The sequence below is a fragment of the Spinacia oleracea genome, chromosome 5 (genome assembly GCF_020520425.1).
Source record: "Spinacia oleracea cultivar Varoflay chromosome 5, BTI_SOV_V1, whole genome shotgun sequence".
Lineage (NCBI taxonomy): Eukaryota > Viridiplantae > Streptophyta > Magnoliopsida > Caryophyllales > Amaranthaceae > Spinacia > Spinacia oleracea.
This window is the reverse complement of record NC_079491.1, coordinates 30,490,104-30,562,192: the sequence shown is the minus strand read 5'-3', so window position 1 is coordinate 30,562,192 and position 72,089 is coordinate 30,490,104. Positions and strand designations below refer to the sequence as shown.

At 37.1% G+C, this 72,089-nt stretch overlaps 3 protein-coding genes across 4 annotated transcripts; 1 reads left to right on the top strand and 2 right to left on the bottom strand.

Moving 5' to 3' along the window:
- Positions 1-19,885: 19,885 nt before the first annotated feature.
- On the top strand, positions 19,886-33,181 carry LOC110797072 (serine/threonine-protein phosphatase BSL3). 2 transcript variants are annotated; one of them, XM_022002171.2, is made up of 21 exons: positions 19,886-20,866; positions 21,448-21,508; positions 21,654-21,732; positions 21,824-21,903; positions 22,003-22,097; positions 22,205-22,304; positions 24,012-24,081; positions 24,934-25,035; positions 25,121-25,202; positions 26,938-27,117; positions 27,663-27,936; positions 28,022-28,262; positions 28,781-28,951; positions 29,951-30,189; positions 30,734-30,818; positions 30,918-31,016; positions 31,121-31,320; positions 31,404-31,479; positions 32,066-32,201; positions 32,308-32,447; positions 32,534-33,181. In XM_022002171.2, the coding sequence occupies exons 1-21, from the start codon at positions 20,428-20,430 to the stop codon at positions 32,615-32,617; spliced, it is 3,033 nt and encodes a 1,010-aa protein (XP_021857863.1). In that variant the 5' UTR covers positions 19,886-20,427; the 3' UTR covers positions 32,618-33,181. The 2 variants fall into 2 exon arrangements, with proteins under 2 accessions (XP_021857863.1, XP_021857862.1); XM_022002170.2 differs by having other exon boundaries at positions 19,982-20,866; positions 28,013-28,262.
- A 119-nt stretch (positions 33,182-33,300) lies between these two features.
- LOC110797071 (J domain-containing protein spf31) lies at positions 33,301-38,551 on the bottom strand. Its single transcript, XM_022002169.2, has 9 exons — positions 38,387-38,551; positions 36,638-36,728; positions 36,491-36,551; positions 36,102-36,179; positions 35,780-35,853; positions 34,470-34,580; positions 34,279-34,386; positions 33,892-33,930; positions 33,301-33,786 (listed from the first exon to the last, which is right to left on the bottom strand). Exons 1-9 carry the CDS (start codon positions 38,473-38,475, stop codon positions 33,700-33,702), a joined length of 738 nt encoding a protein of 245 aa, XP_021857861.2. The 5' UTR covers positions 38,476-38,551; the 3' UTR covers positions 33,301-33,699.
- Positions 38,552-42,830: 4,279 nt separating this feature from the next.
- LOC110797070 (protein FAF-like, chloroplastic) lies at positions 42,831-45,099 on the bottom strand. Its single transcript, XM_022002168.2, has 2 exons — positions 44,994-45,099; positions 42,831-44,829 (listed from the first exon to the last, which is right to left on the bottom strand). Exon 2 carries the CDS (start codon positions 44,728-44,730, stop codon positions 43,069-43,071), a length of 1,662 nt encoding a protein of 553 aa, XP_021857860.2. The 5' UTR covers positions 44,731-44,829; positions 44,994-45,099; the 3' UTR covers positions 42,831-43,068.
- Positions 45,100-72,089: the final 26,990 nt, after the last annotated feature.

Here is a 72,089-nt window from a genome sequence, read left to right as displayed (position 1 = left end):
CTCACTACCCCTCTTTCTCGTTGTTTGTTCCCTATACATACCCAACCCCTTTCGCAAATGAATCCACGCAGAACAATTGGAGATGCTCCCGTGTTGTTGTGCAACCCAGACGTGCGGGCGCACATCAATTCAGTGCGGGCACACGCTACTTGTATGGGCGTACAAGTTGTTAGTTAGTTGTGCCCGTTGCATTACAATAAGTGTACCAAAGAATATACAAAGTCATAGCAATTTTACTGTCTATTGCAAGAAACAAATCAGATATGCATTACTACAGTACCTCAGTTACAAGGAAATGCATTCTCAATATCAGCTTGAGTCCCTCGAAAAACAAAACTCATGATCGTATAACTTCACAAAAGGAATTAACCATAACAATCATAGGAGGTTATTCAAACAACTCCAAGTCGCCAAACGTACATATATAGGGAAGCGAAAAATAAAAAATTAACCATAACAAATTAAAACAAAGAGTATCATGTCTCCTCGCATATAGCACGCTTGAAAACTGTAGCTTTATTATACTTTCTAGTGATAAGTTTTGCCACGTATTTTAATCGTTCAACTCCCACAGACTCCGTCTGCAAAAGAAACACAACACATTATCAAATATCACCTAAAAATAACAAAATAAGTACACTTATCTAACTAGAAGTGTACGGTATAACAAACATTGGACCAATCATCGTTTTTATTAGCCTCTATATACTTTAACATAAGCATGTCACAATCAATCCTGCACTCAAGTTTGTAAAAATCAAATAATATTATTACTATATTTAAGACTTAAGTCTTAATATACAATATTAAAATAGTAACAAGTTACTGACGAATTCTCTTGCAATGGTGTTGCATAGTTTTCTATTTTAAAACTAGCGGCATCTTCAAACAATCGTCCCAAATGAGGATGATTCCCTAAATATGTGGAGTTTTTAACAACTGTTACCAACATGACCAATAAACTAGTTAAACAAATAAGTTTATATCACACTAACAAGTGTAATTCATATACGCAGTATAAACCATAGATATAAGTTTTACTTACTAACTCCGAAATGATTTCGAAACAATTTTTGCTGACACCAAGCGAGTCCAGAATATAATTTTTCCGTTTAACAACATTAATAACCAATAAAAACCAATGTGCCCCCTCTTCATCACTTAATGAAACATATACCTGACATACAAATACAGTGTAACTCATAAGTCAATTCTTCTTATGAAATACTCTCCCGTATATCTAAAGCAGTTACTAATCATTATACATGTTCAACATTGCTACTATCACTAGGCATAAAAGCTTCTATCCATCGCTCATGGAGTCATGGTAATCAAAAGTTGGTGTAGCTTTTGATTTTCTCCTGACTTCTAAATACAACTCGATTACCCTTTACTAAAATAAACAAATGAGTTATCATGTTATTAGATTGTTGGCGTATTCACATCAATATTTTAAAAGTGAACCCATTACTTAAATTTTATTATAATAACCAGGGTCTCGAAGCACGTACCTGAAATACGACCGGCAAAATAATTTTTTTGCCATAAGCTCTTTGCTTAAATACAATGAAGGAAATAATGCCCTTAGTCCAAGTATGCATTTAATGCTAATTCTAATAAATGCGGTTCAGTATTAATTAATTATACAAGTTAATAATTCAGTGAGATCAAGTGAACTGTATGCCTAGCTAGAGGCCGCTTCAGTTCAAGTGGAATTAATAATATTAAATCCACAGCTACTCTTGACTGAACCCGTAGGGTCACATAAATAGTACGTGACCGGATAAAGTATTTAAGTGAATTAAATACTCCATTTATGGATATTCTGAATCTACGGATCTCGGTTCCAGTGGGAGCTGAAATTGTCAAAAGGCAAATTATGAATACTCCGGAAACGATGATATTGCCGAAAACGGAAATATGGATCGTATCAGATAAATAAATATTATCCAAGTCGTAGATGTTACCGGAAACGGAAACATGGTACGTATCGGAAATGGAAATATTGCCGGAATCGGAAATATTACCGGAAACGAAAATATTGCCGGAAACAGAAATATTGCCGGAATCGGAAATATTATCGGAATCGGAAATAAATTCCGGAATCGGAAATATTAAATATTTGTTCGAAACGGAAATTAATTTCGGAATAAAAAATATTAAATATTGTTCTAATCGGAAATGAATTCCGGAATCGGAAAATAAATCGGAAGCGCGACGTATGAAATAAACATCGGACGAGCTTGCTAGACGCAAGGCCCAGCACGAAGCTAGGCCCGCGCCTAGCGAAGCCCGCGCGAAGGCAACACAGCAGCAGCAGCCCGCCTAGCAAGGCAGGCCCAGCCAAGCGCAAGGCAAGGCCAGGCCCAGCCTAGCAAGGCAAGACCAGCAGCAGCAGCGCCCACGCTGTGGGCCGCGTGGCTGCTTGCTGGGCCGAGCTCCGCGCACGCACAGCAGCTCCCCTCGTGGGCTGCTCGTGTGTGGTTCGTGCAAGCTTCGAATCCTTGGTTGCTTAGGATTTGTCCGGTTAGATTATTTTCCTAAAACAACTAGAGTTAGTTGTTAAGCTAAACACTAAAATCAAAATATTTAATTTAAGTCTAATTCTAATTGAATTAGATAAATTGAATCCTAGTAGGCTTCTAGTTCCGATAATCCTACCCTATAAATAGGTTATGGAAATCACAATTTATATACATCATATTCTCAAGTATTCATATAGTTTTAAGGTTAAACTAAGCTTAATAATTTGCCAAATAATTAAGTACGAATAACATAAAACCTTAGGCTAAATTCTAGTTAATTGAATCTAAGGCGGATCCGAACGTGCTGTGGACTATCTACGGAGGGACGACACTTGGAGTCCTAAGCTTGTTCTTGTTCGGTTCGGGAGCAGTTAGGGAAGGCACGCGTCACATGTATGTATCCTAGATTATGCTAATTGACTATGTGGCCATTAATTTGGATTATTGGCTTTATGGTTTTTCCGAATGAAATATATGTTTTATATTTGTCATAACCTAACAGTGGTATCAGAGCCTCTAATTAATTCCATAATCAATTATAGTTAACATGGTTAAATTTTATAAATTTTGCAATGAATTAAAGGGGTGATTAATTTCGTTGATTGTAATTAATTGCAAATTCGTGCGATTATTTAATTATATGTTCGCAGGATTTTCGGCAGTTTAGTCAATAATGGTCGGAATCGTATAATTTTATAGTGAATTTCGCATGTAAACGACGTTTTAAAATTTTGACTAAAATAAAAGATTTGATGCTGAACCCAGAATTCTCAAATTCGAAGCCTAACTATGACTTTTCAGAGGTTTTAGTTTTTCGAACGCAAAATTTTTAATTTTTTGGATGTTAAATTAAATATTTGTGATTCTTGTTTGTAAATCTTGAATCTATGATTGACCTACTGTATATGTTTAACAATTTTAATGCCTAAGCTTGTTAATTATACAACCTAATTTGTAATTGTAATTAATTTGTTGAAATTCGAATAATTTAGAATTTGATTTGATTTTCATAATTAATTAGCAATTTAATTAGGAACCTATGATTAAAAACCACCATGAAATTTGTTAAAATTGAAAAGTTTTAAAATTTTAAGACCTAGATTTGAATCCATGAAAATAAATATAATCGGAAATTAATTTGAATAATAAATTTTCGATTTTTCGCCCAAAATTTATGAAATTAATATGATTTATTAATTCGTTGATAAATTTAACAATTTTTTTTTTTAATGAAATCTGTTCACGAATCTTGCACGCACGAAGCAATGGACGCTCAGTGTTACCCTTAAGGGGTGTTGTATAGTGCGGGCATGCGACGACGAGCAAGGGAGCTCGTCGCCCATGCGGTACGATGTAGCGAGCAAGGGCGTGGCACATGCGCGCAAGGCAACAGCCCTGCCATGCGTTATATGCCGCGTGCATGTGGGCGGGAGGGGAGAGGCACGCAAGGCAGTGAGCACTCGTGCGCTGCGCGCGCGGGCAGCGTTGGCTGGCTCGTCCAGCAACGTCGCCCAACCCATCGAGGGATGCCTCGACACAGCGACGAGTGGGCTGCGCGCAAACGTGGCTTGCTCGGCTTGCTGCGCTTGCGCGTGGCTTGCTCGTGGTTTGCTCGTGGCTTGCGATACGATCATTCGAGTGGCAAGGCATGCCACGAGGCCTCGACGAGGCATGGGTGCGAGACCATGGCCTTGTCTTGGCCTGATTGGTAAGTTTTAATTTTGATTTTTCGGTTGAAAAACAATTTTAATTAAATTTAAAATTCGTAATTTAATTTTTTCTCGGTATTTAATTTTGAATAATTTAATTATTATAAATTTATTTATACTAATTATTTTACTAAAATTAAAACCTTGATTAAATTTAAATTAATTAATTTAATCAACTGGAAATAAATTAAAGGATTTAAATAATAATTTATATGAGCTTTAAATTTTAATTAAATTTGTAAGTTTCCGGTTGGACTAGGAAATACAATTTTATGTTTAAAATTCGTAAAGCATGTAAATTTCTTGGTTTTAGTGGGAGCGTTTTAGTCATGAACTCTTGATTAGGTTTACATTCCTTTAAGGTTAAAACAAATCGATTAGAATTAATAAGGATTGAATAATTTGTAGATTATTGGAATCCTTGATTAATTGAAGCAAATATTTATGTGATGCATAATATGTTCTACTAACCAGCTATGTGGGCCATTCATTGATAAATGAATGGGTGAATGGTATATTGTATATGTACTGTTTTGCAGGTTATGGAAAGTGACTAGTATGGCCCAAATAGGATAGTAAATATGGTATGCGTACCATTAATTTGAATGTAAAATTGGTCTAATGCACCAAATTTTTTTCATTTAAATATGGTATGCGTACCATCAAATAGTTGTAATTAGTTTAAATTATAGTTTATCCTATTTGAAAAAATGGCGCCTCCCATGGTGAAATTCAAGACGGAGTTTCCAATCCATTTTCAAGACGGAGTTTGAAGTTGAAGATTCAAGATGAAGTCGGGCCATACTAGATCACATTTATATCTTATGCATGCTTTACGTTCTTTATTGCTTTAAATATGTCTTAATTATGCATGAGATTGTGGCTTGATTATGTTGCATGATTAAGGATTTTAGTTCACTTAAAATCTAACGAACATAGTAAGAGCCTTAAGTTCCAAACATACCTAAATTGAGTTAAAAGGTGCCATGCCAAAATAACACTTACTTGGATAACCTTTACATCAATCTTAGTAATAGTTTTCCGCCATAGCGAGGTGCTACTTATTGATCCTAAAGGGGTAAGGTACACAAATAATTGTGAGTACACGTTAGTTTTGGTGAAACTCAACGATATAAGTAAGGAGTCCTTTTATGTCGTAGCAAACGGGATAGGTTTACCTAATAAGTTCTTAGACGTACCTATCAACCAAGAGTAGTCTCTAGACTATTAGCAAAGGATTTGCTTACCTAAAATATTTTAGAATTGAGTCTAAATACATAATGTGCTTAATTCTTCGATGATTTTAGGATCTTAGATTCATTTTATTCACACCTGCCGGAACAATAAACTCGAATAAAATGCTAATGACTTGTTTAAATTGCATGATTGCTTTAATTTCCAAGTTATTACTCATGATAAATGTTTAGACTTTGCATGCTTCAATGTATGTTTTAATTATTGTTTATAATTAAATATCTTGCACTGCAGTAAATCCTTTTAGAAAGGTAACAGTAAATTTCCTCGATTGGTAGTAAATCCAAGAACGATTCACGGAGATGAGAGAAAGTGACAATTTAAAATGTACGTTTCTTTTAGCAACTTTTATGGTTGTTTTCGAGTATGAAAGTCGAATGGCAAACCAATTGGTGCTTGTGAATTCAAAATACAATGTAGTTTTGAGATCATAAAGCATTGAGTTTAAACGCTCAGCTTTACAAATGGTTAACAACCTAATATCTTTGTCCATTTAATTCTCGAATGTGTCTAGTCCCTAGACATTCAAATAGATCGATGCTTAGAGAACTTTAGAAGCTTCTGGTAAGATCATCTAGTTGAAGCAAAACATTCAACATAAATTAAATGGTAAGAACCTTATTGGAGTAACATTAAACATGTCTAACAAAGTATAAAAGTCAACACTAAAGAATTCAATTCTTAAGACTATAAGAAAGGGTACAAGAAATAGGAAAACAAGGAACAAGTGAAAGGAACTTACAATTCCGTTTCTACCTATAAGTTTGTGTTTAAAGAGAAGTGACCTAGCAATCAAACTTCCTTGGTATCATATACCGTTTGAGGTTCTTACTTCGGTAATAACTCAAACAATGGAATCCAGGCTACACTAATGGCCTACAAGTGGGAAATGAAGCATGGCATTGCTACATTAGTTGTAGGGTCATCTAGTTTGTTTTAAGTCCTTTCAAAGGCTGGAACTTAATGGCTATTTTGTTCCATAATCAGCATACCTAAATTTCTGTTTTCAAACACGGAAAGACTCACATTCAAGAAAGACAAAAACAATGTTTGTTTGTTATTTGAATGAAATGGTCATTTACGGGTTAAGTCAATATGCTTGATTAAAACAAACAACTCTTTAACAATAATAACTTTACTAGGTTCATATCAATCTCTTGATTTGAGTTCCACTAATCTTTGGCATTGTTGCTTAGACCATGTCAACAAGTTAACCTTCAAAAGCTCTATTTTAATGGAATTTTGAAAGTTGATTAATTTCTAGATCAATTCAAGACAAGCAAGTCTTACTTGTTGAAAGTAACAAAAGATATGAACTATTGTTAGAACGCCTAGACAATAGAGTTCAAAGCTAAAGAAATATTTTATGACTTTAATATATCACCTGGATTTGAGTTAATATTGGTTTATTTACTCAATGTGATATAAGTTTGAATCTGTTTGGCTAGTTCAAAGATTCAGAAGTATAAAATCCACTTGGCAAGAAATCATAAAGATCTAGGTTAGATCATGTTGATGATTACTTAAGTCAAGAATGATCATCAATAATTGTGTGTTGTAATTTCACGATCTAGCTCCATAAGATATGACATATCTACGTTGGAATGATCGAAGTCAATTAGTACTTGAATCGATCAATGATGAATCATAAAGACTTTTCCTATAATTTCTAAAACAAAATGCTCAACTACCACCAAACTAAACCAAATTCGTCAAAGCTATTGAAAAGTAATTTCAGAATATCTTTTCATAATATATATCTAAAGAGTTGTTAAACACAGTGGGAGCTTAGTGTTTGTTATTCGACAAACTAAGGCCCAAGAATAGATATATGTTTCATTGTGATTTATTTAAATGAGACACAAAGGTATTGTTTCTACCACGAATTTTTGAGAACATAATTTTTGTTTGCTCGAAATAATGTCCTTTTGGAGAGTAGTTTCCAAAATGACAAGTGGGAGAAAATAGACCTCAAAACTATTCGAGGCGAACAACAAACATAAACGTACGTTTCGGAAGCTTTTAGAAGTTCTTCAGAAAACCCGAACACTTATTCTTTAAGGACTTTAGAAGTGGCTTTAAAGAATAGACATCTCTTAGAAGACTTTACAAGTGCTTCAAGGAGAACGAAATATTCAAAGGACTTTCAAGTGGCTATTGATATTCTATTGTTTGTTGTTCTATACCCAAGTAGGCATAGAGTTTAAGTCACTGAAACTATGAGATTCTTCTATTAGATAGTGAAGAAACATGGAGTTCAGGTCACCGAAGCCATAAGATTCTTCTATTAGATAGTGAAGAAACCTACAACTTGCAGTCAAACTATTATCATGTAGATTAATGAGTTTGTGACCTGTAAGAAAGCTATGATGAAAACCAGATTCCCTAAAATGGTTAGAGGCCATATGTAGACTCAAATGTTTTAGATGGTTAAAGGCCATAAAACATAACCAATGTTTTGATGACATAATTGAAAATTTGTTGATTTGCAAGAATAGGTTAACACCTATTGGTTGCAAATTGGTTTTAAGGATAAAAACCATCAAACATGGAATTGTGTTCACACACAAAGCTAGATTAGTTGCTAAAGGTTACAAGCAAATTCATGGCGTTGATTGTGTTGAAACCTCATGCATAATCTTAATGCTCAAGTCTATAATTCAAGCAATGATTGCATATTGGTACATATGGCAATTGGATAACAAAACATCTTCCTCAATCAAATGTTGGAAGAAACTATGTACATGGTATGTCATAGGATTTGTGGATCCAAATAAATACTTGAAAAGGAAAGCTAGCTTATGAAATCTAAGTACAGATTTAAGCAAGCAATTGAGAATTGGAAATGTATTGTAGTGAAACTAATAAGTATTTTAGTTTCATAAAATGTACATGATTCTTATAGATGTATAAGAAGTTTAGTGGGAGTACGTAAAAACTTAATTTGGTCCTATGTGTATCATACACATATCTCTCTGTTGTGAAATAACATTCAAATGCTAATGACTTAGATTTGAAATCATTCAATGATGGACCAAGGAGAAACTTAGTACATACTGGGTATTAAGATCTATTTACAAAGATCTTATAATATTGTTTTAGATTAAGTAATGGCATTTACTAAATCAAACACGAAAGACTCCATTGGAGATATTCGACCCATATGAATAAATCTAAGTAATAGATGTTTGAACTATGTATAAGCATTTACTAAGTTAAACATCAAAGAGTCTAAATGAGGTTCTTAACCTATATTATATGTCAAAGAATTTAGCTGGATTTAGTATCTACTGAAACTAGATGAGCTAAACATGAATAGAATTCAATTGGGAATTATTGTGCAAAAGAATTTATCATGTATTATATAATATAAGGATCGCCAAAAACGTATCGTATGACTTTAGGCATGACGAACATATACCAATCTCTAATTGATCTAAGTAAAGATCAACTAGATTGAGATCAAGAAAAACTTATGGTACTTGAAAAGGTACATAAGATTAGTTCTTGATTCAAGGAAATGAAGATATGCTAAATAATTGATGCTACACGCATAAACACTAGCAAAGGATCAAGCAAGATCCCTTTGGAGTTAACCATTGGCAAGGACGAGCTATAGAGCATCGTGTTTTGAAATGGCAACATGGATTGGAGACCATGATTTGTTGCGCGGGAAATTAAATATTAATTTCTATGTTCTAAGATACAGCTGGAAAGTCTTCCACATATCCATGAACTGCTTGGATAAGCAAATCCAAACAAAAGCATCACTAGCAACCTATACAGTTGAAGTAAAAATACTTATTGCCTAAGAAGCAATGAAACAGAGTTGTTTACGTAAAGAGTTCTTCACTGAACTTGGGTAGATCACATGTCTGTTGACTTAATGGTTCTTCATTGCAAAATGCGTAGAACCACTATATAAGTAAGAAAGACTAGATCACATAATAAATAAACTCAAAAGATCTTATCATCCTATCTCGAAAGACATTCGATGAAAGGGATATTAAGATTGGAAAAGCATGATAACTAAACCTATGCAACAAGTAAGAAGCAACACTCACATTGTAGCACTGGAAATCAAGCATAGCTTTGAAATCCATGAACTGTTTTAAAGATGGGTTAGAGGCCCATGGTTGTAAAACATTGGAGTTGAACATTTATCATATATGAAATGTATTTTCATATTCCATTTAATCTTGGTTTAGTATTAAATGATGAGTCCCTTCAATTTGACGAAATATTCAAGATAGACTGTCAGGACCAGTCCTGTGACTAAGAAATGTCTAGCAAGTGAACTTGAATGTCAAAAGTTGAAAAAGGTCCCTGGTCGGAGTTTTCTATAAAGGTGGACGCATAGAAAACACTAGACGACTAGAATGCAAGATGACTAGTAGTTCTGTTTCTTGAAATATGTGGACATGGCAATGTCGCAATCATTTGCATAGATACTTACTTTGAGAAGACTAGTATCGGACAGACCTATAAAACTTTACTGTAAGAGATGAAAATCTGTCATAAGTAAATTTCATTAAAATTATTAGACACTAATCCTCAATACCTGAGTGATTTGAGATTACTTGTTTGAGAACTGGTTACTTTGACGTTGTCAACCGTCGCACCATAAAAGGAGGCTATAACGGAAACGCTCAGGTAATCACCTATCAAACGAAGTCTAATCTCAAGATCGCAAGATTGAGATTGTCCTCCCATAAATCGGGATGAGATGCTGAAAGTTGTACAAGGCCACTCGGAGAGCTAGAAACTGTAAAATGCGGTCGTGCTCAGATGAATCATAGGCTATGGTTATCTGTTTATTTGATCAGTTGAACTTTGAAACCGAGAAATACCTCTGGACATAATAAGCATGACAACTCTTACCTTATGTTCATGAGCAAGCATCAAGCGACAAAGGAATTAGGCAATGCACACTTGTCCCTAAGGACAAGTGGGAGATTGAAGGAAATAATTCCCTTGGTCCAAGTATGCATTCAATGCTAAGTCTAATAAATGCGGTTCAGTATTAATTAATTATACAAGTTAATAATTCAGTGAGATCAAGTGAACTGTATGCCTAGCTAGAGGCCGCTTCAGTTCAAGTGGAATTAATAATATTAAATCCACAGCTTACTCTTGACTGAATCCGTAAGGTCACACAAATAGTACGTGAATGGATAAAGTATTTAAGTGAATTAAATACTCCATTTATGGATATTCAGAATCGACGGATCTTGGTTCCAGTGGGAGCTGAAATCGTCAAAAGGCAAATTATGAATACTCCGGAAACGATGATATTGCCGAAAACGAAAATATGGATCGTATCGGAAATATAAATATTATCCAAGTCGTAGACGTTGCCGAAAACAGAAACATGGTACGTATCGGAAAATATTATCGGAAATGGAAATATTGCTGGAATCGGAAATATTACCGGAAACGGAAATATTGTCGGAATCGGAAATATTATTGGAATCGGAAATAAATTCCGGAATCGGAAATATTAAATATTTATTCGAAACGGAAATTAATTTCGGAATCGGAATCGGAAATATTAAATATTATTCGAATCGGAAATGAATTCCGGAATTGGAAAATAAATCGGAAGCGCGACGTACGAAATAAACATCAGACGGGCTTGCTAGACGCAAGGCCCAGCACGAAGCTAGGCCCGCGCCTAGCGAAGCCCGCGCGATGGAAACACAACAGCAGCAGCCCGCCTAGCAAGGCAGGCCCAGCCAAGCGCAAGGCAAGGCCAGGCCCAGCCGAGCAAGGCAAGGCCAGCAGCGCCCACGCTGTGGGCCGTGTGGCTGCTTACTGGGCCGAGCTCCGCGCGCGCACAGCAGCGCCCCTCGTGGGTTGCTCGTGTGTGGTTCGTGCAAGCCTCGAATCCTTGGTTTCTTAGGATTTTTCCGGTTAGATTATTTTCCTAAAACTACTAGAGTTAGTTGTTAAGCTAAACACTAAAATCAAAATATTTAATTTAAGTCTAATTCTAATTAAATTAGATAAATTGAATCCTAGTAGGCTTCTAGTTCCGATAATCCTACCCTATAAATAGGTTATGGAAAGCACAATTTATATACATCATATTCTCAAGTATTCATATAGATTTAAGGTTAAACTAAGCTTAATAATTTGCCAAATAATTAAGTACGTACGAATAACATAAAACCTTAGGCTAAATTCTAGTTAATTGAATCTAAGGCGGATCCGAACATGCTGTGGACTATCTACGGAGGGACGACACTTGGAGTCCTAAACTTGTTCTTGTTCGATTCGGGAGGAGCTAGGGAAGGCACGTGTCACATGTATGTATCCTAGATTATGCTAATTGACTATGTGACAATTAATTTGGATTCTTGGCTTTATGGTTTTTTCGCATGAAATATATGTTTTATATTTGTCATAACCTAACATACAAATCGTACATATATATATCAATGAACTGGAGGGAAAAAATGCATTCTTATTCATTTTACAAAAAATAAAAACTCAACTGAAAATTGACTACTAAATCCGTTAAAATAAGAAGAAAAGACTTTTGTTCATATACCATTCATTTTAGCCATTTCCCTGGAAAAACACACAAAACAACTCCGACTTCCAAAAAATTTGATGGTGTGTCATAGAAAATATTAGTTTTTTCCTTCCACTTAGCTATTCTAACACAAATTGTACGCTCTTCTGGTGTCAAGAAAGACAAATATTGCTTGTATGTATCAGGAACATGATAATTTTCCTTGGTGATTTTTGATAGTGTTTCACATACTTTACGTTTTTCCTACTTAAACAAAATATAACTCATAAAATCATGAACAAATTATCATATTTGTTAATAAAAAAATATACATTGTTAAATGATTTGCACCTTTTTTTTTAATAGAAGCACGTAGAAGAATATCTTGAATTGAAAAATCTATCTTCCCATCGCACTTCATATGCTGTAAGTTATAAGTAATAGATTATGGTAATATATAGAAAAATATAAAAAATTATTTTAATGATAAATTTGATAGTGTTCCTACCTCTTCTTTTGAGAAACCTTTAACCGTTGATTCATATTTTTCTTTCTTATCATGGTTGCTTTCTCTCTGGTTTTATACATTATAATTAAAGTTACTAATTTAAAGCAAGCAACAAAAATAATTGAAATAAAGAAGAAAAAAATATACATACATACCAGTGTGGTCTTCTTTTGCGTTCGTGCTTTCTTTATTGGCAACATATTCTTTGACTTTGGATCATCATTAGGACTTAGATGGGGGGATACTTGACTTCTGATTATTATTAGGACTTGGGTTGGGGACATTTGACTTCGGCTCATCATCATTAGGACTTGGATGGGCAACATTTGACTTCACACTCCGTTCCTTTTGAGAGTCTTTATTGTTGTTCTTTGGACAACTAGTCAGTTTTGCGTCCTTTCACTAGTGGAAAAACATTCATTTGCATCACCACATTTGCCTCGCACATTTAAACATGTGACTCAATTGACAGTTCTAAGCATTAAAATTAGTCATTTGCGTCGCAGAATTACTAATCTGCGACGCAAATGACTCTAAGATGTTTTTAGAGTCATTTGCGTCGCAGATTAGTAATAATACGACGCAAAATATTACCTCATTTGCATCGCAGATTAGTAAATCTGCGACGCAATGAGTTAAAAAAATTTCGGAAATTTCTCAAATTTAATTATAACCTTTTCCTTTTATTTTTAATTTGGTGCGACGCAGTCTACCTGCTCCTATTCCCTTTCTCTCTCATACATTTCCTTCCTCCCCTGTACAACTCTTTCAGTCTTTCTCTCTCGTATTTTCCAAATCTCCTTGTTGAAAGTCCAAAGCTTCTCTGTCTCTCCTTCAGAATCAGATTCGAGCTTTCCCTTCAAAGTCTTCTCTCACCAAATCATCCCAATCTCTCAAATTTGTTTTAAAATTCAAGCTTAGCGAATACGAAGGAGGCAAACCCAGATCTGAAAGCGATGACGTCTTCAGCCGGATTTCAAGCCGCGTTCTCTGCAAACTCTGGCTCTGAGGTGGATGACTCGGCGGCGACTCATCTTGGGTGCGGTGGAAGTGGGGCTGAGTTTTGGGGGGATTCTGTTGAGTCGACTCATACCGAATTGGTCCCGGGTTACACCGCCATAACAACAACATCAACAATGGCGGGAGTTTGTCGCTTTCTGTAGTTCTACACCAGAGGACCTCTTTGACAACGCTCCTCAGGTAACCAGTAAACCCTTTTCTTAACGCCGGCTACTCATTAATTGATTTATTATGCCTTCTTGAATCTAGGGTTTAATTTCTGATCGGAGGGCTGTTTGATTATTACGATTGCTAAATTATTAGGGTTTGATTGTATTTCTGAAGTTCGAATTCTCCAAATTTATAGGCTGGTTTATTGATTGTTGCTGCTTTTCTTGGCTTCTTTCCGATTGATTGGTGTAATATTTGCGCAATTTTTAAGATGGAGGATATTAATCAATTGCTGAGGAATTAAGGGTTTTAATCAATTTTGAATTAGGGGTTTGAAGTATTATCGCCGAATTTCATATTTATATTCTTCTACTGCTGTACAAGGTTTCTGATTGGTTGATAATTTCTAATTGGAAGGCTATTTGTTTAATTCGGTCGCTGAATGATTAAGGTTTGATTGAATTTCTGTTCGTGTTAGATTTTGGTTTTGTTTTGATGATTATGCAGTTGCTTCGCCAAAAGGTTTGTGTTAGAATTTGGTTTGATTTTTGATGAGTATGCAGTTGGTGTTATGATCGTTGATCAAGTAGGCTGTTTGTTGATATGCAATCCTCACAAAGGTTCGTGCTTTATGAGGATTTCACAAAGCTGATATGCAATTCTATTTGTCGGTTTGAATGTCGTTGTGTTGGTTGTAGTCCCATAAACTCTTACAGATTTTCAGGCGTTCCGTTTCTGTTCGCTATGATTTTGTCCAATTCACCTTGTGATTTTGTGATGATGAACAAGTTTGAGGATTTGGAGATAAAATTTGTTATGAAAAATTCAAATCTTATAGACGATGGTATTAATTACTTACGTTTAGAATCCCTTATTACCAAATAAGAGACTTGTGCAGTAGTTGTGCTGTTTATTTCAGACTTCATACTTCTATTTCTTAATAATATCTGCAGTATTTGGTTGGCAATGGAAGTTTCTTTCGATTCTCCCCTGATTTGGTAAACTGTATTATGGCTTCTGTTTTTCCTTCAAGCCCATATGGCGTATATATTCTTGATATTTTATATTGTAAATATTGCTTAATAGGCAATCCCACAGCTTGTTATTCATTGGTTTTGTTTGGTTGCAGTTGTAGCCCGGAGTAGACCAAATGATGATGATGAGGACGATGATGAAGACGACGAAGACGATGAAGAGCAGCAAATGCAGATAAAAGATGAAACAGAAACCAACCTTATAAATCTCCGAAGAACTATATATTTAACAATTATGTCCAGTGTAGATTTTGAAGAAGTTGGCCACAAATTGCTGAAAATCAAACTTGAGCCTGGGCAAGAGGTAGAGCAATTCTTCTCTTTTGGATTTCTCTAACAGCTTTTCTTATTGCCTTAAATTCTGTTCTTGAAGTGCATCAGACTGTGCAAAAGGGGCTTGATCTGAAAATTGTTTCTCTGATAGTTTGGGAGATCCTTTTCTTTGCACCCTTTCAATGTTTTACATGTTCTGTGTAAATTTAATCTGAATATTTTTGAACTCTTTTAGAAATACTAGGCAATCCTTCAGTTATTATCCTACCATGGCTCTGATGTATACCTTTTGCTGTTCATAACGTCAATGATGCATGTTAATTTGTTTATGCAGTTTTGTATTTTTCTGTAATCTCCCTTTAGTTGTAGTTCTTAAGATTGTCAGTAAAATTTAATTATTTCTTTGCCTTTATGCCGGTTTTATTTGTTTGTGTAGCACTGATATTTTCTTTATGCTGATTTTATTGTTTTTGCTGTTTGTAATTGGTTATTATGTGAAACTCATCTGAAATTGTCACTGCAGATGGAGTTGAATATAATATTATTGGAGTGCTGCAGCCAGGAGAGGACATATCTCAGATATTATGGTCTGTTAGGCCAAAGGTATTGTATGCTCAATAGAGTGTATCAGGAGAATTTTGAAAAGTTTGATTTTCCCAAGTTGATTTTCGGATAATTGCATGTTTTTTGGGTTGATTGTTCATGGGAAGAAGAGAGAGAAATATCAGAAATTGTGTTTTTTTGGGGTTTAGCAGCTTTCGTAGCTAAATAGACCTGATTTTAGCCTAATTGATGTTGTTTGCATCACAGTCAGTCTTTTGCTTTTCGTTCGATCTCATCACTTGCTATGCCTTGGCCTTGATTGTTGGGACGTTGCTCGATACTACACTGATTTTAGCCTAATTATTGTTCTATTTAATAATATGAGTTGTCCATTTTACTATATAATAGGTTTCATTTTAATATATATATATATATATATATATATATATATATATATATATATATGTATATATATATATATATGTATATATTAAAATGAAACCTATTTTTTTTACAAAATTCAAAGTCATTTGCGTCGCACATTAGTTAATGTGCGACGCAAATGGCTAATTTTTTTGGCGCCAAAAGGTCATTTGCCACGCACATTAGCTTAATGTGCGTGGCAAATGACTTTTCAGCACCATGCTGAAAAGTCATTTGCCACGCACATTAAGCTAATGTGCGTGGCAAATGAGAGTTATTTGCGTCGCGACCTTTTGCGTCGCACAATGTGCGACGCAAATGACCTTAAATGTGCGATGCAAATGAGTCATTTTCCACTAGTGTTTATTTCTTTTACAGGAACTTCCTTTAATGTAACTAAATTGACTAGGAAATTGTTGTTCACTATAATGAAAATTAATTACCTCACTTGGAAGCTCCGGAGGGCCATTAGTGGGGGGTTTTTTGTTGTTTTCACCACTTAGGTCAAGTTTTCTTTTAGCACTTGAGTTGGTAGGATAATAATTGATAAATGGAGAATTACAAGATTTCTTAGCTGGACTTTTACATTTTTCCTTTGACGTATTAGGTATCAAAATTTCGTCCGTTAATGATCCAAGATCTACACCTTCCTCTGTCACTAATATTTTTTCTAAATCGTCTTTTGTCTTGCTACGATCTTGAACCTTTAATGAATCCTTAACATTACTCATTGTAAATATGGCCAATTTTTTTTCAAAGTTACTATTTATACTAACCACCATACTTTCGATGTTTTTCATTGAATTAATCATCACATCAAACTTGTTTAATGACATGGGACTATTAGAATGACTACATTGACAAGGCGTTAAAATTTCTCTCTCAGATACAAATGCATCCTTTAACTGCATGAAAATAAAGTTTGATTACATAGAATAACCTTGGACAAAGTATAGAACTATAGATAAAGAAATAACATAACAATTCAACAATACATATATCGGATAAAGTTACCTCATTGCTAATATTTTCCGTACTCTTGTAGGGATGTTGTTTTGTAGGAGTCAAATTCAGATCCATCAATAAATTACTCCGTATTAGTTTGTGATTACCTTCAAAAAATAAGGTCAACCATTAATGTTTAATTTTTTTACTCTATTGACATAAGTGCAGAACATGCTTGTTATTTTAAAGTATTACTCAAGGATCGACTTGAAGGGACTATCAAACTTATTCTGCCATAGTATAAGGTACACTACTTTCATGAGTAATACTTGCAATCTTATATTCTTTTAAGAAATACTCATGCTTACATTAAATTTTCATTATACATGGTTGTCTAAGAGATCATGGCTCCGATAATAATATAGTAGACACATGAATCACAACTGTCGGGATAATATTTTTACACCTAAATACAAATTAGAGCATTACATACTGCTTCATTTACCACAATGGAATCACGACATTAGAGACAAAAGAGAATGCAATCTTGCAAAATAAATGTCGACTAATATTCAATTACCACAATGGAATCTCTCAAAACAAAACAAAAATTGATATGATAAAATGAAGCACAAAAAGTCCCCATTAGCATATGAAAAAACCCAATTCAACTACTAAAAGTACTCGAATAATAAAATGAACAGATCCTTAAACCCTATTCAACTAAACCCAATTCAACTACTCGAATAATAAAATGAACAGACCCTTAAACCCAATTCAACTACTAAAGAGTCCGTATTAGCATAACAAAATGAACAGACCCTTATTAAATACGATATAATTAATAAATAAACCTAATTTCATAAATAAAACCCAATTTGTAGGTCAAATTGCATAGTATAGAGATCAAGCAATCAATAATTTGCAGAAGATATATTACGGAATCGAAAATTCATATTTCGAAATCTAGACTAGGGTTTTAGAGAAAACAAATAAATTACCTTAATGAAGTTTCGATTGTTGAATGAAGCCTAATTGGAACCAAAATCTTGCCGAAGAGAAGAAAAAGAAGTGAAGGAGAACGCAATTTTGCAGCGGGTATGAGGGATGGTGTAGCAGACTGTGATTTTTTTAACGGTTTTTTCATGAAATGCCCCTGAGGTTTAACGAAATGCACCAAATACACCCGCGTCTTTCGAATTACATAATATATCCCTATTTAAACTTAAAGTGCACCAAATACCCTTGGATTTAACGGCCGTTAGTGCCTTGTTAGCGTTAATTTACGTTTATGCCCTTATTCACCCAATATGCTACATTTTAACTTAAAAAAAATCTCATTCCTTCTCTCTCCTTCTCTCTCCTCTCATCTCCTGTGTTGTCTCTAAACCATCTTTTATCTCACCCCCAATTCATCAATAGCCATTGGTTCACCTCAAATTACCCAGAAATACAAACCTCTTCTTCCGGTGATTTGGTGGTGCAGGTGGTGGGAACTTCGGCGAGAAATCCAAAAGGTGAAGAGCTCTAATTGAAACTGAGGTTTTGCTCGAGATTTAAAATAGAGGCTCTGAATCGAAGATGGGTTAGAGATTTGAAACAAGGGCATTGAAATCGAGGCTCTGAAACTGAACAAGTTGGGTTTTGCTGAGTCGTTGATTAAAGTTTTAGGGCATAATAATTCTTCAATTTCTCCTGAATTGCTAAGAAATTTCCGTATTACAATGCAATTTGAATTAGGTATTCTCTAAATTAAGGATTAATAAGAAGAAACGCAAGGCCCTGGATCCTGATGGTAGTGCAGCGTGAAAAGCTGATAGTTGTTGCTGGGTATATGTGGGCAGCAGGGGGAGTAACATCCTGATATGGATGTAAATGCCAATACAATAACATCTTGATATGGATGTAAATGCCACTACAATGAATGGTATCTTAGTAGAGGTTCTGTTAAATTTAGTTGAATTCTATAGCATGTTCAAGTGTCAAGCATCTTGATCTTATTTCTATTTCAAACAGTAAAGTATTATTTTGTTGATTCTTTAATCATCACAATTAGTTTGTTAGTAATTATATTTTGAACAAAGACAACCGTTTCACGAATTTATTTTTCTTTATCAATATGTTTTTTGATTATCTTGATGCATGTATTGGGTATATTTTGATCCCTAAGTTTAATAATACTAGCAGTTAGATTCAATTCCTGCAATTTGGGTATTTGGTGCAAATAAGTTTACAAATAGGTGTATATTGTGCAATAAGTTTATAAATAAGGGCATTTAGTGAATTATAAACATGACTTAACGGAGGACTAACGGAATGTCAAATCAGGGGTATTTGGTGAACAGTTCGGAAAAAATAGGGGTATATTATGTAATTCGAAAGACGCGTGTGTATTTAGTGCATTTTGTTAAACCTCAGGGGCATTTCATGAAAAAACCGTTTTTTTAATGCAGAGGGAGAGAGAGGGGCAGAAGAATATGTGAGAGAAAGTTGAGGGATTTGAACGACTAGAGACACAAGGAAATAATTAATCCTTATTATTATTATTAATTACTTAGTAATACATAGTAGTGTGTATCACTTTCGGTACATAGCGGTACATGCCGTTCGCTGTAGACTCATTTGAAAAACTGATAGTGGTGTAATAGCATCCTATGTTTCTTTCCATCTCAATTACTAATAAACAAAGAAAAGTTTATGTCAAACATTAATACCAACATGATTAAAGAAACTGAAATAACAGTTAAGAGAGGAATTAAAAAAAGTATAATGATGAAGTCACTAAGTATAGAGTCACTCATGACAATATGACATGCAGTCATTTGGCGCGTGTACAAAAACGCGAGTGGCTAAACCCCCAAAAAATGAATGACATGCAAACGCCCGAGGAAATAGGAAAACAGTAAATCACCGCTAAAACCATCTTTATTATCCAAAATCGTCCCTTAAAACACCACTCTCGCCTCTCCACGCCGTCATTTTCACTCTCTCACCTGACCTGACGCTGTCTCTCTCCTCATTTTCTCGTCGGCCGTCAAATTAAACCCCTCCTCCCACCTTTCTCTCTCTACTCTCATTGGACAAAAATTCTTTTTCATTTTATTAATATAATTTCTAGAGAGAGAAATAAATAAATTATCGAGGAAAAATATTAATATTAATACAAATAATTAAAAAACAAGGGGAAGAACTGAAGCGAAAAGAACACAGACACACCGGTAAAAAGAAAATCCAGCGAAGAAGAGAGAGAAACAAAGATTTTACTTTCAACTTTCGTGGCTTTGAGAGAGAGAGAGAGACTGTGATAATACCATTTTCTCTCTCCTCAATTTGGGAAGGGAAGCTCTTAATTTTGAATCCAAAGAGGGAACGATCTAGGGTTTCCTTTTTTCGCTTCATTTCGAATTTGTGATTTGGGAGGGGATGCTTAATTATCCGGTTTTCATCGGCGATCTCTGCAATTAGGTTTTTAATTTTTGCTTTGTTAAATTTTAATTTGGTTTGAGATTTTGAAATCGGGGAAAAGATGGAGGTAGATTCGTCTTCGTCAATGGAGAACGATCAAGATCCTTCTTCAACACAAAACAACAACTCGTCGTCTCCTTCTTCTCCGCCCCCGTTGCCTTCTTCTTCTTCTCCGTTATCTTCTGTTCAAACGACGCCGGCTTCGTCTTCTCCGATGGAGAAGGATGTAGAGCAACAGCAGCTAAGACAGCAGCAGCAAGGGCAGATAGTTGGGCCAAGGTGCGCGCCCAGTTATTCGGTGGTGAATGCAATAATAGAAAAAAAGGAGGATGGGCCAGGCCCACGGTGCGGGCATACTTTGACGGCGGTTCCGGCGGTTGGGGAAGAAGGGAGCCCAGGTTATATAGGGCCGAGGTTGATTCTTTTTGGTGGTGCTACTGCTCTTGAAGGAAATTCTGCTGCTGCTGGAACTCCTTCCTCTGCTGGAAGTGCTGGCATCAGTATGTTTCTCTTCTTTCTTTCTTCTTCTTCTTCAAGATTTGTATTATTATATGGTTTACTTACTTTTTAGTTTTAGATTGGAGTTAGGGTTGCTGGCTGTGTGAGGTTTTCATTACTCTTGTACGATACACTGATAGCAGATAAGCAGCAGATATCCATCATTTTGCCTTTACGCCTCTTTGAAAAAAAAGAGAATGAAAAAAAGAAGATTAAAGTTGTTAGGGAATGATTAGAGCTGGGAATTACCATGTTTATTGAGTAATACAAGGTCCTGTTATATTGGGATGGATATACCAACTGTAGCTATTGTTTGTTGTTGAGAAGTCAGTAACAACTGTTTCTACTAATGGAGCAATGATGGTGTCCAAAGCAAATTAGGTTTTAAGAACTTTTTTCTTATGTATTAAAGTAACAGTTGCAAGCTAGAGAGCCAAATTTCCAGTGTGCGACTGATTTCGCTCTTGGAATTAGAAGGTTGGAGGAATGATCAGTAAAGGGATGGGTTGTTTGTTATTCTACTATTCAAAGTTGTGTTCTTGTGAGTCTGTTGTGATTGTAACTTTACCTCTTCACACGGCAGGGCTAGCGGGTGCTACAGCTGATATTCATTGTTACGACGTGTTAACCAATAAATGGTCTAGGTAAGAGGAGATTTTCTTAGCTTTTCTGTTCATATTGCAGCCCTTGTGTTTTATGGGTTGTTGTGATCAATTTGTGGAAAAAATTGAAGTGATAAGAGACCATAGATTAACAAACTTTCACGTCCTTGTGTTCTCCAACTTCCAGGATTGCTCCCATTGGAGAGCCTCCAACACCTAGGGCAGCCCATGTAGCCACTGCTGTTGGCACTATGGTGGTTATACAGGTTGGTTTTTAGTTAACAGCTTTTCCCTGTGTCTTTGATATATGTTCTGCCTTTCTCACTAGTGACTGCTGCTACCTATAATTTTTCGTAGGGGGGTATTGGTCCAGCTGGTTTATCTGCTGAAGATCTACATGTTCTTGACCTTACCCAGCAAAGGCCACGTTGGCATAGGTTTGATGCCTGAAAATGACCACTTCTTTTTTTTCCGCTAAGATTGGTTGCCTTAGTTGCTGAGATAATTATTTTGACTAACATAGAAGTTTTGACTAGGGTGGTTGTTCAAGGACCTGGCCCTGGGCCACGATACGGACATGTTATGGCTCTTGTAGGGCAAAGATATCTTATGTGCATTGGCGGAAATGATGGTGAGTGTATTTTTTGGACCGATTTCCTCCATACATGAACTTGTAGAAGGCACTTTGTGCTCTCTAATTCTTCTAATTGGCATACACGAAATGTTGGCTTTTTGTAGGGAAGCGACCATTGGCTGATGTTTGGGCATTAGATACTGCTGCAAAACCATATGAATGGAGGAAATTGGAACCTGAAGGCGAAGGTCCGCCTCCATGCATGTAAGGCCCTTTTTTCTCATCTTATCCCATATTCTTTTCACTAAGAATATTATTGTTGGATTCTTTAGGAGGGCGAGACCCTCTTGATGACTGTGAGCAAGAAGTGACCTCTTGTGGAATTTGTTGATTCCTCGCAAATGGCTCTGTTATTTATATAATTATATGCATAATATTGTTGCTTTCGTGGTGAATCTCTTTTGGATACTTGAACGGATGGGTTGTAACCAAAACTTCTCATGGAAGTAGAACTGCAGGGTAATATGCATGCCACTAACTTGTTCCCTTTTTATTGGGGCAAGGGGGTAATTTATCTGTTAAATGTTAGTAGTCATAGAATTCAGCTATAATTGACAATCTTTAATCAGTGTTAAAAAGATCGTATGGGAAGTTCGAACAGTAATCCTGCATGTCACTTTTAAAGTAGTATAGGGTTTTTGCATTATGCTCCTGATAGTGTACCCTTCCAATCACTATATCAAAGATCATCTAAGCATCAATTACAAAATATGTCAGATAATTTTGTTGGAATGCCAGTAAGTTATTTGCAGTTGTGTTGGAGCAATCGTGAGAATTGATCCCAATATGGGATGGCCTGTTATTTGAGACGATTTTGCATTATTAGGGTAGGAAGGGGAGTGTTTTTGCCTGGAATAGAAATGATATCCACGTTGTGCTGTATTTATGCCATTTTATACGGTCAAGTGATTTACTGCTCAAGGACAAAGGAACTTCTTTAGGGCTGTTTTCTGAAAAATATGCAATGCTTCAATAGTGGTGGACGAGGATGAATATGAGACAAGAAATCTATTAGTTAGACAAAGGGTTGAGGTTTTCAAGAAAAAAGAATCCCAAGCAATGATCTGAAGCCTGGAGGATTGGTGCAGAAGGCAAGATAGTTTGTTGCCGGAGTACAGATCTGCAACCAGGGTGCCACACATGTGCATTAGCTGTTTTTCTTAAGTAAACACTATAGACTATTTTTTACTTAGCAATCACGGAGCCTGTAGTGCGCTTTACAAAGAATCCCTGTTGAACTAGGTCTTAATCCCCTGTCGTTAGCTGTATGGCATGATTGAAGAGGATGCAAGCAGGTGTCTGGTATGTTTTAGTAGTTAAATTATGGAAATGGAGTTAGTGTAATTGAAGAAGTTAGTAACACATATGATATAGCTGATATGAGCCTATATAATATGTGTTACTCGTGTAGTTTTTTGTAGAAAGCTATTGTGTCAATTATGTGATGGCCTGAGACTGTAATTGAACCAGTGTCCCTAGTGGTGACCTTAGTTCTCAATTGCGGAAGGCACTAGGAGGTGAGCCAAAGCACGAATTATGCTCTTGATGCTAAGATGGGCTAAGAAAGAACAGTACCAGAAATGAGAGAGAAATAAGAGGTACTTTTAAGTGGAGAGAGAAGACTAGAAGTGTCTTTGCCACAATCCCACAACTTCCACTTCTCTAGAGCAACATTGATGAAGAACTAATGCCGTGGAAGTATGAGAAAGTTGAGTTTAACTCATTTTCATTTCGCCACTAGTTGGAATCACCACTTGTTCCCAACTTGACAAATTTCTTCTGTTTGTTTTTTCGGATGATCTTAGACTTAATATTTACCGTCTTTCTTCGTCTTGATTTCATTATTGAGTGTTGCCATTACTTCTCTCTTGGTTTTTTTGGTTGGCTCTCATATCCTTAAAAATTGGTTAGGTATGCAACTGCAAGTGCTCGTTCTGATGGTCTTCTTCTACTTTGTGGAGGGAGGGATGCAAACAGTGTGGTAAGTTGAATTGTTAAGTTGCGGAACGTGTAATGTAAATTGACTACTAAGTGTTTTTCACTTCCTTGTTATGATTGGTTTAAAGAGTAGAACAAGGGGTTTGCTTGGAATAAGTTTGTCAAGCTTGTGATTAAAGAAGTTTCTCATCGTCACTTTTCACAAATAGTAAAGAGTATATTTCAAACAGAAAGTAACCGCGTTGTACATAGTTACATACTATAGTGAGAATGGAGGGAAGTGGGTTGGTTAAATATTCATTTATTAACTAAAGAGGACAATAAAATGGGACAAACTAATTTAGACAAATAAACAATATCTTTAGGACTGTGGTATTACTTGTTAATAAATAAAATCAATTAAGTGCTTCTTGCTTATTATCCTGTCCTTCATTGTTCTTTCTCTTAAACAACACTAGTTATAAATATTGTAGACCCTATTCATATTTATACAACTCCATTGATTTTGCTGCAGGTTAAGTTGATATTTACATTGTTTTTCCGTCTGGCGGTATAAAGAACTAAAATGTGTTGCAGTCCTTTAATTTGTGTTAGGATTTAGAATGCCTACTATTGTCGCCATCACTCTTTTCATTAAATTTATGTTTTAGAAGATATAGTGTTTACTGTGACTAAGTTGTCTTTATTAATGACGAGGGATCTTGTGTAGATTATGGTATTTGGTGGCATTGGGGAAACCAAGTTTAGCATATAAGTAGGTTCATGGTTTTTTGAAAGGTTTGCGCTGTGACTTTTTTTAATTGTTAGGCAACCTGCAAGACCTTTTAATAAATATGTTTACTTTTGCTTTCTTTCTCTCTTAAGTTATATTCGTGTCTTCCATATTTTTGTGAAGCCGTTGGCAAGTGCATATGGACTTGCTAAACATAGAGATGGACGGTGGGAATGGGCCATTGCTCCAGGGGTTTCACCATCTCCCAGATATCAGCATGCTGCGGTGGGTTTCACTCCTATCTCATCTTAGAATTTTGTAGTCTTCTAGTTTTTTTGGTCAATAAGCCACTAAAAACTACCACATATAGGTTTTTGTCAACGCACGACTGCATGTGTCTGGAGGTGCACTCGGTGGAGGACGTATGGTGGAAGATTCTTCTAGTGTGGCAGGTACACGTTTATCATATACTGCTCTCGATTGGTTTAATAAATATGTTCATGATATTTATTATTAGGCAACCTGCAAGACCTTTTAATAAATATGTTCATGATTATTCCGGATCATAATTTGGTTCCATGATAATGCATTTATCTGGTGCCACTGTGCCAGAAGTTGATATTTGATTTCTTAGGAAGCAAGGATATTCCATTTTTACCCTAGGAGTAAATTTCGTGTAACATAAAATTTGGAAAATTTGTCATTGACTACCTTTTCTATAAGGTCCACTTTGCAAATAACTACCTTTTGTAATTTTTGTTTTTGAAAAAACTACCTTATAAAACCCAGAAGTCAAAGCAACACTATCCACAAACGGTTTTCGTCCATTTCCACCTTTGTGGCCCCACCTTACTATTTTACTTCTTCCCTTCTTTTCCCGCCTTTTCCTGTTCACCCACCTTTGTTTGTCCTCTTCTTCTTTTCTTCCAATTTCTCCTCTTCTTCCCCAACAATGAAATAAATAAGAAGCATAACAATTAAGAAGGGGGTTTAGAAATTACCATTTTGGTTAAGCAAGAAATAAGGTTGTGCTTCTCATGATTCTTCATCTCATTTGAGGGATCCACCAACTGATTAAACTAGATCGTAGACAAGCCCAGAACAGAAGCACCCACTTCCTTTGATTTTCAGTTTTTTGCATGAAAATACTCGAATTTGCAGAAGAAATATTCAAGTAAAAGATGGCAATTTCTTCTTCATAGTAGTAGCAGCAATCAATGAAGAAGATTATCTCCTCACTTTTTCTTCTTAATAACCTTACCATTATCCGACCGAGAAGTAGAACGCAGAATTGCATGTATTGGACTATTGGTACAAAACAACGGATCTGTGTCTTTGTGGGAGTGAAATGAAGATGAGTTTTTCCAGATCAAAGTATAAAGGAGATTTATAAAAGAAACAGAGGGAGGGAAAGAATAGAAAACCAGGGGCCATTTTGGGTGGAGTTGAAAGAGATTTTTTTTTTTCTTTTTCTCTTTCAACTATTTTGGTGATGGAATGATGATTACTGTAGGTTATTGAGCTTATTTAATTTATTTCATTGTTGGAGAAGAAGTGGAGAAATGAAGGAAAAGAAGAAGAGGGAAAAAAGAGGAACAAGTGAACAACAACAATGGTGGATGAACAAGAAAAGGAGAAAAGGGGGGAAAATAAAAATTATAAGGTGGGGCCCACAAACGGTAGAAATGGACGGAAACCGTTGTGGGTGGTGCTACTCTTACTTTTGGGTTTTTAGAAGAGTTTTTTTTTAAAAAATAGAAGTTAGTTATTTGCAATGTGGATCTTTTAAAAGGTAGTTATTGACAAAATTTCCTAAAAAGTTGAGTTGACGAAATTGCAATGTTGATCTATCTATTGCAATATATATCTTGGTCTTTGATTCTTTGTAAATCAACTTATGATTCAGAATTTATAAGTAAAAGTATTTGTCCCCAACAGCTTGATTTTCTGCCATTTTTGTTGATATACATCTTGATCTTTGATATTCTCTCACAAAAAAAAAAAAAAAATCTTGATCTTTGATTCTTTGTATGTCAAATTATGATTTAGAATTTTCAAGTTAAAGTATTAATGCTTTGTCCTTGACAGTTTTGCTTCTCTCCAAACATTCTCTAGATATTTTCCCCTTTACGTGGTATGTTGATTTGCTCTTTTCTTGTCTTCTATAACATTTACTCGGTATTGCAGTGTTGGATACAGCAGCAGGTGTTTGGTGTGATACAAAGTCAGTAGTTACTAGTCCTAGGACTGGTCGGTATAGTGCTGATGCTGCTGGTGGAGATGCCTCTGTTGAGTTAACAAGGCGATGCAGGCATGCAGCTGCTGCAGTTGGTGACTTGATTTTTATTTATGGCGGTTTACGCGGTGGTAAGAGATCTTATTTGCTATCATGGTGTGCTTATTTATTTATTTGTTACTGAAATGAGCATCAAAATAATTGTCAAGTGTATCTCTTCGACAACGTGCTATAAACTTGAGGCCCTTTCTTTTGGGGTTCCTATTATTATGTTAACTTAGTTGAGGTAGCATTATCTTTTCTTTTGGATTGGTTATACACTTATGTGTTAACTGTAGGATGCTTAAAAGCTCTAAAACCATGGTTAATGTATTCACAATTAACTCAAGGGACTCCCTATGTGTTCACGAGATCCAGCTTGTATGTATCTTTTTTCTCACTCTGGCTCCATGAGCAACTTCAAGAGGATTTCATAACACTAACTCCTAGTAGTTTATGGAGAGACGTCTTCAGTTGTCTCTGACTTTTGGGTGTCTGTTCTGAGACTGCTAATGATTGTTCCTACTTCCTATGCTTCTTTCTTGCTGTTTTCCTCTTTGACGTGTTATTTGTTTTATCAAATCCTTTTTTTTGTATCTTTATAGGTTGAATGATGGAGTCTGGTTTCTTTTTTTAGGTGTGCTACTTGACGACTTGCTGGTTGCTGAAGATCTTGCTGCTGCGGAAACCACAACTGCAGCTTCAATTGCTGCAGCTGCAGCGGCTGCTTCCAATTCCCCACCAGGAAGATTACCTGGAAGGTATGGTTTCACCGATGACAGACTACGGGAGAGTGATCCTGAATCTGTTCCTGATGGTGCTGTTGTTCTGGGGAACCCTGTTGCTCCTCCTGTAAATGGTGACATTTACACAGATATAAACCATGAAAATGCCATGGCGCAGGGAAGCCGGTGAGCTACTCTCAAATTTACAGACTTGCTTGACTTAAGACTGTTGGATGGCCACATTGACTTACTGACCGTAAAGTATTTGCAGGAGGCTCAGCAAAGGAGTTGAGTATTTGGTTGAAGCCTCAGCAGCCGAAGCAGAGGCTATTAGTGCTACATTAGCTGCTGCTAAAGCACGCCAGGTTAATGGTGAAGTAGAACTACCAGATAGGGGAGACCGCGGTGCTGAGGCGACACCTAGCGGAAAACCGATACCGACGATGATTAAGCCCGACTCTTCTGCACCGATTAGTACCCCTCCTCCAGGGGTTAGGCTCCATCATAGAGCTGTGAGTATTTAATTCCTTCCACAATCTCTGCAAGATGTATTGAGGCATTAAGCACCAAAGCCTTTCCAATGTTCATATTCATGTTTTTTTCATCGAGGCTAAATTTTTTAAAAATAAGTTGATTACTAGTTAATATCTGTTGTCTTCTTTAACAGACGTATTTCTATCTTTGTTTATGATATGTTCCTTTTTTAGTTATTACAGTGTCCCTATCCCTCACAAGTAAGGCTATAAACTGATTTTCCAAATAGTACCCTTTATATAAGTTATGTCATCCTTGTTTCATTTAATTTAAGTTGTGGCATTTTTGAAAATTTAAGCATAAAGTACCATTACCATGTTAGGAAAGGTGAATATTTCCTGACATCCTGACTTAGTATAGTATGTGACTAACAATTCCAGATAGAGGTAATATGTTTTTAACTGCGATGGGTGCTTGAACCCATACTCATTTCTGCTAGTGGTTCTCTAACAGTATACCCGGGTCGTTGTTGAATAACCTCTTTTGGGTTTTGCAGGTAGTTGTAGCTGCAGAGACCGGTGGTGCTTTGGGTGGCATGGTTAGATCGTTATCTATTGATCAGTTTGAAAATGAAGGCAGGCGAGTTAGTTATGGAACACCAGAGAATGCTACTGCTGCAAGGAAACTACTTGATCGGCAAATGTCAATCAACAGTGTCCCGAAAAAGGTAAATGGATTTTTCCATGCTGTACCAGACGTCACAAAAGTCCATTAAAAAGAATAATTGGTTCTGAAAGTCCCAGAGATGCTAAAAGTTTTGATGAAAGAAGTTAGTGAAGTAAGTGCAATCATAGAGTTCACGAGGTTTATTTTCGGAACTTGTTTGGTCAAAACGTGGTGAATAGTGTACATAGCTATACAAATTTCTGCCAACTTGTGATTTCAAAGTATGCTGGGCAAATTGTTGGGAAGTTTGATGCTGTTACTTGCAAATTTTATGATAGATTTACAAAACTAGTTAAGTGGATGAAGTTTTAGGTTCATACATGTCCAAGTTCCTTCGCTAATTTATTACATGCATCTACCTAGACTTATCTTAATCTGTGTACATATATGTGATAGAAGGGGTTCTTAAAGGGTCCCAGTAAGTTTTTCTGAAACTATCTGAAAGACATTTGTCAGAAACAACGTTGTGTTTCTTGCCAAGATGTAATTTAAGAGAATGGTAAGGCCTTTTGGCCTTTTGATCTCTCTCTTTTATAAGTTTTTATCACTTCTTGCTTTCCTAAAAGTTCCTTTGAATGCTAGTACTAGGTTATCAAAAGAAATTTGCATGCATAAACAATATATATAGTGCACTTTTGATATGTTCAGTCACCGAACCTTAAATTGCTGTTATGGCTTAGGTTTGTTGCGTAAAGGATGATCATTAAGCATATCCAAAGTTTTATTCTTTGGCCTGTCTGTGGGTAGTTGAGTATGGTAACCGAAATGCGAATTTAGCTGAAATGCTTTAGTAAGCCCACTTATACTACCCCAAAATGCCAAAAGTACATGAAGTATTTGAGTGTCATGTAGGTGTTATTTATCTTTGGCTTCATAGTAGGTTTCTTTTTCCTTTCTGTTGTATCATAATCTCAAGTGAATTTCAGCCTTTTGATTTTGTCCATATTTGATATTTCTGGCTTTATGTCGGCATATGTCTGACCTTTCTCTTTCGTTTTAGGTTGTAGCACATCTTCTCAAACCTCGGGGTTGGAAGCCTCCCGTTCGCCGACAGTTTTTCTTGGACTGCAATGACATAGCAGATCTCTGTGACAGTGCAGAACGAATTTTTGCAAGTGAACCAAGTGTCCTTCAACTTAGGGCTCCTATTAAAATTTTTGGTGATTTACATGGACAATTTGGGGATCTTATGCGACTTTTTGATGAATATGGTTCTCCATCAACGGCTGGGGACATAGCGTAAGTGTTAATGTTGTCACTTAGCTGAACTATCTGTACCGTGCTTTTATATATGTTTGGACGTTTAGCAGCTTAAAACACTGTTGTTAAGTTGATGAGTAAGTGTTAATATTACTTGAATGCAATTGTAATGTAACCCAGTTTTGAGGGTATGGAATCACTGTTGTTTTGACCATAGCAGCAAATTCTTTTTCCATTATTTTTCTGGGATTGGTTTGGGGAGAGGGGATCCTCGAAGATTCCACGGTTGTGGTTGCAAATAGTCTTTTTACATAATTTCTTTGTTCCCTGGCTTGCAAAATGTAGATTTCAGTAAGCTAGGATTCACAGGGTTATTTGGCCCGTTGATCGACATCTAAAATGCTGTTGAATGATCGATTCATGCAAAATGTAGTTAAGAATTTTCAAATACTTGACTAACATGTTCAGAAATGAGGGGTTACTTTGAATTGTTACTATAGTCTATATATTTTTTTTTGTGGGTATTTCTGTTTATTTGTACTGGGGTTTACATGCTGAATTATGGTCCATAATTTATCCTCAGATACATAGATTATCTCTTCTTAGGAGACTACGTAGACCGGGGACAGCATAGCTTGGAAACTATTACACTTCTACTTTCGTTGAAGGTACAGTTATTTTTAATCTTCTTTTTTGGGGTGGGGTGGGTAGACGGGAGAAAATTGTGTTTATCTAATGTATGTTGTCTTTATAATTATAATTATCAGGTTGAGTATCCTCATAATGTACATTTAATTCGAGGAAATCATGAAGCAGCTGATATAAATGCCCTTTTTGGCTTCAGGATTGAATGCATTGAGCGCATGGTAAGCCATTAGTGCGTATAAAATGATATAAAACATACAAATTATGTTTGATATGTAGTATTTATTTTCTTGATTGATTTTAAAAATTCTTACATATTAAATAGGGTGAAAGAGATGGTATCTGGGCATGGCACCGGTTCAACAGATTGTTCAATTGGCTTCCTTTGGCAGCTCTTATCGAGAAAAAAATTATATGTATGCATGGTGGCATTGGACGCTCAATTAATCATGTAGAACAGATTGAGAACATTCAGCGGCCAATTACAATGGAAGCTGGCTCAATCGTTCTTATGGATTTGTTATGGTTAGTCATTGTTATCATCTATAATTTGGTATCTGGGATCTATGTTTAGCCTGGTGAGCTTGTAATAAAATGATTTTTTGCAGGTCGGATCCAACCGAAAATGACAGTGTGGAAGGATTGCGTCCAAATGCCAGAGGTCCTGGTTTAGTCACATTCGGGGTGAGTGACTTTTCTTAAAGTTGTTCGAGTTAATGGAGGGAAGAAAATGTGGTTGCTGAGCTCAAGTCTTATCTTTCTGAACACACTTCTCTCTTTGCTTCACTATCTGTCTTAGTTTTCTACTTTCCTTCTTCCTCTCTGAAACTTGGGTGGGCAGGGCATAGGGTGGTTGCTCCTATTTGAACTTGTCATGTGATTTATTGCTATGATCTGGTGCTTGGAAACATACAGTTATGTTTCTGTTTCTATTGTTGCCATTCAGAATCTTGGTTGCATTAAATTCTGTTCCTGTTTGTTAATGCTTCAACAGGAACTATCTGCCATATGTTTGTGATAAAAAGATTCTTACCGGATCAAAATGTCCATATGTTTGTTTTGTTTCCAGTGGATTTGAAGTGTTATGGGTGATAGGCAGACTTTTATCTATGATATTGTTGATTTTTTTTTTTCACATGACGCAAAAATGTGGATGGTTCGTGCCGTTCGTCTAATTTTAAATTTACAAGCTGTCAAAGATGCTTAGATGGCTGGCTGTTATCTTAGATCTGTGCAATATTTGAGTGGTGGGTGTACTCTGGTTTTGCAGCCTGATCGTGTCATGGAGTTCTGTAACAACAATGATCTTCAGTTGATTGTACGTGCACATGAATGTGTCATGGATGGTTTTGAGCGGTTTGCTCAAGGACATTTAATTACTTTGTTTTCAGCTACCAACTATTGTGGTATGTTCAAGGCCCACTTCTTTTCATGTCATTTTGCAAGCGTTGATAAGTTTATTTTCTGGCATAAAAGTAGGGCTGCTAAAAACTTCATTTTGTCTCTTCCCAGGTACTGCAAATAACGCAGGAGCTATCCTGGTATTAGGGAGGGATCTTGTGGTGGTCCCAAAACTAATTCATCCTCTGCCTCCAGCAATTTCATCACCAGAGACGTCACCGGATCGTCATATTGAAGATACTTGGATGCAGGTATGGTTATTTTTGTAGAGAGTGCTTGATGATGGTAGTTTGTTTCTTCTCTAGGAATAATAAATAACCAATTTTCATGGCTGCAGGAGCTTAATGCAAACCGACCGCCAACACCAACTAGGGGTCGTCCTCAAGTTGCAAATGATCGGGGTTCTCTTGCGTGGATCTAATAGAAGTGAAAAGGTTCACCACTTACATTGGATAATGCTTCCACCCAGGGGTTTTGGCATTTGGTATAGCAGGATGCTGTATATAGAATGTCCTGAACTCATCAACTTAAAGCCATGAAAATTTTGAAGACCCTCTTGGGATAACCACACGTTCGGAGGTCTTCAATTCAAGTATATTATGGATCTCAGTGCGAACGGCAGTTTACTCATATTAATGGGATGTGCCAGCAATAGCATGGGTATCCTAGGGAGTTGGCCCTTGTACATTTTATCGAAATATGCCCGGTGGAAAGTCCAGAGTCTCGGTTATTTCTTTAGTCAGGTCGATAGTTTTGGGTATTCTTCTGTTTAGTTTTCTATTTTTGTTTTTTGGGTTTGGTCTTCTATTAGAGTGTGTTTGTCACACAAGTTCAGTGTATGCTATTGGTGAGGTAACATTATATCAAAATCCATGGTGAGGTGTCCTTGTATAATAGAGGGTATTGTTTGTGTAATTTTGTGTTCATTTTCCTGTGTAACTTTTTTTCTCCTTCTTAAGAGGTATTAAAGTTTTTTGACTTACAAGTACGAAAAAGATGCAGGTGCTCTCCAGTACACTATGACCTCGCCCTTGCCCTCTTTTTCCAACAGAAAAATAAACTTGTCCATTAGATCCATAAGTGAAGGTGAACAATCTTAAAAACTTTCGAAAGAGAGTATATCTAATTTTATTAATGGAGAAATATGTGCGACTATAAGTCTACAAGTCTATAAATAGTTCTTATTTACAAGGTTTTAATAACCAATTAATGAAAAATCTAAAACTGTGTCATTCATAATTGCAAACAAACTTTCTGTAGGATATGACACTCTGTACCCTGCAGAATCAGCGACAAATTACAAGTACTACAATCCTCCACCACAACTCGAAAAAAATCCGCTGAATTAGAGTTGAAGTTTATACCATATCTTACAATCATTCTGCCCAAGAGGAATGTATGGCACAGTGAAGGAGTTATGCCCAAAACATTGGATACTCTACAAGCTTTACCATGGACATATAAAATTACGGCCTTTCTTCTGCTTGCATCCCAGCTGACACATTATCCTCGCTTTACTGGCCTCTGGACATAAGATTTGTTCGGATCTTCTGTTTTAAGCTTTGGTGGCCGAATCTCACCCTTTTTTCCCTGCGTAGTCAGTATAATGTAAACATCTTGCGTATGTTAAACAACCCATTTTACACACAGCTACTGTAATTAAAAAAAAAAAAAACAGTACATCACAACTTTTACCTTCTTTCCACTCTTCATGAAATCTCTCCAGCTAGAAACCTGCATGTAAAGAAAAACACAGGGCAATCAACTATTGGCAGGTTCACTTGACTATACTTGGGCATCATGACAAATACAGAAAACCTTTTCTCACAGTACATCGCAGTTGTTAGATTATACTCCGTGTCTGCGTTAGTAAATAAAATGTGAAAACACACAGTATATGCAGTTGTTAGATTATACTCTGTACTAGTAACAGCTTAATATAGTGATTTGGTGGTGAAACCAAAGAGTATTGTCGATGGAGTAGAATATACTGGGGTGACAGCATAGTAATTTGGTTTACAAGAACTACTGCAAATGTTCTTAACAAAACACACAGAGAAGAAAAAAGGGGAATAGTCAAACCCTTTTTTCTCTTGTTCCTTCCCACTGCTCCTCATGCTCTCGCTTCCTTTTCCAAACCTCCTTTTGTTCCGCTTCGTCTTTCTTTAGCCTGCCCTCTTCCTCCGATATCTAGAAACGGCAGAAAGGGAATAAGGTGGAGCACACAAAAAATGAGACATCCAAGAAAATAATATAGTTGGTTTGAAAATTACTCTCATAGCCATCTTTCTCCTCCGCCACTCTTGCTCAGTTAGAATTTCTCGTACTTTCAACTTTAGCTGCTGTTTAAACTCCTCTGACAACTCATATTCTTTATCAAATTTCTGTCAACACCAGGTATATATTCAGTTACTTGAGCACTAAACTACTTCCAATTTGTACAAAACCTAAGAGAGAAAATAATAAGTACGCCCTTATTATGGTCAGGTGGACAAATCTAGAAGTTGGACCCTCATAAGTCTTTATTTAGTTATTTACATTAAACTCAAGATCCCTTTTCTTTGCGTTTGTATCATATCCAGTGCTGTTTTATGTCAATTTCCATGTCACACGTGAAAAACCAGAAAAGGTTTCAGTACATATTGTTGTCCTTTCGCCAGGGAGAGAAGCAGTTGTAAGAAATGCTACCAAAGTGACAAGTGATGAAAACATCAGTATGTTATAATTAAGACATGAATATCTAATTCTCCAGAATAAAAGAGGCTAGCACATGGCAAATTACGCACAGCAGGTTATTGGGGCTATGAGAGTTGAGGAGGAACTCAAGGAAGAGAAACTGGTCGAAATCTTAAGATCACAAAGCATTATCAAATACTAACTGAATAAATGATTCTTCAATTCAGGAAGATACTAGTTTCAAGGTTACAGGCTTACAGCATTTAGATTCTGAATGGTTCTGAATGGTCACTCACAAAATTATCCTTTTCAATCTCTACCTAATTCCCTAACATATTTAGGAAGTTCGAGGAGTCAAGATAAAAAGCAAACTACACACGGCTAATGTGATGCAAGCAATCCAGCAGCACCTCAACATCATGATCAGAACAACAATAAGATGGACACATCATGGTTGAAAGAAGAAGCAATGAGTGGTTTCCATCTTCAAACAATGAGAAAACAACAGCAGGGATGCATAGTGATATAAAACACATGAATTGAGAACATAGAGAGCAAAGGAAATCATCAAGGCAGAAGCTAAAATTTCCCTAACATATTTAGGAAGTTCGAGGAGTCAAGATAAAAAGCAAACTACACACGTGTGATGCAAGCAATCCAGCAGCACCTCAACATCATGATCAGAACAACAATAAGATGGACACATCAGGGTTGAATAGAAGAAGCAATGAGTGGTTTCCATCTTCAAACAATGAGAAAACAACAGCAGGGATGCATAGTGATATAAAACACATGAATTGAGAACATAGAGAGCAAAGGAAATCATCAAGAAGCTAAAATTTCTTCAATTTTCTAGAACAAGCTGGTCGGAAGAAAAAAATCAGGAGGAAATGGCAAGTGCACTTACCTCGTCAACCAAATATTTTATTTTTGAAGCAGTCTCTTTCTTTAGCTTTTTCTTCCTCACAGATAGAAGTTCCTCTGCAATTACAATGGAAACGGATGCAAGGAATGTCTGAATTATTGGATATCTCCAAAGAGACACAGGTATAAAACATGTGCCAGAAGAAAAGAGCAGAGAATCATGTAAAAAAAAATACCCGAGACCATTATGATGAAAATTTTAAGCATTATGACCCATAGCCAATTTCTAAAAATTAACTTTGGCAATGAGTCACAACAGAATAAAACAACTATATGTTGATGTCATAAATGAGCTGGTTGCTGACCTTTTGCAGATTTAACTTGGCTAAGAACATACTCTCTTTCTTGTGAATCAAGAAGTTGCTGTTGGGCTTTTGCTAGTGCTGTGTAAGTCAGGAGGAACACATTAGCAAATAAAAACAAGATACACTACAGAAACAGTCTTCACAGTAAAAATACAAAAAAGGTTCACAAATTGATCAGTGTTAAAAAGTCATATGTATTTCACGAATCAAGGGAACAAAACATGCATATAAGCTTTAGGTCTACAAGGAAGAAAAGTGAAAGCATATAGGATGTATCAAGTGCACAACTAGCACGTCAAGGTGAACCGCATGTGTCCACCTACATCCCAGAAAAATACTATTATGTAATAAAAAATTATTTTCTCGAGTTAATGCACATTTTGACACACCTCCAAATGCCTCCTTCGCTTGTGGATGCTTGCATTTGTCAGGGTGAACCATCAACGATATCTACATGTCTCACAATAAATGAGAAGCTAAATAAGGAAAACATAAAATAAAATAAAGATATTGCCCAAGTCTGTATTTTAAGTTACCTTTCTATATTGCCTTTTCACATCATCTATAGATGAATCAAACGGTAAGTTAAGATGCTCAAATGGATTCAACTTGAAGCACGATAGGATCCTGTAGCATTAACAATGTAAGTCATAGAGAAGAAAGACAATAAAGAAGAGCTACTTTATTAGTTCCAGCTATCAAGTTCATAGTTATTGTGACCCATCTACTTTACTCTCCACAAACAACACACACTACCTTTTGAAAAGCAAACTAATCACTTACTTTCCAACTTCAAAATACTATTTTCTTGCAGCAACTCAGTGAATAATACAAATTCACACACAGTAAAGCCTTCTAAAATTCATAGTACCAGAGAAATCAAAGAGATTTTCATTATGACTCCCTTTCCTCCTCTTCCCTCCAACTGATGACAACACGTTAATGAACTACCCCACAGTCCAAAGATCACGATAAGTTTCTAAAGAGCAAAAACATCCTTCATAAAGGAGCATCCGAAGAAAAAGAACAAAAAAATGAGAAATGCCCAAAGTAAATTTCCTCTCCCAAAAGGCGAAACCCTCTCCCCACAGGCCCCCACCGCCCGGCCACTCGAGCATCGTGGATGAGGTAAGTTGCAACATGTGCCTCAATTGGTCATTTTACAAGTGGTTGTGTTCGTCACAGGATTTCCTGGACATGCCATCAATTTCCAAACTTTGCCCCCTTTCTCTTTACCAACTAAGCTATGCATTGGAATTTGGAAGGCACCTAATTAAATTTGCATCAAGGACAAAACTTTGAATTTGTCCCAGGTCACCAGCAAATACCCTGCAGTATTCTTTCCACAAAGAAAACACTTAGTAAAAAAACTACAAACTATAAATCAAACTCTAATTGTCGATGAACAAATCAACCAATATCGTATCCTTTACTTCAGTTTTCTTCCTGTCTACATAAAGGACAAACATTAAAACAAAAGAGCTCCAACTCCAAATACGTAAAATAATGTTTAACTGCATCTCTTCAATCTACTAAAGGAACTCCATTGCATAAAACTCCTAGCAAGAGCAAGAATTTCGAGAAGAAAGCAAATCAAAGACCAAAATCAGTTATTTAGTTAGTTTTAAATTGATCCAGGATCCCTCCCGTATGACCCTACATCTCTTGGATAAAGATTTCACCTTAACTGAAAAGTTACCCGGATTCATCTATGTCAATGTTAGTACCTAATTTATTAATCTCCTGCAAATTGCAATCCTAAGTGGCGAATGAGTACGTGTGAGTGGTACATTTTTTGGCATAATTTAACAGAACTGGGAAGTGAATTGCGTTCCAGTGTCCAGCCTAGAGCAGAAAATTAGGTAAAATATGTATATTTATGTTTTTATTCAGACAACCAATACCTGTTTTTTATAATGAATAAAACGTATGATGATATCCAGCTCCTCATTTGATCATAAGGAGCTCTCAAATTAGACATACTCATCCTAGAAATCTCGACGAAGCAACGTGATTCCCCTTTGCACACACAATCAGCATAGGGACGGAAACCCTAATCAATTAAAATTTTGAGCAAACAAATTGACTAATTTCAACTAATTAGAATTCGTTATTCATTGTTTGCATTTAATTTTTAAAATTCATCACAAATAGAAATCAAACGAGCAAACAAATTTAAGTATTGCGCATGAAATTAACTGGAAATAGAAGCTTGAATGAGGCAATGAATTAAAATAATAAAAGAAATTCAATAAAAAAGGAACGAATGAAAAAGAAAAAGGAACCTGATAACTTCGTTATCTCGTTCAACTTCACCAACTTCGGCGAAGAATTCTTTGAGAAGAGCATCGTCATCGAGTACTGTCTCTCCCATCTACCCTTTCTCTCTCTTTCTGTTTCTGTTTCTGTTTCTGTTTCTCTTTCTAACCTTTGCTTGATCGATACAACGAACATCCAAATCCAAATCCAAATCCAAACAAACCTTCCGATGATTAGAATTTGGGTTAAAGGATCCGAGTAGAGTACCACTGGGCCGTGAATTTGACCCGAATGGAACAGGCACAGCTAAATTATTCAGATGCTACCATCTTTACTAGGCCCAATTAGGGTTTCTGTACAAGCTCTTCATAAGGCGGGGCCTGTTACCTAATACGGAGTATATATTTTTTGACCCAAATGGAACAGTTAACTTGAGAGTTGAGATTGAGAAGTTAACATCTTTACTAGGCCCAATTTGGCTTTCTTTACTAGGCTTAATCTGGTTTTCTGTAAAAGGTCTCGTTACCTTTTCCAAGGTCCATTTAGTGCATTTTGTATTGAACGCTTAAGTTACCAAAATGCCCATCAACACTAGGTTACTTTAAACTTCAAAATTCATACGGAGTAGTTGGAACGGAGTACGACACATATCAATAATATTTCCATTGCGGAATTAATATTTTTTGTGAAAAATTAAGAGTAAAAAAGGAAAAATAGGGTGTGTCCGTCACATGCAAGTTGTAACTCCTGCGTAATAAGGTCGAGATAACATTAACAAATTCTTATGTAGATCAGAGTAAAAGTTAAGTCAAAATGTTTAAAAGTTATCCCGGGATAATGTCAAAGTTATTAATTTTTTAGTGATAAAGTTTACGGCTTTAACAAAAGTAAACTTTTTATCAAAATCTGGGTAAAAGTTACCCCAATGTGCAATAAATTTTGTATACCTAGTGCGTGTAAGACCCTTGCATTAATTTAGATGCTATCGAGTTTGTAACGGTAGCGTTCCACATCTTGTAGTCATATCTGGAATCTTACCTCAAAACTAAGCTAAGCAATGAGTAGTCAAAAGCGTTTGGCATCAACCATTTAGATATCTCGATCATACACACTACACCTCTTTTTTTGCCTATAGTTGATCAAACAAAGGTCCGTTTCTATCCATTTCCCTGTCAAACTCTTTAAATATGATCCATAGCATGATTTTGAAAGTGATAGCCAATGAAAATGAGATGCTCTCTCATTTTCTGTTGGCCACAAACCTATTTTTCTTCCAACCCTAATGGTTAACTGAATCACGGATGTTTTTTACTTCCTACAATTTACATGTCTTTATCAAATAGATCGAATATAATCTTAATTCTTTCTGCGCACTACAATTAATTCTTTTCTTTCTCACTTCTAAATTTTACTTCTAATTTTATAATAATAATAATAATAATAATAATAATAATAATAATAATAATAATAATAATTCGACGAGGCGGCTTTACTTCTAAACTCTACTTTGCTTTGCGTACTTGTCCTCCTGGTATTTTTGAGGCGGCTTAACGGATATTCGATGAGGCTCTTCGATCTTCCTTGGAGCGTATTGTTTTACTGCTCCGGGCCTGGCTTTGGCGATTGGCAATGGCGACTTGTCACCTTACCTTTTTCTTTTGTCGGGCTTGGTGTTTATTCCACAGGTGATGTTCGTCATTATGCTTTTCTTGTTTCTCGATTGCAGTCTTTTGGTTTGCAGACAAAGCTTCTACGACATGTTGGCATTGTTGGTACTGGTCGAGCATTTGAAGATGCGTTGAGTCTATTTAATAGAACGGTGGAGTATGACATTTTGAGTAACCCTAGTGAGGTTGATGCCCCTAAGCTCATGAAGAAATTGGCAGAATATATGTCACTAAGGTTACTGCATCTGCAGAATCCACCTTCTCTTTATTTTCTCGATAGTCGACCTTGTGGAAATCGCAGTAGGGAGATCACACTTCTGTTTGGCTTCGTGCGGGTCCCCATATCAGGTTTGGGACAAACGATGAATGCTAAGCTTACCGATGTGTGTTGTGTTACCGGTTGGAGGTTCCTTTGTTCTTTGAAAAATATATGTCAGGAATAGGAAAATCTCAATTTTTATGATATTATTGTTTTTATAATATACGTAGTAAGTTGCTACTTCGTAATATCAAGATAGTATTTTGATTTTCATAAACCTTTTTCAAAAAAATAAATAAATTATACTCTTAGCCGACATGCAATAGTTTTAAAAAATAATGTGTAATTATATGTCAAAACCCAAACAAATATTTTTTTATTATTATTATTTTCTTCCGATCCATTTTATGTAGCGGGAACGGGTATGGTTACCGTTATGGATATTCATTCAATTTTAAAAGAAAACGGTTACCTGATAAAGGTATGATAAGTGTTTTTTTTTTTGCCAAACTTAAATATTTTTTGTCGAAACCCTAAACACCTAATATTGCACTAATCACTTTGTAATTTGAATAAATAATAATTTTCTCTAATTTTTCAAAAACCCATGATAAAATTTGATATGATTTTGTTTTAAATAAATGATACATAATAGAAAAATATATATTTAATCTCATCCGTGCATTGCATGAGACCTAACCTAGTATATAATACATCTTAGTTTCCTAATCCTACGCAAACACGTATTTAGGAAACAACTAGTCATAAATCATTATCAAAAACTTTTGTGTGCCCCCGATCTACGGTATTTTACTGTACATCCAAATATAAAAGTGAACCAGATAAAATATATAAATGACCTTATTCGAAGACTAAAGTTACCTTACTTTAGGATAAATGTGACCCTAACCATTGAAAAATGCGACCCTAACAATAAACAATGAAGTGACCCTAATCAAAAGTGATATGCTTGTACAAGTTATAACTATGACCTACAACACCACAATGAAATATACATCAATACACAAATGTAATATAGGTAGTAGGCTACGTGGAGCTTCACCCCACACCATGTACAATATTGTACCTTCTCTACCATTTGATTTAATAGCCTTGAAAATAAGGTAACTTATAACTACAATAAAGTAAACTTATAACATCAATAATGGTAACTAAAAGAACAAAACAGGTGCGGATAACCTTCCTCTTTTAGACCGCCACACAATATATTATCGTAGATCGGCTTTTCTGAAAAGTTTGTGAATCACTATTAGCATATGTAAGCCCGTCTTGATATTTTGAGTGAAAGGACTACGTACCAATTCTAAGCATAAAAGAACTCTAGTTTAAAACATATGTAGTATATCATAACATGGTAATATTGTGAAGTCTAATAACATTGCTACTTGCCGGTGTACGGAAAATTGGACAAGAAAACAATAAAACCTACTGCGATGGAGATAGTAATTTTAATAAATGTCTAGGAAAAAACGATGAATTGAATTATTAACAATGGAAATATAAATATGTGAGAAAGAGAATGGGAGAAGGATGCCTTTTCTATAAAAAAAAAAAACTCAAAAACTCAAGAGTGGAATTTTTGCTATGTCGTTAATTATGGTGGGTTAGGAAGATTGTGGAGCTATTATTAGATTCATATGATATATTGGAGTGATTGCTAAGTGAGATCATGTACACTAATATTAAGTCATTTAGTTTTCTCGTGTAAAAAATATATATGGAGACTGAAGTGAAAAAAGTATGTGTCAAACGAGTGTCTAATAAAAAAAGAAAAAATGAGTAGAGTTTTTTTAGGTTAAAGTAACGTAGGGACCCATGAGATTATGAAGACATGATTTACCTATGAGGATTTGACCTACCTTGACGTAAGATGGAAAAAAAAACATTTGCCTAATGTCTAAGTATACGTCAAGTATGTATATTGGATATGGACATCGATTGCAAAATCAAAAGATTCAAAACCTTGAAATTTAATCCATGATATGAACAATAGAGTTGTACAGTATGAATAAAGATACGAACTTTGTATCAAAAAATCCAGAATAATTGTAAAGCAGCAGTAAAGAAGATAAAATTTGATTGGATAAAATAAAAAGTAAAGAAAAATAGATCATAGTGACAACAAGAGCAGGTACCAAATCGAAGACGGTGGATCTTGATGCTCCTTATTTAGCATTTACTGGTCCACACATGCATCCATTTAATCACCAACCTCCATTTATTTTCTTTTATTTAAAATTTAAATTATTAGGAAATATAACACTAGATTTTAGGGTTGGGAGGTAGGGGACAAATATAACCTTCCCAAGATTGAGCTAAAAAGAGTCAAAGATATTGTTGGATCATTTGAAATTAAAAGATAAATAGTGTAACAAAAAGAAACCAAAAATATCATCTAATTTGTTCATATTTCTCAAATCCCAAATCATGGAATTGAATACATAAGAGAATTAATACATACTACAATCATAGGCTAAATAAGAGCACATATTAATTAATAGTAATATAAGTAGTACTCGCGCGTGCAAAAACCAGTTCTCCCTCCTTTACACAATTCTTTTCGCAATATTATTGAACGACTACATAGTAAGATATCTAATTAAAAATCCTAAAATGGCAATAAAAAGAGGATGACAATTAATGAGAATTGAGCTAAGATTAAGTGATTAACTTGATGATGATGGAGTTAATTAAGGTGATTAGTGAAAATGGTGGAATATTGAAGGAGGATAAAGTAAGGGTGGGGTGGGTTGGGTTGGGTTTAGGAGGTAGCAATGCAGTAAGGCTCCCAGAACAAGAGTGACCTCTTGGGTTCTTTACAGGCTCTAAGCATAATGGGAACAAGATACTCTGCCTTTGGTCCTTGTTCTTCTTCTCCTATTATTGTTCTAGCAGCTTTCACTAGTATCACCTCTTGTTCCTTTGTATTATTATAAAACAACTTGTAGTTGTTATTCCCTTTGCTACCAGTATCTTTTTCCACTTGCTGCCTAGTTGTTATTTTATTATTCTTTTGTCCAACTAGTGGATTCAGCATTGCTACTGCGGGGCTGTTGTTCCGTCGCCAGTAGTATTCATATGCGTTCAGGGCCACTGCAGCAGCAGTAGCAGTAGCAGTAGCTGTAGCTGTGCTTACCCTTGTGTGATGTGGGACTGATTGTGTCATCCTTACCTCTTCCTCATTGTCATTCAGAGTCTTGATGATTCTTGTGTTGTAGTTTCGAGGCCATGTGGACTTGTTACGGGTGTTGGTTAACTCCATAAGCTTGCTCATTGTCAATGACCTTTGCACATTTATTACTCCCTTTGCTATACCCAACACCTTTTCTTTTTCTTTTTCTTTTTCTTCTTCTTCTTCTTCTTTTTCATTATCATCATCTTCGATAACAGCATCCTCATCATTGAACATCTCATCTTGTTGTTCCTCCTGTTGTTGTGGTTGATCACCATTACTGAGAGTGAGAAGCAGGCGGCCGTCTTGTCGTTGGGCACGGAAGCAGTTCACTGATGGTACGGAAACAGCTTCGACGACAAGGCGGCCGTCTTGACGGTGGGACCGGATGTGAAGGTTGGACCCATCATCTCGGTAAGCCAATGAAGGAAGAGGAGGAGGGAATGACGGCCTTGCACAAGGGACCATCATTGACCTCTTAGTACTAAGAGTGGGACCACTCCTCAAGTTGTTGTTGCACTTGTAGTTACTCACTTCGACCTCCACCTCGACCTCGACCTCGACCTCGACCTCTACCTCTACCTCTACTTGTTCCTGCACTTGCACTTGTTCTTGCACTTCTTCCTCCTCCTCCGGCTCGGACCCCGGGTAGGAGAACCCGTCAGACCCGGTCTCCGACCCAAGACTCTCAGTACAAATCTCAAGGCTCTTCTCACTGAGGGAGCTCGCCGTACGCTTCGCCAAAGGGTGAACGTATGGTGGAGGAAGCTGGGCCGACTCGGAACCGGAACTGTCAGTAGTTTTGGAAGGAGTGAGAATAGAACCCCAACTCTTCTTGTCAGCTTGGATAGAGCTCCAAATTTCCTCAAATGCCTGACCAGCCTTGTTGTTGTTGTTGTTGTTGTTGTTGTTGTTGTTGTTGTTGTTGTTGTTGTTGTTGTTGTGATCATTGTGGTGTTCCCCTAAGGGTTGCAAATGGAGAGAGGAATGAACCCTCTTGAGAGAAGCAGATGAGCTGAGAGTCAGACATTTCTGGGAGGACATGTCAGCAGCTGAAAGAGTTCTTCTAATAGAATTTTGGGGTAATATTTTGTTAGACTCAAAATCAGAGCAAAGTACAGAAACAATGCCCTGTTTTTGGACTGGCTTTTTGGGAGGATGATCTTCACTCATTATCATTTTATAAGGGGTTTCTTCTTCTTCTTGTTGTTGTTGATGGCAGCTGGCGTTGTCAATCCAACCTGCTGACATCTCTCTTCTTCTGCAACTACTTTCAGACGCAGAGAAATTTTGGAGATGTTCGAGATAACTATTTCAAAATATTATAACTCGGACAAATTTTCTGATTTCCTGCAACACACAAAAACAAAATTCTTTTATTAGAAAAATTACAATTTCGAAAGCATTAAAGAGAGCCAACTGTAGTATCAAGTTACAAAGCATTCTGAGAAACATGCAAGTGGGTTATATAATTGGACATGGGTGTCAATCATAGGGCAGTCAAATTTCCTTACCCTTTTCACAATTTGAAGATGAAAACAACAACAAATCTCTGTTTTTTTTTTTTTTTTGATGATGCTCTGTTTTTTTTTTTGTTGAGTTTGAGTTTTGAGTGAGAATGAATTATGGAGCGGGGGGAAGCTGGTATTTGTAGTGCTCGTAAAGTATGAGATTGGGTCCCACACCATTACGCAACATTTTTAAAAAGTTGTACCTTTATTTCACTTTCCCATTTTTAGAGTTTCTTAATTAAATTGCTCCTCAAATGTATTTAAATAATCTATTTTTGTAGGAGTAATTCCTTTTCCTTTATTCTACTATTAGTAATTTATAGTAAATTTAACAAACATGTAAATAAGTATTAGTGTATTACTGCTAGACTAGATTCCTTTTCTCTTATTTTTTTTCAATTTCGGGTGGAGTGTGTTAATTGTGACTTTGTGAGAGATAAACAACTAAGGAAAAATATACTAACTTTAAGTGCCCTTAATTAGTGTTTTATTTAATTATCTCCTACATACGATTCTGAACAATCGATGTTTAGGAACATATAAGTCGGTTACCCTATATTATTCTACCTCATTTTTTTATACTTACCAATGAATGTTTGTTTAAAGGAATATATAATCATATGCCTTTGAGTATTCCAGTTTAAAGTTTTGAGTTTGTGAATTATAGAGGCGATGTCAGATTTAGTCGTGGAGGGAAGCTGATTATTACCTTTTTATGTAACATGAACATTTAGAGTTATGTTTAAACTAAGCAATCAAGACTCAAGAGTAATGGACAAAGTTAGGTCTAAAAACGAGAAAAGTTTGATTTTACAAAGCAAAACTTGCTAAAGATCTTAGCCAATTCAAGTACAGTACTCTGTATAAGTCAAGTTCCTTGAAGTCAATTTCAGTTGGCATTTCCCAAATACTCAAGATAAAACACTTATAGACTTTCAAGTTTCAATGTTGACCTAAAACCGTGTTCATACAAAACAACGTTCGACTATAGACAAATATTAAAATACATTTACTTAATTAGTCCCTTAACTCATTTAGAGCCCGTATGTTTGTTGTTTTGTTTTACGCATCAGAAGCTGCTCGATCTGTGATGAGCTTGCTTGACGTACATTTCGCGGTTGACCTTGTGAATATTACACATTTAATTTGAAAGAGGTCAATCGGGTCATCAAAGTAAGTTGAGTATACAATGAGTGTGGTATAGTTATATTTTAAAATGTCATTCGTCAATTTTTGAGAATATAAGTTTTAAGCTTTGTTAGTAACAATAATGTAGAAATGAATTAAAAAGGAATTGACGCAAAGTAAAAGAGAGCAGGGTGGTAATATATATATCTATATTATTAAAGCAGAGTGATGAGGAATGTGAGGGTCTCAAAACTCCAATGCTCATCTCTCATGCTTCGTTATTTTAGGAAATTCAGACAACTTAAAAACAGAAAAAAAAAAAAAAAAAAATCACCTAAAGTTTACCTGTATAATTAATTGGAAAACTAAAATGGAAATAAGAATAATTAAGAGTATTGGACATGAAAGAATAAAGAAAAAATTTAAACCAATTATTCACTTTCAAATTTAATCTCCCAAATGATTGGGTTGCTGCAATTTTTCAAGTGAAATGGGAAGAAGAATTTTATTATTTACGAGATGATACCAACAAAATTAAAGTATCTATATATTCCTTAGTCAATTTTGCAGTTTCAAAGGTTTTGAGACCATCGTGTATAAAACACATAATAGGATACATTTTAGCTTCTTACTCCGGGTTTTATGTTTTGCTTAAGACACATAAAATATTTAGGTACGTTTTGGTATTGGCACACAATAAACATTGTAGTTAATTAACAACATCGTTTAAGCGTTTTTTATACTTTTGATAGGACCTATGCAATCGCACGGGCACAAACTAGTATATGGGTAATCCAAAAATGGGCTTCTCCAATGAATTGAATATATATGTCTGAGACTGAGATCGAGCTTGATCGGATCAGAGGTCCAGCTAAGTGAATTTGTCTGTTACGTCATATTAGTACAAATGCAACCGTACTGCAATTAAATGGAAACTCTATCCTTATTCTGCGTAGCTTCCATTATTAGTGCATGCATTGTCATACGGAGTTTGACTATATCGTTACTCCCCCGTGTCTCAAAGATAATCCAGTGTACTAGTATTGATAGGCTGTAATAATAGATTATACAATTATGTACCAAGTGGGTAATTTCATGAAGTTTAATTTGTCTAATAAGAGATCCTTGATCAAATGATTAAACAATATTGAAATACTAGTAGTTAACGAAAAGATGCTAAGTTTAAATTGTGTAAATTGTTCCGGGTCTGGAACCGAAGAGACGCCCTGAGTGAAGATGCTGTCCTATCAAGCAGAACAAACGTAAGCTAACCTCGGGGGTTTAACCGAGGAAACCCCCTCCAATGCCTAATTCAGCAAATGAACTAGTGTTCTTAGAAAGAGAAAGTAGAGAGAGTTAAGAATTGTACTTATATTGAACGTGTCCGCAAATGAATGGGGAGGGCGGTATTTATAGGCGTATTATTCAGTACTTTGGCCTATTCAGATGCTGCCGCGTGTACGTTGGCGACGTACTTGTTATTTGTCCTTTTGCTTAACGAGATGCCTCTGCTGTTGTCTAGCAGATCGTTACCCCGTAGACCTATGGTCCTGCGTGGTCTTTTAAGAATTTGGGTATTCTCGCTAATTATCTTTGCGGTTGCTCTGTTAGAGGGTTTTGCCATGTGGTTGACTCGTTCTGCTATGACCAAGATGGTCTGGTAGGCTGTATATATTCCCGTACAACTAGTCCCCCAAGAGTAGGGCTGACTACTTGGAGTTAGGCCTGTTTTTTTTTTTTGGGGCAGTTAATTGTAATTTTTGAGAAACTGTAATAATTTTTCGAAAAACAAATCGTCGCGTTTCATTGTGCTCCACGTGTCCTTCATCGCCGTAGGTGACTCGAAGTGTTCTTCCATCTGAGCCGTTCATTTCGTTCTTTAAAACGTCACTTCAGTCATTTTTTTCTTCTCTCTCTTACTTCTTGCTTTCTTCATCTTCTCGCTTTTCTTCGACTTCCCTTTTGTGGTGTATGAATTTCTGGGTATAATGTTGGAATGTTTCATGTTTATAAGTTCGCCATTTCTTTCGGAGCTTTTTTTCCTTCTCCTTCCTTTTCCTTTTTTTTTTATGACTTTCCTTTGTCGTTTCTGAAGGAAATAATGCCCTTGGTCCAAGTATGCATTCTATGTTAAGTCTAATAAGTGCGGTTCAGTATTAATTAACAAGTTAATAATTCAGTGAGATCAAGTGAGCTGAATGCCTAGCTAGAGGCCGCTTCAGTTCAAGTGGAATTAATGATATTAATCCACATCTTACTCTTGACTGAACCCGTAGAGTCACACAAATAGTACGTAAACGGATCAAGTATTTAATGGCATTAAATACTCCATCTATGGATATTCGGAATCGACGGATCTTGGTTTCAGTGGGAGCTGAGATCGTCACAGGCAAGAAATGAATACTCCGGAAACGATGATATTGCCGGAAACAACGGAAACATGGTACGTATCGGAAAATATTATCGGAAATGGAAATATTGCCGGAATCGGAAATATTGCAGGAAACGGAAATATTGTCAGAATCGGAAATATTATCGGAATCGGAAAATAATTCCGGAAACAGAAATATTAAATATTTGTTCGAAACGGAAATTAATTCCGGAATCGGAAATATTAAATATTGTTCGTATCGGAAATGAATTCCGGAACCGGGAATTTAATCGGAAGCGTATCGTACGAATAAGCATCGGACGAGGCCTGCCGGACGAGGGCCCAGCACGAAGCCAGGCCATCGCCCAGCAAGCCAAGCGCGCCACACGAACAGCCAAGGCCACGCCAGGCCCAGCGCAAGGCCAGGCCCAGCAGGCCATGGCAGCGCGCGCCGCGCGCGCAGCAATGGGCTGCGAGCATTGCTGCAGCTCGCGTGGGCTTGTAGCTCGCGTGGGCCGAGCGGCCGTGTGGGCTGTGCGCGGGCATGGCCTACACGCTTGCGGGTCATGCTCGTGTAGAGTTTGTGTTCACATACGAAACCTAAAGAGTATAGGATTTGTTTAATGATTAAAATTCCTAATCCTAAAAGATAAATTAATTAAATAAGAATTCTACTAGGATTCTAATTTAATTAATTCGTATCCTAGTAGGATTCGATTACTTATTCCATGGTCTATAAATATGAGTTAAGGGCTCATAATTTATATCGAGTATTCAAGTATTCAAAGTGATTTTTGAGAGCAAAAATTCAGTCATATAATTGCCCACAATAGCCGAAAATTCTAAGTACCTTAAGGGCGATCCTAGTTGGTCAAGCTTAAGGCGGATCCGGACGTGCTGTGGACTATCTATGGAGGGACGACACTTGGAGTCCTAAAGACTTGTTCTTGTTCGGTTCGGGCGCAGCTAGGGAGGGCACGCAACAAAGTGTATGCATCTAAACTATGCTAAATGATTATGTGTAAATAATATGCTTTCCTGGCTTTATGGTTTTTCCGCATGATTTATGTTTTGTCATATGAATCATAACCTAACAGTGGTATCACGAGCCTCTTATTATTTTCATAATCTAAATTGCATGAACATGGTTAAATATTACAAATTTGCAAGAATTAAAAGGGGTGATTAATTTTCGTAATTGTTAATTAATTGCAAATTGCGTTTATTTAATTATACGTACGCAGTTTTTCGGCAGTTTCTTCGTTACTCATCCAAATCGAGTGATTTTTGTGTCAATTCCGCATGTAAAAGGCATTCTAAAATGTTGACAAAAGTAATAATTTTCGGCCGAACCCAGAATTCTCAAATTCGAAGCCTAACTATGACTTTTCGGAGGTTTTAGTTTTTCGAATGCAAAATTTCGTAAATTTAAGATGTTAAATTAAATATTTGCGATTCTTGTTGATAAATCTTGAATTTTTGATTGACCTACTGTATATGTTTAACAAGTTTGAATGCCTAGCCTTGTTAATTATGCAATCTAATTTGTAATTATGATTAATTTGTTGAAAATTGGAATAATTTAGAATTAATTTGATTTTCATAATTAGTTATAATTTAATTAGAAACCTATGATTAAAAACCACCATAAAAATTGTAAATTTATGTTAAATTTTAAATTTTTATGACCTAGACTTGAATCCATGTTAATCGGAAATCAATTAAATAATAAATTTTCGATTTTTCGCCCTAAAATTATGAAATTAATATTATTTATTAATTTGTCATTAATTTTGAATATAAATTTTTAATTTTTATGCGACTCGCTCATATAACTTGCACGCACAAAGCAATGGACGCTACGTGTTACCCTTAAGGGGTGTTGTATAGTGCGGGCATGCGACGACGAGCAAGGGAGCTCGTCGCCCATGCGGTACGAATGCAGCGAGCAAGGGCTGTGAGCAATGGGCGTGTGGGCAGGGGCGAGAGCAAGACACGAGCAGTCGCGTGTGGGCAGCAAGCGTGCTGCGCCACAGCGCGCACTGCCTCGCGCAAGCATGCGGAGCCTCACGCGCAGCGAGCGCAAGCTCGCGTGCCACGAGCGCTACGCACAGCGTCGATGGCTCGCGCGCAGCGAGCGCCAGCTCGCATACTGCTGCCTCGTGCGATGAGCGCAAGCTCGCGTGCGGGAAAGGCAGGCGCGCAGCGAGCGATGGCTCGCATGGATCGAGCGCTGGCAAGCGAGCGCAGCGAGCGATGACTCGCGTGCATCGAGCGCTGGCGCGTGCAGCGAGCACCAGCTCGCGTGTTCGATTGATGCCTTGCGATGGTGAGCAGCAGCGATGCGACGCAGCGCATGGGCTGCGCGCACATGGCCAGCAATGGCTGTGTGCGTGTGGCCCATGGGCGTGCGTTGCGTGGGATTGTTGCGTTGCGATTAGATCGTTTTGAAATTTTAATTTGAAATTTTCAGTTTACGTAATTTTAATTAATTTTAAAATTAATAATTTAAATTATTTTCTTGGATTTTAATTTTGAATATTGTAATTATAATAAATTTTATTTATTCTAATTATTTTACTAAAATTAAAATCATGAATTAATTTAAATACGACTGAAATTAAATTAAACGTTTTGGATTCAATTATAAATTTATATGAGCTTTAAATTTTAATTAAATTTGTATGTTTCCGGTTAGACTAGAAATACATTTTTATGTTTAAAATTAGTAAAGCATATGAATTTATTGGTTTAAGTGGGAGCCCTTTTTAGTCATAAACTCTTGATTAGGTCTACAAATCCTTAAGGTTAAAACAACTTGATTAGAATTAATAAGGACTGAATAATTTGTAGATTATTGGTGCCCTTGATTAATTGCTGCAAATGTTTATGTGATGCATAATGTGTTTTACTAACCAGCTATGTGGGCCATTCATGTTAATGAATGGGTGAATGGTATATATTGTATATGTACTGTTTTGCAGGTTATGAAGTGACTAGTATGGCCCAAATAGGATAGAAAATATGGTCTGCGAACCATTAATTTGAATGTAATTGGTCTAAAGTACCAAAGTTGTTTTTCAATTCAAATATGGTTTGCGTACCATCAAATAGTTGTAATTAGTTTTAGTTATAGCTTATCCTATTTGAAGAAAATGGTGCCTCCCACGGAGATTTTCAAGACGGACTTTGAAGTTAAAGCTTCAAGATGAAGTCGGGCCATACTAGATCACATATATCTTATGCATGCTTTAAGTTATTTATTGCTTTAAATATGTCTTAATTATGCATAAGATCGCGGCTTGATTATGTTGCATGATTAAGGATTTTAGTTCACTTAAAATCTAACCAACATAGTAAGAGCCTTAAGTTCCAAACTTAAAAATTGAGTTAAAAGGTGCCATGCCAAAATATACACTTGCTTGGATATCCTTTACATCAATCTAGTAATAGTTTTCGCTCAGTGAGGTGTTACTTATTGGTCCTAAAGGGGCAAGGTACACAAATAATTGTGAGTACATGTTAGTTTTGGTGAAACTCAACGATATAAGTAAGGAGTCCTTTTATGTCGTGGCAAAATCGATAGGTTTACCTAATAAGTTCTTAGACGTACCTATCAACCAAGAATAGTTTCTAGACTATTAGCAAAAGGCTTTTGCTTACCTAAGATGTTTTAGGATTAAGTCGACAAACTGTGCTTAATTCTTCAATGATTTTAGGATCTTGGAATCATTTTATTCACGCATGCCGGAACAATAAATTCGAATAAAATGCTAATAACTTGTTGAAATTGCATGATTGCTTTAATTTTCAAGTTATTACTCATGATAAATGTTTAGACTTTGCATGCTTCAATGTATGTTTTAATTATTGTTTATAATTAAATATCTTGCACTGCAGTAAATCCTTTTAGAAAGGTAACAGTAAATTTCCTCGATTGGTAGTGAATCCAAGAACGATTCACGGAAATGAGAGAAAATGAGCAATTTAAAATGTACGTTTCTTTTAGCGACTTTTATGGTTGTTTTCGAATATCAAAATCGAATGGCAAACCAATTGGTGCTTGTGAATTCAAAATACAATGTAGTTTTGAGATCATAAAGCATTGAGTTTAAACGCTCAGCTTTACCAATGGTTAACAACCTAAAATATTTTTTCCATTTAATTCTCGAATGAGTCTAGTCCCTAGACATTCGAGTAGATCGATGCTTAGAGAACTTTAGAAGCTTCTAGTAAGATCATCTAGTTGAAACAAAATATTCAACATAAATTAAAATGGTAAAGAACCTTGTTGGTGACATTGGACATGTCTAACAAAGTATAAAAGTCAACACTAAAGAATTCAATTCTTAAGACTATAAGAAAGGGTACAAGAAATAGGAAAACAAAACAGATGACAGGAATTTACAATTCCGTTTCTACCTATAAGTTTATGTTTAAAGAGAAGTGACCTAGGAATCAAACTTCCTTGGTATCATATACCGCTTGAGGTTCTTACTTCGGTAATAACTCAAATAATGGAAGCTAGGCTACACTAATGGCCTACAAGTGGGAAATAAAGCATGGCAATGCTACATTAGCTGTAGGGTCATCTAGGTTGTTTTAAGTCCTTTCAAGGCTGGAACTAAATGGTTATTTTGTTCCATAATCAGCATACCTAAATTTCTGCTTCAAACACAGAAAGACTCACATTCAGAAGAACGAAAACAATGCTTGTTTGTTTGTTTATTTGAATGAAATGGTCAATTACAGGTTGAGTCAATTTGCTTGATTAAAACAAACAACTCTTTAACAATAAAAACTTTACTAGGTTCAAATCAAACCCTTGATTTGAGTTCCACTAATCTTTGGCATTGTTGCTTAGACCATGTCAACAAGTTAACATTTACAAGCTCTATTTTAATGGACTTTTGAAAGTTGGTTGATTTCTAGATCAACTTAAGACAAGCTAGTCTTACTTGTTGAAAGTAACAAAGAATATGAACTATTGTTAGAACGCCTAGACGATAGAGTTCAAAGCTAAAAAAAGGTTTTATGACTTTATTATTTCACATGGATTTGAGTGAATATAGGTTTATTTACTCAAATGTGATATAAGTTGAATCTGTTTGGCTAGTTCAAAGATTCAGAAGTATAAAATCCACTTGGCAAGAAATCATAAAGATCTAGGTTAGATCATGTTGATGATTACTTGAGACCAAATATGATCATCAATGCTTGTGTGTTGTAATTTCACAATCTAGGTCCATAAGATATGGCATATCTTAGTTGGAATAATCGAAGTCAATTAGTACTTGATTCGATCAATGATGGATCATAAAGACTTTTCCTATAATTTCTAAAACAAAATGCTCAACTACCACCAAACTAAATTCGTCAAAGCTATTGAAAAGTAATTTCAGAATAACTTTTCATAAAATATATCTAGAGAGTTGCAAAACTCAGTGGGAGCTTAGTGTTTGTCATTCGACAAACTAAGGCCCAAGTATAGATATATGTTTCATTGTGATTTATTCAAATGAGACACAAGGGTATTGTTTCTACCACGAATTTTGAGAACATAATGTTTGTTTGCTCGAAATAATGTCCTTTTGGAGATTCGTTTCCAAAATGACAAGTGGGAGAAAATAGACCTCGAAAGTTTTCGAGGCGAACAACAAACATAAACGGACATTCCGGAGGCTTTTCGAAGTGCTTCAGAAAATCCGAACTTATTCTTTAAGGACTTTAGAAGTGGCTTTAAAGAATAGACATCTCTTAGAAGACTTTACAAGTGCTTCAAGGAGAACAGATTATTCAAAGGACTTTCAAGTGGCTATTAATATTCTATTGTTTGATGTTCTATACCCAAGTAGGCATAGAATTCAAATCACTGAAACTATAAGATTCTTCTATTAGATAGTGAAGAAACATGGAGTTCAGGTCACTGAAACTATGCAATTCTTCTATTAGATAGTGAAGAAACCTACAACTTACAGTCAAACTATTATCATGTAGATTAATGAGTTTGTGACCTGTAAGAAAGCTATGACGAAACCCAGATTCCCTAAAATGGTTAGAGGCCATATATAGACTCAAATGTTTTAAATGGTTAGAGGCCATAAAACATACTCAATGTTTTGATGACAAAATTGAAATTTTGTTGATTTGCAAGAATAGTTTCACACCTATTGGTTGCAAGTTTGTTTTAAGGATAAAAACCATCAAACATGAAATTGTGTTCACAACACAAAGCTAGATTAGTTGCTAAAAGGTTACAAGCAAATTCACGGTGTGGATTGTGTTGAAACCTCATGCATAATCGTAATGCTCAAGTCTATAATTCAAGCAATGATTGCATATTGGTACATATAGCAATTGGATGACAAAACGTATTCCTCAATCAAATGTTGGAATAAACTATGTACATGATATGTCATAGGATTTGTGGATCCAAATAAATGCTTGAAAAGGAAAGCTATAAAATCTAAGTACAGATTTAAGCAAGCAATTGGGAATTGGAATTGTATTTTAGTGAAGCTAATAAGTATTTTAGTTTCATAAAATGTACATGATTCTTATAGATTTATAAGAAGTTTAGCGGGAGTACGTAAAACTTAATTGGTCCTATGTGTATCACACACATATCTCTCTATTGAGAAATAACATTCAAATGCTAATGACTTAGATTTGAGATTATTCATCAATGATGGACCATGGAGGAACTTAGTACATACTGGGTATTAAGTTCTATTTACAAAGATTTTATATTATTGTTTTGGATTAAGTAATGGCATTTACTAAATCAAACACGAAATACTCCATTAAAGATATTCGACCCATGTGAATAAATCTAAGTAAAGAATGTTTGAACTATGTATAAGCATTTACTAAGTTAAACATCAAAGGATCTGAGTAAGATTCTTAACCTATATTATATGTCAAAGAATTTAGCTGGATTTAGTATCTACTGAAACTAGATGAGCTAAAGTTACATGAATAGAATTCAATTGGAATTATTCTGCAAAAGAATTTATCATGTATGATATAATACGAGGATCGCCAAAAACGTATCGTATGACTTTAGGCATGACGAACATATATCAATCTCTATTGATCTAAGTAAAGATCAACTAGATTGAGATCAAGAATACTTATGGTACTTGAAAAGGTACATAGGAATAGTTCTTGATTCAAGGAAATAAAGATATGCTAAATATTGATGCTACACGCATAAACACTGGCAAAGGATCAAGCAAAGACCCTTTGGAGTTAACCATTGACAAGGACGAGCTAAAGAGCATCGTGTTTCGAAATGGCAACATGGATTGGAGACCATGAGTTGTTGCGTGGGAAATTAAATATTAATTTCTATATTCTAAGATACAGCAGGAAAGTCTTCCACATATCCGTGAACTGCTTGGATAAGTAAATCCAAACCAAAGCATCACTAGCAACCTATACAGTTGAAGTAGAAGTACTTATTGCCTAAGAAGCAATAAAACAGAGTTGTTTATATTAATGAGTTCTTCATTAAACTTGGGAAGATCACATGTCTGTTGACTTAATGGTTCTTCATTGCAAAATGCGTAGTACCACTAATGTAGCAAGAAAGACTAGATCACAAAATAAACATACTCAAAAGATCTTATCATCATATCTCGAAGAACATTCGATGAAAAGGATATTAAGATTGGCAAAGCATGATAACTAAACCTATGCAACAAGTGAGAAGCAACACTTACATTGTAGCACTGGAAATCAAGCATAGCTTTGAAATTCCATGAACTGTTTTAGAAGATGGGTTTGAGGCCCATGGTTGTAAAACATTGGGATTGAACATTTATCATATATGAAATATATTTTCATATTCCATTTAATCTTGGTTTAGTATTAAATGATGAGTCCCTTAAATTTGACGAAATATTCAAGATAGACTGTCAGGACCAGTCCTGTGACTAAGAAATGTCTATCAAGTGAACTTGAATGTCAAAGGTTGAAAATGGTCCCTAGTCTGAGTTTTCTATAAAATTGGACGCATAGAAAACGTTAGACGATTAGAATGCAAGATGACTAGTAGTTCTGTTTCTTGAACTATGTGGACATGGCAATGTCATAATCATTTGCATAGATACTTACTTTGGGAAGACTAGTATCGGACAAGACCTATGAAACTTTACTGTAAGAGATGAAAATCTGTCATAAGTAAATTTCATTAAAATTATTAGACACTAAATCCTCAATACCTGAGTGATTTGAGATTACTTGTTTGAGAACTGGTTGCTTTGACGTTGACCAACCGTCGCACCGTAAAAGGAGGCTATAAAGGCAACGCTCAGGTAATCACCTATCAAACGAAGTCTAATCTCAAGATCGCAAGATTGGGATTGTCCTCCCATAAATCGGGATGAGATGCTTAAAAGTTGTACAAGGCCACTCGGAGAGCTAGAAACTGTGAAATGCATGGCCGTGCTCGGATGAATCATAGGCTATGATTATCTGTTTATTTGATCAGTTGAACTCTGAAACCGAGGAACACCTCTGGACATAATAAGGATGACAGCTCTTACCTTATGTTCAAGAGCAAGCATCGAGTGACAAAGGAATTAGGAAATGCACACTTGTCCCTAAGGACAAGTGGGAGACTGAAGGAAATAATGCCCTTGGTCCAAGTATGCATTCTATGTTAAGTCTAATAAGTGCGGTTCAGTATTAAATAACAAGTTAATAATTCAGTGAGATCAAGTGAGCTGAATGCCTAGCTAGAGGCCGCTTCAGTTCAAGTGGAATTAATGATATTAATCCACAGCTTACTCTTGACTGAACCCGTAGGGTCACACAAATAGTACGTAAACGGATCAAGTATTTAATGGCATTAAATACTCCATCTATGGATATTCGGAATCGACGGATCTTGGTTTCAGTGGGAGCTGAGATCGTCACAGGCAAGAAATGAATACTCCGGAAACGATGATATTGCCGGAAACGGAAATATGGATCGCATCGGAAATATAAATATTATCCAAGTCGTAGATGTTGCCGGAAACGGAAACATGGTACGTATCGGAAAATATTATCGAAAATGGAAATATTGCCGGAATCGGAAATATTGCCGGAAACGGAAATATTGTCAGAATCGGAAATATTATCGGAATCGGAAAATAATTCCGGAAACGGAAATATTAAATATTTGTTCGAAACGGAAATTAATTCCGGAATCGAAAATATTAAATATTGTTCGTATCGGAAATGAATTCCGGAACCGGGAATTTAATCGGAAGCGTATCGTACGAATAGGCATCGGACGAGGCCTGCCGGACGAGGGCCCAGCACGAAGCCAGGCCATCGCCCAGCAAGCCAAGCGCGCCACACGAACAGCCAAGGCCACGCCAGGCCCAGCGCAAGGCCAGGCCCAGCAGGCCATGGCAGCGCGCGCAGCGCGCGCAGTAATGGGCTGCGAGCATTGCTGCAGCTCGCGTGGGCTTGTAGCTCGCGTGGGCCGAGCGGCCGTGTGGGCTGTGCGCGGGCATGGCCTACACGCTTGCGGGTCATGCTCGTGTAGAGTTTGTGTTCACATACGAAACCTAAAGAGTATAGGATTTGTTTAATGATTAAAATTCCTAATCCTAAAAGATAAATTAATTAAATAAGAATTCTACTAGGATTCTAATTTAATTAATTCGTATCCTAGTAGGATTCAATTACTTATTCCATGGTCTATAAATATGAGTTAAGGGCTCATAATTTATATCGAGTATTCAAGTATTCAAAGTGATTTTTGAGAGCAAAAATTCAGTCATATAATTGCCTACAATAGCCGAAAATTCTAAGTACCTTAAGGTCGATTCTAGTTGGTCAAGCTTAAGGCGGATCCGGACGTGCTGTGGACTATCTACGGAGGGACGACACTTGGAGTCCTAAAGACTTGTTCTTGTTCGGTTCGGGCGCAGCTAGGGAGGGCACGCAACAAAGTGTATGCATCTAAACTATGCTAAATGATTATGTGTAAATAATATGCTTTCCTGGCTTTATGGTTTTTCCGCATGATTTATGTTTTGTCATATGAATCATAACCTAACAGTTTCGCCTTTTGTTCCCTGTCGTTTTATGTCTATGGTGTTTTGTTGCTTCTACTTTGACTTTCTCCTTCTTTTTCTCTTTGTTTATATTTCTTCCTTTTTCTTTTTCTTTCAGTCTACATGTCTGATACCTCCGATAGTGCCAATCCTAGTAGCCCTGGGTGTATGAGTGATTCTTCTAAGCCATACTCCCCTTCTTCCCCTTCATCTGTTTCTTTATCTTCTGATGAGGAAGCTAGGACAGTAGCAGAGGATAGGACCAAATCCATGAATGATGTTATGTCTCGCTCTGCGCCTGCGGTGATATCCATCTCCAGTGGTTCTTCCTCTGGGGGTGGGTCTCCTGTTGCAGGCGGGGCGACGCCTTCTCTGTCAGAGCTTTCTCCTTCGTATCGTCAAACCCTTAGAGAACTGCGCCATGAGTATTTGGCCAGAGAAGTTCGACTGAATCCTCCACCTAATGCCCCTGTTGGGTTAGACATTCAGCCTTTATCGGAGGTAGCCTGGTTGGACAGTTTTGAACAAATTGACGGGTTTTTTACTAGAGGTATTGATGGGTCCTTATATGTTTATAGCAGATGATCTTCGATGGCGACTGGTTCTGGCAGTAGTTCAGGTGGCGCAGAGCGCCGTGTGGAAGATCCACTTCTTGAGGAGGTAGAGCGCCTACGTCCATTCCCACTGTATGTTGATGAACTTTGCCTGTTGGGGAGACTGATTATTACCTCAGCCCTGAGGTGTCTTTTGGCCTTTGAATGCTAAGCTGGATGTGGGCTGGCTTAAAGCGACTCGAAATAACGACTATTCGCGCGTTGGTAGGGAACTCTACGCTCTGCCCCCAGAATATGAGTTGGTTGTTCCTGCGGACGACGCTCGCATCACTGCTCCTCCTCCAGGCCATATTGGTCTGTATTCATACCACCTTGATTTTGGTCTGCGCTTTCCCCTTGACCCAACTTTGGTCAAGTTTTTGAAGGCCTTCAATGTTTCTCTGGCGCAACTCCTTCCATTTGCTGTGCGGACCTTGGTCTGCTACTTGTGGGTTGTTCGTTTCAAGGGCTTTCCTGAGACCCTGTCCCTATGCAAGCGGTTGCATTGTATCAGGAGTAGTGACAACAAGAGGGAGAGTGTTGGTTGGTTCACTACTTATACTGCTCGAGGCAAGATGACGTGTTTGGGAAATCCAACTGGGCATAGGGAATGGAAAGAGTGTTTCTTCTGGCTCAAGGTTCCTTCTGATTTCCCTTCACCTCACTTTTGTTCCTCCAAATGGTAAGATGGATGGTGTGGAGGTTCTGACTGGTCACAACCTGGAGGACGCTGCTTTTGAGTGGTTTGATTCCATGGTCAAGCGCGACGACAATGGTAAGGACATTGGTCGTGCTCACAAGACTGGCTTCCGCAGTCCAGTTATATTCTGCGGAATGACATTCTTTCTGCTATGCACTTGTGCAATAATCACCCCCATGGTATTTTCCCTTTCATCTTCTTTTTGTACTTTTTTTTTGTGTGTTTTCGGCTTTATACATTATTCTCTTTTTGTGTTCTAATACTTTGTGCCCTTACTATGCTAGGTTGCCAACACCTCGAGATGGGACCTCTGGGGCTGGCTGATGATGGTACCCCTGCGACCAACGAGCCTGTTGAGGTGCCTGCTGATGCTTATTGGACCATAGCCGATGTTGTTGGTGGGCGCAGGGCCAGCTCTCGTCGTACTACTCGGGGAGGGAGCTCTGCGGCTAGTTGCTCTGGAAGGGGAGGAAGCTCTGCTGGTGGTCGCTCTGGTAGGGGAGGGAGCTCTACTGGAGTGAGTATAGGCGCGGGTACTTCTGCGTCCCGCCCTAACCCTACTGCTCGAGTGGTTTCTTCCACTCCTTCCTCTGCGCGGCATGGCCAGACCACTCTCTCAGGCCATCGTCGCCCTCGCTCTGCGATTAAAGGGACATCGGCGGATGCTGTGGGGACCGTCACGGATTGCTTGCGGTCTGCCCGAGCAGACCAAATTATAGACTCCTCTGCGTCTGAGCCGGTGGAGATTATAGACGAGGAGCAGGACGTTCCCTTTGTGCAGTGCGAGGGTAAGCGTCACTGCAGTGGGGAGAGCTCTCGGTCGCAGGAGCAGGCTCCGCAGGCCCAAACTTCTATTCCTGCTAACCAAAGTAATGCTTCCCTTCCTACTTCTTCTGTTGCTCTAGCTGCTTATCTGGAGGAGCAATTAAAACTGCCCGAGTCTTCCATTCTAGAATATGTGAACATTCGCAACAACGAGTTCTTAGAGAAGGAGTTTATCGATGTTCGCCCCGAGGTGAACCCAGAAATGGCTGCTTTTTTCCCCCTAGGGTGTATTAGCGAAGATATCTTCGTTCCTAACTGGGATGTTAGGTCGAATGAGTCTCTGTATGCCAGCTTCCCTAAGAAAGGTGGGACCTTGGCGTATCGGATGCTTTGAGGTATATCATTGCCAACTGATCATCCTCGTGAGCGTATTTACACCTCAGGGGCTAATGCTTGCCAAAAAGTATTGGAGGTAAGCTCTTTATGGCTTTTGACCTTGTTCTTTGATCATGGCCTTTTTTGGCTGCCTTTGTAATCTTTCTTTAACTTGTACTTAACTTTTTTTTAGGCTGGGGGTGCTGTAAAGGAGCTCACCGACGTCTTCATCTACTACCAGAGGAAGTATGATCAGCATTTGGTCCTGCTGGAAGAAAGAGACAGGCAGATTCGGTATTTAACCTTGGAGGTTGAGAGAGCCTCTTCCTCGCTGACGATTGCTAACGCCAATGTGCAGTCTATCTTGCTTGAGAGGGATAATCTTGCTAACCAGGTGGTAGCTCTGCGTCCTGATGGGGAGAACTTGGCGAAGGCGCATGAGGAGCTAGAGGCTGAGAGGAAACGTACTGAGGAGTTGGCGGAGCAGCTAAGCCTTGCTGAGCAGAGGCATGCAGATGACTTGGCAGATCTCCGTAGTTCTGTTCAGAAGGAGGTGGCCGCCGCAGTGCAAGAGTTCTGTCGCTCTGATCAACAGTATGCTCTCTTAACCCAGATGTACGATGGTGGGTGGAAGCAGCTTCTTTGATTATTAAGCGCAAGTATCCGCAGATTAACTAGGCCTTGGTCGAGGATGATTGGCTAGCTGGCTTACACCTTACCATTCTGAGGGAGCTGCGGGAAGCTGAAGCCTCTGGGAGCCGTACCACAGAGCCAGATGAAGTGCCTGATTTCTGTGTTGGGAACCTTCACCCTGGAGATATGCCCTTTTCAGACGAGGATGATGGTGAAGGCAACAATGAATAATGGGTTTGGCGGCTATCACCTTGTTCCTCCTGCGTTACTGGGCCTTTTATATTATCCTTTACGCTGAACAATGTTATTTTGGAATATGTTATACTTTTGTGGCAGTTGTAATGCCTTGAAACAATGTTGATAACTCTTCCTTGCTTTTATTTGGGCTGCTTTGTTGCCCAGGCCATTTTGTAAGGTTGTACTGTATATTCTCTTATGTGTTTAATGAAGGTATAGCCGTCGGTCATTGATATGCTGAAATGTGTTCTTTGCTTTGTATGTTTTTTGTATTCTGTTGTTAGATACTTGGTAAATATTTACTTTGGCTGGTGTTCATCAGAACAAAGTTTTAGCTTCTCTGGTCGTTGTGATAGAGCGAGATTTGTAAATCGCCCTGTGACGTTTATTTCCGCCTGCTTAGACGTTGAATTGTTCTAGCTTTGGCCAGAACAAAGCTCATAAATCGTTCTGCAATGTTTAGTTCATCTTTTTTGGGTTGCTCTGATTTTGAATTTTTTTGGCTTTTTGCCAGAATAAAACTCGCGAATCGCTCTGCGATGTGTTATTCAGCCTTTTGGGATGCTTTGATTTTGAATTGTTCAGGCGTTGGCCAGAAGAAAACTCGTAAATCGTTCTGCGATGTTTCATTCAGCCTTTTGGGTTGCTTTGATTTTGAATTGTTCTGCGATGTTTCATTCAGCCGCTTGGGCTGCTTTGATTTTGAATTGCTCTGGCTTTGGCCAGAACAAAACTCGTAAATCGTTCTGCGACGGTTCACTGAAAGTTCCACCGTGATGCTATCCGCCAGTTAACTTGGTTGATCAGACCAAGTTAATTGTAGAGAGTATGTTTCACGATGTGTACTTTGGTTACATAACCCGATATATGCTATGCATTTTTCTTTCTAGAATAGCCATGCCAATTTCATTTATGCGTTGTATGAAAGAGATACAAAAGGGAGTACTTTCCTATTCTTGCCTTATTACAATATTAGCCTTGCGTACCTACACAGAGTATTGTTTGAGCATGTTGGCATTCCAACTATTCTTTAACTCTTTTCCATCCATTGTCATGAGATGGTATGAGCCAGGGGCTACTTCCCTTGTGATCTGATATGGGCCTTCCCAATTAGCAGTAAACTTTCCCTCTAGTTTACCTTTTCCGGTGGCAAACGCTCGCCTAAGGATTAGATCCCCCACTTGCGTAGGTCTGTGCTTGACCCTTTTGTTGTATGCTCTGCTCATTCATTCCTTATTTGCTGCAAGCTTGAGTTCTACTTACAACCTAACTTCTGGCAGAAGGTCTAGTGATTCTCTCATGAGCTGCTCATTGGTGCTTTCATCATAGTACTGCACTCTGAAACCGGGCAGAACTACTTCTACGGGCAGCACTGCCTCAACCCCGAAGGCTAACTTGTAGGGACTTTCTCCTGTTACTTCTTTTTGGGTGGTTCTGTTAGACCACATAATTTCTAGTATGAATTCGGCCCATGCGCCTTTGAAGTCCTCAATCTTCATTCTTAACGCACTTAAGATCTGCTTGTTTGCTGCCTCAGCCTGTCCATTGCTCTGGGGGTGACACACTGACGCGTATGCGAATTTAACTCTTAACTCTGCGCAATAATGTTTTATGGGTGTGCAGTCAAACTGCGTTCCATGGTCAAAGACTAGGCTTTTAGGAATGTCGAACCTTGTCACGATGTTCTTCCAAATAAAGTCTTTCATTCGTTTGGCTGTTATGCTCTTTGTGGGCTCTGCTTCGATCCATTTAGTGAAATAATCCACTGCCATGATCAAATATTTTCTTCCCCCACTTGCTGCTGTGAATGGGCCCAAGATGTCTACTCCCCACTAGGCGAATGGTATGGGGTTGATGATTGGTTGTAGGGCGTTGGAAGGCTGATTGATTACTGGAGCGAACTTTTTCCATTTATCACACTTTTTAACGTATGACTGCGAATCCCCTACCATGGTTGGCCAATAGTGAAGGAAATAATGCCCTTGGTCCAAGTATGCATTCAATGTTAAGTCTAATAAATGCGGTTCAGTATTAATTAACAAGTTAATAATTCAGTGAGATCAAGTGAGCTGAATGCCTAGCTAGAGGCCGCTTCAGTTCAAGTGGAATTAATGATATTAATCCACAACTTACTCTTGACTGAACCCATAGGGTCACACAAATAGTACGTAAACGGATCAAGTATTTAATGGCATTAAATACTCTATCTATGGATATTCGGAATCGACGGATCTTGGTTTCAGTGGGAGCTGAGATCGTCACAAGCAAGTGAATACTCCGGAAACGATGATATTGCCGGAAACGGAAATATGGATCGTATCGGAAAAATAAATATTATCCAAATTGTAGATGTTGCCGGAAACGGAAACATGATACGTGTCGGAAAATATTATCGGAAATGGAAATATTGCCGGAATCGGAAATATTGCCGGAATCGGAAATATTGTCAGAATCGGAAATATTGTCAGAATCGGAAATATTATCGGAATCGGAAAATAATTCCGGAAACGGAAATATTAAATATTTGTTCGAAACGGAAATTAATTCCGGAATCTTCTTCGTATCGGAAATGAATTCCGGAACCGGGAATTTAATCGGAAGCATATCGTACAGCATAGGACGAGGCCTGCCGGACGAAGGCCCAGCACAAAGCCAGGCCATCGCCCAGCAAGCAAGGACGCGGCCAACGCCCAGCCCAAGGCAGCGCCAGGCCCACCGCAAGGCAGGCCCAGCGCGCCAAGGCAAGGCTGCCCAGCGTGGGCTGCGTGGGCCGAGCGCACGCGTGCGGGCGCCCTCGTGGCTCTGTGCGTGTGTGTGTTTGTGTCCATGCACAATTCCTAAATCTATTAGGTTTTGGTGTGTGATTAAATTCCTATTCCTATTAGGATTATTTAATTAATTAGAGTCCTTGTAGGATTCTAAGTTTAATTAAATCGCTACTAGGATTCCAATTCCCTTTCCAAACCTCTATAAATAAGGGCCTAGGGTCATAATTTATAGATACGATTGAAGTATTCAAAGGGTAAGTTTTTGAATGAAAATTCAGCCACACTCTTGCACAATAATAGCCGAAAATTCCTAGCACCTTAAGGGCGATTCTAGTTGGTCAATCTTGAGGCGGATCCGGACGTACTGTGGACTATCTACGGAGGGACGACACTTGGAGTCCTAAAGACTTGTTCTTGTTCGGTTCGGGCGCAGCTAGGGAAGGCACGCTACAAAGTGTATGCATCTATACTATGCTAAATGATTATGTGTAAATAATATGCTTTCTTGGCTTTATGGTTTTTCCGCATGATTTATGTATTGTCATATGTATCATAACCTAACAGTGGTATCACGAGCCTCTTATTATTTTCATAATCTAAATTGCATAAACATGGTTAAATATTACAAATTTTCAAGAATTAAAAGGGGTGATTAATTTTCGTAATTGTTAATTAATTGCAAATTGCGTTTATTTAATTATATGTACGCAGTTTTTCGGCAGTTTCTTCGTTACTCATCCAAATCGAGTGATTTTTGTGTCAATTCCGCATGTAAAAGGCATTCTAAAATTTTGACAAAAATAATTTTTTTTTTCGGCCGAACCCATAATTCTCAAATTCGAAGCCTAACTATGACTTTTCGGAGGTTTTAGTTTTTCGAACGCAAAATTTCGTAAATTTAAGATGTTAAATTAAATATTTGCGATTCTTGTTGATAAATCTTGAATTTTTGATTGACCTACTGTATATGTTTAACAAGTTTGAATGCCTAGCCTTGTTAATTATGCAATCTAATTTGTAATTATGATTAATTTGTTGAAAATTGGAATAATTTAGAATTAATTTGATTTTCATAATTAGTTAATAATTTAATTAGATACCTATGATTAAAAATCACCATAAAAATTGTAAATTTGTGTTAAATTTTAAATTTTTATGACCTAGACTTGAATCCATGTTAATCGGAAATCAATTAATTAATAAATTTTCGATTTTTCGCCCTAAAATTATGAAATTAATATGCTTTATTAATTTGTCATTAATTTTGAAAATAAAATTTTAATTTTTATGCGATTCGCTCATATAACTTGCACGCACAAAGCAATGGACGCTACGTGTTACCCTTAAGGGGTGTTGTATAGTGCGGGCGTGCGACGACGAGCAAGGGAGCTCGTCGCCCACGCGGTATGAATGCAGCGAGCAAGGCGATGGCGCGCGAGCACAAGGCAGCAACCCTGCCTTGTGTCGAGCGCTGTGCGTGATGGGCAATGGGCGAAGCAATGGCACGCTGTGGGCGCGCGAGCGAGCGAGTGCTGGTCGCCCAGCGATCGCTGCTCTGCGCACCACAACGCGTGGCCTCCAGCGAGCGAGCGAGCGAGCGATCAAGCGAGGAGCATCGTAGCTGCTGCGATGCTATGGGCAGGCAGGCTGCGCGCAAGCGTGGCTTGTCTTGCTGCCTTGCGCGTGGCTGCTGCGACGTTGTGCCATGGACATCGATGGGTCGTGCACTCGACGGGGCTTGGGCGCAAGCCCAAGTGCTCGTCATGTCACGATTGTCGAGTTTTAAAATTATAATTTGAAATTTTCAGTTTACGAAATTTTAATTAATTTTAAAATTAATAATTTAAATTGTTTTCTTGGATTTTAATTTTGAATATTATAATTATAATAAATTTCATTTATTCTAATTATTTTACTAAAATTAAAATCATGAATTAATTTAAATACGACTGAAAAATAAATTAAATAAGCGGATTCAATTATAAATTTATATGAGCTTTAAATTTTAATTAAATTTGTATGTTTCCGGTTAGACTAGAAATACATTTTTATGTTTAAAATTAGTAAAGCATGTGAATTTATTGGTTTAAGTGGGAGCCCTTTTAGTCATAAACTCTTGATTAGGTCTACAAATCCTTAAGGTTAAAACAACTTGATTTGAATTAATAAGGACTGAATAATTTGTAGATTATTGGTGCCCTTGATTAATTGCTGCAAATGTTTATGTGATGCATAATGTGTTTTACTAACCAGCTATGTGGGCCATTCATGATAATGAATGGGTGAATGGTATATATTGTATATGTACTGTTTTGCAGGTTATGAAGTGACTAGTATGGCCCAAATAGGATAGAAAATATGGTCTGCGTACCATTAATTTGAATGTAATTGGTCTAAAGTACCAAAATTGTTTTTCAATTCAAATATGGTCTGCGTACCACCAAATAGTTGTAATTAGTTTAATTATAGCTTATCCTATTTGAAGAAAATGGTGCCTCCCACGGAGATTTTCGAGACGGACTTTGAAGTTGAAGCTTCAAGATGAAGTCGGGCCATACTAGATCACATTTATCTTATGCATGCTTTAAGTTATTTATTGCTTTAAATATGTCTTAATTATGCATGAGATTGTGGATTGATTATGTTGCATGATTAAGGATTTTAGTTCACTTAAAATCTAACCAACATAGTAAGAGCCTTAAGTTCCAAACTTAAAAATTGAGTTAAAAGGTGCCATGCCAAAATATACACTTGCTTGGATATCCTTTACATCAATCTAGTAATAGTTTTCGCTCAGCGAGGTGTTACTTATTAGTCCTAAAGGGGCAAGGTACACAAATAATTGTGAGTACATGTTAGTTTTGGTGAAACTCAACGATATAAGTAAGGAGTCCTTTTATGTCGTGGCAAAATCGATAGGTTTACCTAATAAGTTCTTAGACGTGCCTATCAACCAAGAATAGTTTCTAGACTATTAGCAAAAGGTTTTTGCTTACCTAAGATATTTTAGGATTGAGTCGACAAACTGTGCTTAATTCTTCAATGGATTTTAGGATCTTGGAATCATTTTATTCACACCTGCCGGAACACATAACTTGAATAAAATGCTTAATGAACATTGAGTTATGCATGTATGCTAGAATTTGAGTTTATTAAGAGAAACTGTGAATGGTTATTTATTTGTTTATTCTTTTCAATTGTAGTTTTAATTATGGCAAACAACAATCAAAACATCATCATGGGTTCTGAGCTTATGGTCAAGCTGAACCTATCGAATTTCCTTGAATGGGAAGCTAAGCTAGTTGAAATAGTCAGACTCAATGGACTTGAGTATGTACTGTTACATCCCATGCCAAGCTACTATGCCAGAGACATGACCCCTGAAAGATTTTTCGCCTGGGATGCGGATCTCAAAAAGGTTATGAGTCTCATGCTGAACAATATCCCTGATGAATGGGCTAGAAGGTTTGTAGCTTATGAACCTTTTACGCTCATCAAGAATCTGAGGGATATCTGTCGTGGAAGCACGGAGGACAGGGACATGAACGTCCATGAGTTGATTGAATCAATGTCTGGTCTAAAGGTTAGTTCTCCCAACAGGTGTTATAGGATGGAAGTCCAAGAAACACATGTTCAGCTCCTTCGCACTAAACAAAGGGTAGGCGTCCCACTGAGGTTCCATGTGGATCTTATGCGTTCATACTTTGATCGCCTAAGTCTACTAGGAACACCAATAAGCGAAAGGATGGCAGTCTCTATCTTGCTCAATTCACTACACAGTGGGTTTGGTCGCTTCAAGCAACTATACCTAAGTGAACCAAGAGAAGAAACAGTTGCAGAATTTGTTCACCTTGTCAGAAAGGCTGAGATAATACTGGACTGTGAAGCCAAAGATTTACTCAAGGCTAAAGGGATACCGTTCAAGAAAAGTGGAAAGTCCAAGGGCAATGCTAAATCAAAGCAGGACAAGTCCACATCAAGCTGTCTTTATTGTGATGTAATAGGCCATTACAAAAGAGAATGTCCAAAGCTAAAGGAAGATCAGAAGAACGGAACAGTCGTTCCATCTTCAGGTATTTTCATTATAGACTGTATACTTGCTAATTCAACTTCTTGGGTATTAGATACAGGTTGTGGCTCACACTTATGTTCCAATCCACAGGGACTAAGAAGAAGTAGAAAGTTAAGCAAGGGTGAAGTCGACCTACGAGTGGGAAATGGAGCACGGATTGCTGCATTAGCTGTAGGAACTTATTATTTGTCGTTGCCCTCTGGGCTAGTTTTGGAACTGGAAGAATGTTTCCATGTTCCAAGTCTTACTAAAAACATCATTTCAGTTTCTTGCTTAGATGCTAAGGGATTTTCCTTTTTAATAAAAGACAATAGTTGTTCGTTTTATTTTAAAGAGATGTTTTATGGATCTGCTAGATTAGTCAATGGACTTTATTTATTAGATCACGACAAACAAGTTTATAACATAAATACCAAAAAGGCCAAAAAGGATGATTCAGATCTCACCTATCTGTGGCATTGTAGATTAGGCCATATAAACTTGAAACGCTTAGAAAGACTTCAAAAGGAAGGAATTCTAGAACCATTTGACTTAGAGGATTATGGTAAATGAGAATCATGTTTACTTGGCAAAATGACAAAGCAACCTTTCTCTAAAGTTGGAGAAAGAGCAACTGAACTATTGGGTTTAATCCATACAGATGTATGTGGACCAATGAGTACAAATGCTAGAGGTGGTGTCAGATACTTTATCACTTTCACTGATGACTTCAGTAGATATGGTTATGTCTACCTAATGAAGCATAAGTCTGATTCCTTTGACAAATTCAAGGAATTTCAGAGTGAAGTAGAGAATCAATTAGGCAAGAAGATTAAGGCACTGCGGTCTGATAGAGGCGGTGAATATCTGAGCTATGAATTTGATGACCATCTGAAAGAATGTGCAATTCTGTCAAAATTGACTCCTCCTGGAACACCACAATGGAATGGTGTGTCGGAACGGAGGAACAGAACCTTGCTAGACATGGTCAGGTCAATGATGGGTCAGGCCGAACTTCCAATAGAATTTTGGGGACATGCACTAAATACAGCTGCACTCACTATAAATAGATCTCCGTCTAAAGCTGTCGAAAAGACTCCATATGAGTTATGGTTTGGAAAGCCTCCAAATGTGTCTTTTCTTAAGATTTGGGGATGTGAAGTATACGTCAAACGATTAATTTCAGACAAACTTCATCCGAAATTTGACAAATGTATCCTTGTGGGCTATCCAAAGGAAACAAAGGGGTATTACTTCTACAATACATCTGAGAACAAGGTGTTTGTTGCTCGAGATGGTGTCTTTTTGGAGAAAGATCACATTTCCAAAATGACAAGTGGGAGAAAAGTAGACCTCGAAGAAATTCGAGTCGAACAACAAACTCTAGAGAATGCTCAAGATGACATTCAGGATGAAACTCAGAGATCTTTAGAAGAATCTGGTGAGAATCATGGTCAATCTAGAAATGTTACCCCGCGTAGATCGCAAAGATATAGATCTCAACCGGAAAGGTGCTTAGGTATTTTGACGAACGAGAGCTATGACGTTCTATTACTTGAAAGTGATGAACCTGCGACTTACAAACAAGCTATGACGAGCCCTAGCTCCAAGCAATGGCAAGAAGCCATGCTATCTGAATTAGACTCCATGTCTGAAAACCAAGTATGGGATTTGGTCGATTTGCCAGATGGCTACCAAGCCATTGGAAGCAAATGGGTTTTCAAACTGAAAAAGGACAAGGATGGGAAACTTGAAGTTTTCAAAGCTAGATTGGTTGCAAAAGGTTACAGGCAAGTCCACGGTGTGGATTACGATGAAACCTTTTCACCAGTTGCAATGCTAAAGTCTATTCGGATAATGTTAGCAATCGCTGCATATTACGATTACGAAATATGGCAGATGGATGTCAAAACCGCTTTCTTAAACGGTGTTTTAACAGAAACTGTGTTCATGACACAGCCTGAAGGTTTTGAGGATCCAAAGAATGCTAAAAAGGTATCCAAGCTAAAGAAATCAATCTACGGATTGAAGCAGGCATCCAGGAGCTGGAATATACGTTTTGATGAAGCAGTCAGTGACTTTGGTTTCATCAAGAACGCAGACGAATCTTGTGTATACAAGAAGGTCAGTGGGAGCAAAATTGCTTTCCTAGTATTATATGTCGACGACATATTACTTATCGGAAATGACATTCCTATGTTGAACTCTGTCAAGATTTGGCTTGGGAAATGTTTTTCGATGAAGGATCTAGGAGAAGCACAGTACATATAGGGCATCAAGATTTACAGAGATAGATCTAAAAAGATGATTGGACTTAGTCAAAGCACTTATATCAATAAGGTGCTTGATAGGTTCAAGATGGCAGACTCCAAGCGAGGCTACCTACCCATGTCTCATGGAATAACTCTAAGCAAGACTTAGTGCCCAAAAACACTTGATGAGCGTAGACGAATGAATGGGATTCCATATGCATCATTGATTGGTTCAATAATGTATGCTATGATATGTACACGCCCGGATGTTGCGTACGCACTCAGTGCTACGAGCTGATACCAGTCAGACCCAGGAGAGGCACATTGGACTGCTGCCAAGAATATTCTGAAGTACCTGAAAAGGCACAAAGATGACTTCCTGGTCTATGGTGGAGATGATGAATTAATTGTTAAAGGCTATACGGACACAAGTTTCCAAACCGAAAAAGATGATTTCAGATCACAGTCTGGGTTTGTCTTCTGCCTCAACGGAGGTGCAGTAAGCTGGAAAAGTGCTAAGCAAAGCACCATTGCGGATTCTACAACTGAAGCGGAGTACATTGCTGCACATGAAGCAGCAAAGGAAGCTATATGGCTAAGGAAGTTCATAGGTGAACTAGGTGTAGTCCCCTCCATTAAAGGACCCATAGCCCTATATTGTGATAACAACGGAGCTATTGCACAGGCAAAGGAGCCTAGACACCACCAAAGATTCAAGCATGTACTTCGTAGATTTCACCTTCTACGAGAGTTCGTTGAAAGAAAAGAAGTCGAGATAAGCAAGATTGGAACTGATGACAACATATCAGATCCATTGACTAAACCTCTGCCGCAGGCGAAGCACAACTCGCACACTGCAGCTATGGGAATCAAGCATATTGGAGAATGGCTTTGATATCCTTATTTAATGTTTTAAAGTTTTAGAGTTTAAATCTTTGTAAAACATTATTGGTTAACCATTCACAATAAATGAATAGAATTCATTTTCCATTTAATTTGTGGTTTATTAAATGATGAGTCCCTTCAATTTGACGATATATTCAAGATAGACTGTCAGGACCAGTCCTGTGACTAAGAAATGTCTATCAAGTGAACTTGAATGTCAAAAGTTGAAAATGGTCCCTGGTCGGAGTTTTCTATAAAATTGGACACATAAAAAACGTTAGACGAC

What these genes read in the sequence shown, in the direction of transcription:
- LOC110797072 (XM_022002170.2), top strand. Translation starts at nt 20,428, where the DNA reads ATGGAGGTAGATTCGTCTTCGTCAATGGAGAACGATCAAGATCCTTCT. An exon ending in TCAACAGTGTCCCGAAAAAG is followed by an intron (nt 28,952 to 29,950) that starts GTAAATGGATTT and finishes CTTTCGTTTTAG; the next exon opens with GTTGTAGCACATCTTCTCAA. An exon ending in TTGAAGATACTTGGATGCAG is followed by an intron (nt 32,448 to 32,533) that starts GTATGGTTATTT and finishes TCATGGCTGCAG; the next exon opens with GAGCTTAATGCAAACCGACC.
- LOC110797071 (XM_022002169.2), bottom strand. Translation starts at nt 38,475, where the DNA reads ATGGGAGAGACAGTACTCGATGACGATGCTCTTCTCAAAGAATTCTTC. An exon ending in CGAGATAACGAAGTTATCAG is followed by an intron (nt 36,729 to 38,386) that starts GTTCCTTTTTCT and finishes TTAATGCTACAG; the next exon opens with GATCCTATCGTGCTTCAAGT. An exon ending in GGAGAAAGATGGCTATGAGA is followed by an intron (nt 34,387 to 34,469) that starts GTAATTTTCAAA and finishes TGCCGTTTCTAG; the next exon opens with ATATCGGAGGAAGAGGGCAG.
- LOC110797070 (XM_022002168.2), bottom strand. Translation starts at nt 44,730, where the DNA reads ATGTCAGCAGGTTGGATTGACAACGCCAGCTGCCATCAACAACAACAA.